This window comes from Camelus ferus, chromosome 10 (assembly GCF_009834535.1).
Source record: "Camelus ferus isolate YT-003-E chromosome 10, BCGSAC_Cfer_1.0, whole genome shotgun sequence".
In the NCBI taxonomy this organism is placed as follows: domain Eukaryota; kingdom Metazoa; phylum Chordata; class Mammalia; order Artiodactyla; family Camelidae; genus Camelus; species Camelus ferus.
Window position 1 is genome coordinate 32,357,530 of NC_045705.1, and position 58,312 is coordinate 32,415,841.

The 58,312-nt window shown below is 36.1% G+C and overlaps 5 protein-coding genes across 5 annotated transcripts; 4 read left to right on the top strand and 1 right to left on the bottom strand.

The window, feature by feature from the left end:
- Positions 1-3,555: 3,555 nt before the first annotated feature.
- On the bottom strand, positions 3,556-4,507 carry LOC106730659 (olfactory receptor 5T2). The gene has a single exon (XM_032488695.1). It carries the CDS (start codon positions 4,492-4,494, stop codon positions 3,556-3,558), a length of 939 nt encoding a protein of 312 aa, XP_032344586.1. The 5' UTR covers positions 4,495-4,507.
- A 7,432-nt stretch (positions 4,508-11,939) lies between these two features.
- Positions 11,940-12,896, top strand: LOC106730658 (olfactory receptor 5T2-like). Its single transcript, XM_014565868.2, has one exon. The coding sequence runs from the start codon at positions 11,940-11,942 to the stop codon at positions 12,894-12,896; it is 957 nt and encodes a 318-aa protein (XP_014421354.2).
- A 17,224-nt stretch (positions 12,897-30,120) lies between these two features.
- On the top strand, positions 30,121-33,430 carry LOC102506606 (olfactory receptor 8J2). The gene has a single exon (XM_006192506.2). The coding sequence runs from the start codon at positions 32,483-32,485 to the stop codon at positions 33,428-33,430; it is 948 nt and encodes a 315-aa protein (XP_006192568.1). The 5' UTR covers positions 30,121-32,482.
- An 8,657-nt stretch (positions 33,431-42,087) lies between these two features.
- Positions 42,088-43,038, top strand: LOC102516982 (olfactory receptor 8K3-like). The gene has a single exon (XM_032488692.1). It carries the CDS (start codon positions 42,088-42,090, stop codon positions 43,036-43,038), a length of 951 nt encoding a protein of 316 aa, XP_032344583.1.
- Positions 43,039-49,689: 6,651 nt separating this feature from the next.
- On the top strand, positions 49,690-50,759 carry LOC102516729 (olfactory receptor 8K3). Its single transcript, XM_006189656.2, has one exon. The coding sequence runs from the start codon at positions 49,788-49,790 to the stop codon at positions 50,757-50,759; it is 972 nt and encodes a 323-aa protein (XP_006189718.2). The 5' UTR covers positions 49,690-49,787.
- Positions 50,760-58,312: the final 7,553 nt, after the last annotated feature.

Sequence of the window (58,312 nt, forward strand, 5' to 3'; positions counted from 1 at the left end):
GCTGTCTAGACTCTATATTTACAGCTAATGCTATTTGTTTTGTTTTGCAATTGTTCAAATTATGCTTCTTTGGCTCGTCTCTCATCTTTTATAAGCATTATGTTGTTTCATACATTTATGTGCTCTTTTCATTTTCCTAGTCTTTTTTATAAACTATGCTTTTACTTTGCTTTCAATTATTTCTATGATTACAAAATGTATCCTGTTGATTTGTGTTGACAAATACAGTCTACAGATTCTATGACTTTGTGGACTACACTTAAGTAGAGAAAATTGCAATTAAATTCAATGTAAAATGTAGTATGAAATAACTTACAACATAATGCTCTTTTTCATGGTGTCATGCCAAAATGCTATCTAATAAAAATATGATCAAGAAAATAAGACAAGAATAGAGCATGTTAGAAACATAAATAGCTGTGTTTGCCTCAAAAAAGTTAATAGATATAATGGTGATAACATACTTTGCTAGGCACTTACTATGCACCAGACAACGTTCAAAGGGTTTTAGAGATATAATTAACATGGTTTATCTTCACAAGATAACTTTCAGGTAGGTACCAGCAATATCTAAATGTTAATTGTATGTAAAGGGAAGCCATCTTTGTGCTCATTTAGGCAAAGACATACAAATAATCCTGACATTTTCTCATATGTCTCACATCCAATCTATCAGCATATTATGTTGATTCAAAATACAGAATATATTTGCACATAACATATCTTTAAAATAAAACTTCCCAGATAGTATTTTTAAAGCTAAATATATTAAAAATTTTGTTTCAGAAAGTTAAAAATAAATGTATGGGCAAATGTGCATTTAGGTAGTACATACGAAAACAAAACATTGATTGTCATTTTAATGTCAAAAACGGAGATTGCAGGAAAGATTAAAATAAACAAAAAAGGATACATTGTATTGATGGACTTTAATTCATGATGAAAACTTAAAGATAAGTGTTATCTGTGCAAAATAGTCACGTAGCAACAAATATTATAAAACAGGAAACTTCTCACAGAGGAAACGAAAAGACAAAAATACATGGAATCATACCAACATTAAGAAACCCTAATACACATCAATTAAAATTTTTAATCGAGAAAACATTGAAGAGGGCATAGAAACTTAAAGCACTCATTAAATATGATTATTTTATAGAAATTAATATATAGATATTAAGCTTTGACCATAAATAAGAGAGAATTCAGTTTCTTTTCAAGTGTACTTGCGTATTTATAAAAACTGCCCTAATTAGTGAAAACAATGCTCTGAATTCAGAATATTTAAAAATTTTATTCTGTCTGGTAAAAATGACAAATAAAAACATTTTCAGTTACAAATAAAAAGAATTTCAGTTAGGCATTTAAAGATAAGTTACTAAACCACTTTCAATTCAAAGAGAAAAAAGAAAAATAACAAATAGCTTGATAGCAAAAATATGACATATTAAAAAATGGGGGCTGTCACTGACATAACTTTCCTTGGAAAATTCATATCCAATTCAGAAGACTAGAAAAGAAGAGCAAAATAGACTAATGAAAAGAAGAGGAAAATATTTAAAGGAAATAATAAACCAGAAAATCTAAACAATAACTAACATTGACACAAAAAATGCTGTCTCTGTTTTACAAGTGTCTCTGAGTTGAATTAAAAAAAAAATTCACAGTTTTTAACCTATAATATTCATTCATTAAAGGAATATTTATGAGGAACAATATGTATCAGACATTGTTCTAGACTTTGGAAAATAGATTAGACAATAAATCAAATAGAAATTAAACTGCATATTATGCAAAATAATTAAAAATGCAATGGTGCATTTAATAAACAAGGAATGTGAGGAGACGTAAAGCAGATAAACTGTCAAATAAGATCTTCACTAAGAAGAGAGATTTAAAGGAAAGAATTGTGTGAATAGCAGTGGAGAGAGCTTTCCAAATAGGAAAAAAAAATGCAGAAAAATTGGGAAGAATATGTTTCATCAAGAAATGCTCTCTGTTTATGCTGTCAAGTTGTTCTTAAACTTAGTAATCCCACTTTAGGGAAATATATGTAGGTTGTATTCTATGTTCTAAGACTGGAATCAAAAGGGTTTTCACAAAATACAAATAATAATGATGGAGGAATGAAAAAGAAGGAAAGAAAGAAGAAAGAAAGGAAGGGAAGAAGGAAGAAATTAAGGAAAAATGATCTTTGAAGGGCACATATCCTTGCAATAAAAATGAGTCTTGCTGGAAGCAGAAGTAAAAGTGTGCGTAGTAGGGATGATTTCTGTATGTTGGTTCTTAAGCCTGAGCGATGAGGAGCGGTGGCATCTGCAAAGACATCACAGAGGGGTAAGGGCCAAAGGAAAAGAGAGCAAAGCTGAGTCTGGATCAGACCTGTAGGGAAACCCAGAAAGATGTAGAGGGGCTTAGTTCAGAAAGAACCAAATCCAAGAGCAGATATACCTTACCCTGTAAATTGCACTTGGTTTGTCATTTTTGAGTTTAAGTATAATCCTGATAAATGCTAATTCCTAGCCTCTGTATTCTGTGGAAAATTATAAAATGAGTTTAATGTACACGCTCTGGATGAACAAATAAAAACAAGAGAAAGGTACCCTCACAAGCATCATGGCAGTGAAACTAGGAATTGGAACACATATCTCTGATCCCTGACTCACTGGCTGGGATTAGATTGATGCCCATGCGTAGATCTAAGGATGGAGAAAAGTGCTTTAAACTGGAGTCCAAATCAATGATTCCATGGAAAGTGGTACAGGGGTATGTCAGCTATAGGTTTGCTATCAATTGGGTGGTATTTGCTCAAGCTTGTCAGATATAATTATAAAGTTACTTGCAATTGCAACTTGGAATCCTATCCAACTTAACTTGCATTGAGATGAAAGTTAATAGTATACATTTTAAAGAAAAGAGAACATGCATATGCGACTATGTGTGTGTAAATAAACAGAGGATATATGTCAGCATTCATGTGTTCAAATTCTAATCCTTGTACCACAGAATGTGACTGTGTCTGGAGATAAGGTCTTTGTGATGATAATTAAGTGAAAATGAAATCTTTAGGGTGGACTCTAATGCAATAGACTCACAGAGAGAAAAGAATATGTGAAGACACAGGGCGAGGGAGACTGCAATTGATAATACAAAGACCAAGACTGCAGAAGGCAACTCTGGCTTCACCCTGAACTCAGACTTGTGGTCTCTAGACTAGTGAGAAATAAATTTCAGCTGTTTAAGCCACTAGCCTGTCATACTTTGCTGTGTCAGCACTCATACTGTTGCGATGATGCAGTCAGTATCTGCCTATCTGTACCCATCTGTCTATGTGTCTGTGTATCTGAGTGAATTAAGTTAGAAGCAAATGGAAGACTCATTTTTTCTGCCTGTGTGGAAAGTGCACAGGTGGAGGTTTGACTATGATCTTTATATAAAGATGTCTAAAAAGAATAGGGGAGATTACTACACTAAAACCATTTTATCATAACTTCTTGATATGGTGACAAAGAACATCATTCTTCATTTGTTTCAATTTTATCTTTAATTTGAAAATTACACTTTATTGATAAACCAAAGTTTCCCAAATACTCTGTTCATGGCCTCTTTAACATCTTTATTCCTTAAACTATAAATGATTGGATTCAACATGGGAATCACGATGCTGTAAAATACAGACACTATCATGTCATGGTCCAAGGCATAGCTGGAACTCGGTCTCACATACATGAAGAGGATGGTTCCATGGTAAATTGACACTGCAGTTAGGTGAGAGCCACATGTAGAAAAGGCTTTCCTTCTCCCTTCGGCAGAATGCATCCTCAGGATGGCCAGTAGAATGAAACCATAGGAGATCAGGACAATCAGGATAGTGACTATCTCAATAGAGCCCACGAAGTAGAAGAGTAGAAGCTGGTTTGTGCGAGTGTCAGAGCAAGAAAGAGCGAGGAGAGGAGGGATGTCACAAAAGACGTGTTTAATTTCATTAGATGCACAGAAGGACAGGCTAAATGTGGCCACTGTGTGCACAGAAGCATTCACAATGCCACCAACATAGGAAGCAGTGATGAGTGGCACATAGACTCTGGGCGCCATGCTCACTGAATACAGGAGGGGGTTGTAGATTGCTACATAGCGATCATATGACATTGCGGCCAAGAGGAAGCATTCTGTGGTCCCTAGAGTAACAATGAGAAACATCTGGGCTGCACATTCAAAGAATGTAATGACTTTATTTTTTGACATAAAATCTACTAACATATTTGGGATAATTACTGAGGAAAGGCTGGCATCCACGCATGATAACAGACTCAGAAAATAGTACATGGGGTTGTGCAGCCGGGAAGCCCTGGTGACCAACACAACTAGTCCTAAATTTCCCATCAGAGTAAACAGGTAGATCACTAGAAACAGGGGAAACAGGAAGATCTGCAGGTCAGGCTTGTCTGTGAAGCCCTTCAGTACAAACAGAGTGACTTTGGTGACATTCTGCATGGTGACCGTTCATGAAACAAACTTGAATTTATTCGTAAAAGTATCATTCATAGTGCTACGACAAGAGTGAGCAATATTGTGACTTAAGAAATGTGAACTTTATTCTCATATTTATTCCTTGAAAATGCAAAACTTCCCAGCAGCAGTTCCAGAGACAGTGATAAGACGGTGGGCCGAAGGTTGACACCATTCACTGTGGAATCAGATGGAAGACTTGGGATTTAACTCACTGGTTCAATTCCTGTCATTTCTAAAACCTTTCAAATCAGATGATTAATTTTCTACTGAATTCTATTAGCTTTTTTCCTATGCAGTCACACTAAAACACAAAGTTTTCAGCTAAAGAAAGATTTCTTATGTAATTATTACACTAATATTTATCTCAAAAGCAGAATACATATTAATAAAGTGTATTAATAAATTTAAATATTTAAAGTGACTTTAAATGTAGAATGGACTAAATAAGATTTGTTTGGTTGACTAATTGCCTACTGAATTGTAGTATTTTATGAGTTAATCTCTGTAAAAACATTTATAGCTCCATTAGATTTTTCTGAAAAGAACTAATTAATTTTTTTCTGAGAATTGAATTGATTGCCATGATTGAATATAAAATCATATGGTAACTTATATTCAGTATTGTCCTTTTTGGGTAACTATTTGGTCTTTCGTTTTGTTTTGGGGAATCTAAATTCTCAATAATTGATACATTTTCTTCTCTGAAATTCTGTAGTGAAATAGGAGAATTATAATAAAAATAAGAAATATGATTTTTTTCTCTTACAGCATAACATTTGATTATATATCACTGATTTTTTTATACAGGAAAATGACAGGTAGGTAACTATTATCTAAAAGTAACAGTTAAATAAACTCAGAGATTAGTCATTTAAAAATATAACTACAACAAAAACAATCTTTGCACCTAGACATCAACCTTAATATTTAAGGGTTTTTTTTAAAAAAAACTTAGCAAGAAATGAAAATTAGAAGGCATAGAAAAAGTCTTTCCTGTGTTGTCCCATGGTTAATCAAATTAGGGCTCTCAGTGTTACCTGAACACAAATTCAGAGTTCTATTATTCACCTGTAATTATAACACTAGTTGGAGGATAGTTTTTGTTTAAGTCATTTATTTTTTATAAATCTACCCTTCAAAAAATCTGAGTCAGTCTTCAGGGTACCTAATGTGCTGCAAATAATCTTCTGCACATTATTTAAATTCATCCAGTTTCAATTCATTCAAATTCCATCCGTGAGAGAAAGAGCCATCTTGATTAGAAAAAGTGATAGAAGGAGACGAATGTACATACCAGCAACCTTCTGAAAAAGACAAAGCCAAGATCACCCAGAAAGAACTGTCAATATACGACTTTAAGGCAAGGTGGAAGGGTCCAAATACCTTACGCTGAGTATTGAAACACTAAGTTCAAAAAGGAGGAGAGAAATAATAACAGCTAGTTACTGAACTGTAGGAAGGGGGCTTTGCACACGTTACTCTATCTCACCTTTACAGAATCCCTGTCAGCTAAGACGTGCCGGCCAAGGTTGAGTCCCGATCTCCCCCAGGGTACATGCGCTTTTCACCACTTTTTCCCACCTCTTACTATATCCTTCCATCATTCTGGATCTGATCTTCCCCCTCTCATCCTCCCACCCCCACTGAAATAAAATAAAACATGATCTTTGATGCATTCGGATATTTCCAAACCCTTAAGACGAGAGAAACATTATGACACAAGTAGTAAGCTAGAGTGGCTTCCACATTAAGTAACTAACAAAACAAGCATAAAAAAATTACTGATTATCTTTCTCACATCAAAACATAAGCCCCCAGATAGGTGAGTAGGTCAAATGTTTTCTTGCCTTCTGTTGACAAGTTTCCCGTTTTACTTTGAATTGCTCTGTCTTCTTCCAGAAGGAAAATAAAAACTTAACACTCTGTTGGGAGTATTCTCACTACTTCTACAAACATGAAACAGTATTGTCTATTTTGCTTTTGTTTTGTTCCAAGAAGTATTGTTTTTCAATTTTTAGACAAACACTGCATGAATTATGTTGTGATGAATGTGTTCTATTCACCAGTGGAAATGGCAACAACAGAAAGCCTTGGTACCAAGGATTTTATAACATAATTAATTTTGATAATTTAGATTCCAACTCCTGAAATATTCTGCAGATGATCTGAAAATTTCTCTTACCTGTGGAACAGAAAATGCAATCATCAGTACATTGTGAATAGGGTTCCTTCAGATTCTTATATTCAGTTACTTAACTGTTGGTAAAGCCCACAGGAGATGCCCCAAGGGGAATATGCCCCAATTATCTTCTGGTTCCAAACAGCAATATGATGATTTACTCAATAATAAAAAAAGTAAATGGCTCTAAAATAATGTACTACATGTCAATATGCATAAAATGAATAACGTTTTCAATGTCTCGTTTAAAATGATGACTTCAAAAACCATATACATGTTCTAACCCTATATAGGAAATCTTAAGATGTGAGACATATTCTTATACCATAGCCCTGACACTGGGTTAGCACTAATTTCTCTGAGTACCAATGCTTTCATCCTGGCAATATAAGCCATTTTACATTGCAACAAGTAAGTAAATATGGTAAACTATAGTAATGTAAAACCACAATATATCTTTTGCAGAATCTAGCAGATGGATTTATAGTCAATAAAATTCATTACACATTTACTCTCTTCAAATTACAAAGTGCTTGGTTAGAAAGATTAAAGTATACATTTTGAGCTTATTGTAAGTTTATTATTCAAGGTAATAAGAAAAGTAAAAAAAAAAAAAAATGCCATGGAAATGTGGAGGAGACCTCAGAAGTTTAAAGCTCTGTAGGATTTTGTAAGCCACATAATTTGTGAATCTTAAATATTAATCTATAGGGAAGCTATTGCATAGATTATCTATAGATTACTCAGATTAAATAAATCTATGCAGAATAAATTTTAAAATATCTAATATACACACATACAATAAAACACACACAGACATACATACCCACACAAGCATGCAACTAGGACCAAAACAGAGAAAATTAACGTTGGTTAACAAGGGAGATCCAGTAGAACTTATATTTTTCTTCAGTTTGCCACATGCTCTCAACCATTCACAGTCACAAAGGGACTGTGAGAGACTGATACAGTTATTATTGTATTATTTAATTATATTTTTGGCAGTAGTGGGGAGATAATTAGATTTATTTATTTTTAGAGGAGATACTGGGGATAGAACCCAGGATCTCATGCATGCTAGGCATGTGCTCCACCACTTGAGCTATACCCTCCCTGTGTTCCTGTTCATTGCTGAATAGTATTCCACTGTAAAGCTGTACCATGGTTCACTTATCCATTCAATAGTTGATGGGCATTTGGGTTATTTCAAGGTTTAGAATATAGTGAATAGGGATGCTAGAAATACTGGCATACAGGTCTTGGTGTAGACATGTTTTCTTTTATCCTGGGTAAATCAGACTTAGTGAGATTGCTGGGTGAGCTGCACCATTTTGCTTTCCTCCCAGCAGTGGATGGATGAAAGCTCTGGTTGCTCTCCATCACTGTGAGTACTTTGTATTCTTATCTACTATTACACTTTAAAAATTCTAGTCATTCTGATAGATATTATGGGATCACATTGTGGTTTTAAAATTGTATTTCTCTAATCACAAATGTTGTTGAACATTACTTTTTATAGGCTTAGTTGCTACCATTGTACCTTCTCTAGTGAAGTGTCTATTCAAATGTATGCCCATATTTTAATTGTTTATCTTTCCTTTTATTTTCATATTGTTGAGTTTTTAAAGTACTCTGTATATTCTGTACAATAAATTCATATTCTTAGTCAATATTCATATTCTTTATTGAATAGCTATTCAGTCTGTGGTTTGTTAATTTTCTCAACAGGGTCTTTCACAAAACAAACTTTAAATGTGACAAAGTAGAATTTATCATTCTTCTCCTAGGGTTCATGAATTTTGTGTTTTATACAAAATTTTGTGACTAACCCACAATCACAAAAATGTTGTCCTAATTTTTTTCTCTAAAAATGATACTGTATTAGGGTTTTACATTAATGCCTAAGATTTATTTTAAGACAACTTTTATATATGATGCAAAGAATGAGTCATGTCTGTTTTTTTGTGACATGAGGCTATTCTATAAATTCAATGTCGTTAGAAAATGCTATTCTTCTTCTGTAGATTTTCCTTAGCAATTTCGTCAAGAATCAATTGACTGCACTGTGTGAATCTATTGCTGAAGATTATTCCACCGACCTCCATGTCTATCTTTTCACCAGTGCCATACTCCCTTGATGTATTAGTTTTGTGGCAAATCTTGAAATTAGGTTATGTAAATCTTACTTTAATCTTCTTTTTAAAAATTGCTCTGACTACTTTTCTTTCTTTGCTTTTTTAAATAAATTGTAGATTTACCTTGTCAATTTGTTTTAAAAAATAGCTTGTTTAATTTTAATTAGAGTCACATTGAATATATGGATCATTTGGGAATGCATCTAATAAATAGATCTTTTTTTGATAATTGTATGTATATCAGTACCATCTTTCATTTTTCCTTTACTTCCGTCATCTCTTCTTTCCTTCTTCCTTTCTTTTAAAAATCAGATTCCATTTCCTATCTATTAATTTAGTATCTCTGAGTGTAAAGCTTAAGCCTCTATGTATTTTTCACAATTTTTTGAAGAATTTCTTTAAGTACATAGCCTAGCACTAGTCTATACATTAGTATAAGGGGTTCCCAAGATGACACAAGATGCTACACAACTCAAATTTTGACCTTCATCTTTATTAGATCTCTAAGATTCTAATGTTCTATTACATAGAATTTTACAGTTATTCACATACTGTCCTATATTTGTTGTCAATATTTCCTATCCCTTTATTTATAACTTATCCTCTCTGTAAACTACCCAATGAGTTTTAGAATATCTTTCATACTATTTACAAGTGTACCTTTCTCCTGTTTACCATGTGAAAAACCAAAATCCTCCTGCTCCTTTTTGGTCCCAGAAGGGAATTAGTGTGTTTTCTACTTGGGGCATCCCTGTAGACTTCAAGAAGAGCTTGAGAACCTGATATAAGAGTTCAGATGTTCAGAATGCATAGTGTGGCTTAATGAAATGAGTAGCTTCATTTCTACAGGTAAGAAGAAAGCTTTTCCATCATTTACAAAATACACCAGAAATTATAATCTTGAATCTCAAACTACATGATACGCTTTCGTATTTAAATCTGAGATAGAAATTTTTAGTTAACTCAGAGTGGAATAAAAATTGAGTGAAAGAATGCCAGGGAACATAAATAGGAAAGACTCTTTACATATTTAGGTCAATAGATTTGTAAGTTAGATATTTTATGTAATTTCTTTGTCGGAAAGTAACTTAAGGCGAATAAAGGGAGTGGGAATAAGAGGCTTTATTTTAAAAGTAGGAACATTAGTGAATGGAGAGAAAATTTTCTGTCAGTCAGCCATTGGGTATATGACATTTGGGGATCATTATTGTCTCTCATGGAAGGATATACAAATTTTAAATTTATCTTATTTATTTCACTGAGAGTAGCAAGAAGGAAGTCATTTACAGAGAGAAACCATGGTATCACAGGAGGCAGGGCAAGATGGTGAAAAGTACATGCATCATGAGGAAGACCTTGGACTGAAACTTGACTCTGGGATGTTTTGCTATAAAAGGGAAATGAAGGAATGTATGCAGAAGTCCGTTCCTGTGGCCTGTGCTCAGCACTTGGCTGTTACTAATTTTCCTCTTTTGCAAACTTAGTGTTTCAGTGTTGATTCTGAGATATTTGGGTTTTTCTGTCTTCCATTAAATTATATTTTTGAAGAAGCCTTATATTAATTTTAAAAGTTGATTGTAGATTATTGAATTCTTCAAGAGTTATAGTCAGTTTCTTTTCATAATTCTAACTCCTTTCAATATATTCTAATATTGACTTAGTTGTACCCAGTATAACTTTCATTTTTGCCTCTAGCAGAAATGCCTGTTTAAAGAGGGATTTAGCTGAAGTATTTAACTTTGTAGTCTTTCACTCTCTTTTTGACCCAAGTCAATTTAAGCTCACTGTAATGTAGAAAATAGAATTGTGGTGAGCTGTATGTGTATTTTTTGGTATCAACAGAATACACAATTCATAACACTTCTTTATTCTCTAAGGAATAATCCAGAGACATAAAGAGTGAACAGAGTAAAAAAATATGATCAAAATGTGATTCATTGGATTTATCCTGAGAGAATAATGTTTTGGTGTGTATTAATAATCACAAATCATATATGTTACATGATGGTAAAGAATGAAATATCTGGTTTGAAAATGAATATATGTATATTCCTATATGACTGAAGTATTATGCTGTACACCAGAAACTGACAGTACATTGTAAACTGACTATACTTCAATAAAAATATATTTTAAAAAAGAATGCAATAGCTGGATTAAGGTTCTTGCCACTTCTATTCAATGATTAGTTATAATACTAATTTTGTGATCCAATATTTTCTAATGCTTCAAAAATGCATGCATTTAATGACAAAGTTCAATTACAGGGTAGTCTTAAATTTATAACCCAAAACTGACATATTTTAAGGAAATTGCTTCATATCTTTATTGCTTTACATATTTAATTAGTCTGCCTGGATGCATATGGTTTTCTCCCCTTGGTCATTTAAATATATTGGTACTTTAAAGTGGGTAAACTTTGGAGAGCAAATCTAAAGTCAAATGTGGCTTTTAATCATGAACCTGGCCTATGAACACGTCCTTTCAGATTCTAAATTCTGTTATTTGTCCTGAACAAGGAATATCATTGAACTAATGTCAAGAATTGTATCAGGGCTAGCCTTCTTATGATTCCTCCTCACATTTAAAAAAGTAGTTATTTCAATATTGTGGCATAAATATTAATGTTCTCATTCTATAGGTGACCAAATTATAGCAAATCATTTTTTACAATTACTGAAAGGTCTGTAATGCTGATATTCTGTTCTAATGATCTATACACTGATATACTATCTCATGAGTTTCAGTGTCAGAAGGAAATTATTTTTTAGCAAATCACTTGGTGTTTTAATGGGCTTTAATATGAAGACAGCTAACAGAATGCAGTGGTCAATTAACCAGCAGACATGATGGCTTAGAAATGGCATGAATTCAATCAGCAAGTGAACACCCATGTATTTTCATTTGATTCTGCAGTGAGGGGCATGAACACTTGACCCACCGCCTTGTCACTCTCTCCTGATTTGCACCTGGGAAATTATACATCCCCCGAAATTAATATGAGGACATATCTCATATTCCCTTGAGTCACTACACTGAGTCACAATGTTCTTTATTCTTTTGTAGCAAATGAATTGTAATGTTTGGTTAACTTTGTTCCATGAGGTGTCAACATGCAGAATGTCACTGAAGTCACTACATTTGTACTGAAGGGCTTCACGGATGATCCTGAACTGCAGAGCATCTTATTCTTCCTGTTTGTAGCAATTTACCTTTTTACTCTGATGGGCAATTTAGGACTGGTTGTATTGGTCATGGGGGATTCCCGGATGCACAACCCTATGTACTATTTTCTGAGTGTGTTATCATCTGTGGATGCCTGCTATTCTTCAGTCATTACCCCAAAAATGTTAGCAGATTTTATGTCAAAAAACAAAGTCATTTCATTCCTTGGATGCGCAGCACAGATGTTTCTCGCTGTTACTTTTGGGACCACAGAATGCTTCCTCTTGGCTGCAATGGCATATGATCGCTACGTAGCAATCTACAACCCCCTCCTGTATTCAGTGAGCATGGCGCCCAGAGTCTATGTGCCACTCATCGTTGCTTCCTATGTTGGTGGCATTGTGAATGCTTCTGTGCACACAGCGGCCACATTTAGCCTGTCCTTCTGTGCGTCCAATGAAATTAAACACGTCTTTTGTGACATCCCTCCTCTCCTCGCTCTTTCTTGCTCTGACACTCACACAAACCAGCTTCTACTCTTCTGCTTCGTGGGCTCTATTGAGGTAGTCACTATCCTGATTGTCCTGATCTCCTATGGTTTCATTCTGCTGGCCATCCTGAGGATGCATTCTGCCGAAGGGAGAAGGAAGGCCTTCTCTACATGCGGCTCTCACCTAACTGCTGTGTCCATTTTTCACGGTACAGTTCTCTTCATGTACGTGAGACCAAGTTCCAGCTACGCCTTGGACCATGACATGATAGTTTCTGTATTTTACAGCATCATGATTCCCATGCTGAATCCAATCATTTATAGTTTGAGGAACAAAGATATCAAAGAGTCAATGCAGAAAGTGTTTGGGAAAAATTGGTTTATCAATAAAGTGTATTTTCACAGTAAAAATTAAATTAAAAAATTGAGAATGATGTTCTGTGTCTCAACATCAAGAAGACATGATGAAAATGCTTTCAGTTTATTAATGTATTTCTGTTTTCCCTGGATATTATAATATAAAGATCATAGTCAACCTTCTACTTATGCTCTTCTTATATGCAGAAAAAATTGTATCATCCATTTGCTTATTAACATGTTTCTACTGATACATGTATACATACATATACATATTTATACATGCATATGTTTATGCATGTACGTATGCAAAAGCCATACTATTGATGTAACACACACACATACAGGCATGCGTGTACATAAATCTTACTTTAGAATGTTATGTACTGTTTTCTTCCATCTGCATATAACTCAAATGTATGGGCTCCAGTATTTGTAATTATAAATAACATTATAATTATATCTGATTAGTTTGATCAAATACCAACTAACCAATAGCAAAACCAAGTTCACATGATCTCATACCACTTTGCATGAAGTCATTGGTTTCTGACTCCATTTCATAGAACTCTGCCTCCATCTTTAGATTTATAAACTATGTATCTAATCCCAGCCTGTGTTTTGGGGACCATAGATAATGTGTTCAAGTTCCTGAGCTCACTACCATTCTGATTGGTGAAAAGGCATTTCTCCCCTTTTTCTTACTTCATTCAGAGCAGGAACATTAAATGCATCTTTAGTTTCTCATAGAAAACAAAGTCATTAAAAACATTAGCAATTATCAAGATCCTATTTACATTCAAAATGACAGACAAGCACATCAGAGAGTCAAGCACAGCTGGCCTGTGTGTTTGGCTCTCTGCACCACTAAGCCCCAACCCATCTTTATGGGTTTCTTTACAGACCTGGTCCTGACTCAGGTTTCAGCTCCCTTTGCCTTGGGGGTCCTACAACACTCTGATGTCCTGGTGGTCGCCACCTCTCCTCACTCTCAGTTCCAAAACCATGGTGCACAAGAGTCTCTCCTAATGTGCATGTTTAAGCCCTGCTTCCAACAGACCATGTTTTCATTGCAAGGATGTGTCCTTCAGAGGTAATTTTAAGTTTTGTGTTTGCCTTTCCCTCCTTCATTTCTATTTATTAATTTTTAATTATAATTTTGTGAAAACTCATTCTCTTCTTAAAGGAGTATCTTTATTCTTTAATTCCAACAAGATGATCTTCTCAGAATTAGAGTCCAAACTAAGGCTATTTCCCTAAGTTTGGAATAAGTTTACATACCAACCAAACTGTTCTTATGAAGAACATCTCTTACCAGCATTTATTCCTACACAATATCTCTGCATTTATTCTCTCCTGTCTGAAAGACTCTCCCCACTGCGATTCACATGGTTCCCTCTCCTTCAAATGTCAAAACTAAACCATGGTCACTGATATTCATTATCCTCGCATATCCAACCAAGCAAATGTGCTTTTGCACTGTGTGTGTGTGTGTGTGTGTGTGTGTGTGTGTATGTGATTCAGCATTGAAGAGATCTTTAAACACAATTCAATATCACAAAAATAAATTTTACACTTTACATTTTAAAGGTCTAAATAAAAAACAATAACAGATATAGTAAAAGAACTAGCCATAGACAAGAGGAAATAAAGTTATGCATCAGTTAAATCAATAAGTAATAGGCTGAAAGTCCATAGAACTATGGACAAAGAATACACATGGAAAATTTACAAAAGAAGAAACATCTTTAGACCAATGCATACACTTTACTTTAATAATGATCTAGAAAATGTAAGTGTAAAATAATATAAAACACTCTTCCACACTCATAACATTGGCAACAATGGAAAAGTCTGGGACTACCAAGTGCTAGTGAGGAGACGGAGTAAAGGAAATATGCAGACCCTGCTGGTAGGAGTATAAAAGTTACAGCCACTTTGGAAGCAATTTTTGAATGTCTAATAAGTTCATAGAGCCAGAAAATTCAGGACACAATGCATAGCTAAATGAATTAACCAAGAAAGGTGCCAAAATCATACATGTGAGTGAAAGAAAAATTTTCCTGAATAAGACATTCAGTAGATAACATAAATTAATTAAACTATCTGCAGAATTATAGTGTTTTGTCATTGGATGCATAAATATGCAGTTAACCAGTTACAACTTACTTATGAATGACAAATTGTACGTAGGGTTTACTTCCGGTTAAAATGATCACTTGATAGGATCGGAGCCAAGTAAAAGGAAGAGAAATGGATGTACAAACTGTTTTCATTTTACAAGAAAAGGACTTTTTACGGTAAAAATAGGTCAAAGATGACTACTGTGACTATGGAAAATCAATTTTATTACTATGTTATATTCATTATAAAAAACAAGTTTTCATTATGAAATACAGCGAAATTGTTAATAATTTTCAGAGTATTTAAAGTAAGCAGAATACCCTTAATTCCTTTTTAAGTGGGGTAATTTGCAAATACCAACTAATGACTTCATCAAATTTAAAATTTCTATTAAACAAAAGATATCACAAACAAATTTAACAGAGGACTATTTTATTCATATGATAGACAAATTTTATTATCGAGAATACACACAAATTATATAGGCAAAACATGAAATCAAAAACTTCACTAAAAAGACACACAGATAACAATGGAACATGCAAAATTATATCCAAATTCATTTTTTTAAATAACTTATGGGCATAAAATTCACATACTGTGATATTAATCATTTTAAAGGGTATTACTCCATAGCAATGATTACACTCACAATGCTGTGCAACCACACCTCAACCTAGTTCCATTTCAATAGCTCCTAAGTGTTCATCAGGCAATTTCTCAGCATTCGTCCCTCCCTTCCAGCCCCTGGCTACCATCAGCCTGCATTCAGTCCTGTGAATGCATCTATCCTGGATATTTCACGTAAACCAAACGGTACTAAAGTTTGTGCCTGGCATCTTCCACTTAGCACATTTTCAAGATTCATACCTGTTGTCACATGTATCAGAACTTCATTGTTTCTTATTTTATTGTGGTAAGAACACTTAACATGAGATCTAACCTCTTAACATGCACTTAAGTATATAACACAGTATTGTTAATTGTGGGCACAATGAGGTACAGCATATCCCTCGGGCTCATTTATCTTGCATAATTGAGACTTAATGGATTAATAACATCCAATTGTATGCCTATAACAAAATGTGTTTACCCATGCATCTTTTGATGGACATTTGACATCATTCCATCTTTTGGTTAATGTGAATAGTGTACTTATCCTTGTTTGAAAACCTGCTTTCAATTCTTTTGAGTATATGTGTAGAGTGATTGCAGGATATTATGGTAATTTTATATTTAAATTTTAAGGAACCACCAAACTGTTTTCCATAGCATCTGAACTATTTTATGTTTAACATTCTCCCAATTAATGCACCAGGAAGTCATTTTTTATGGATACTCACCAACATTGGCTATTTTGTGGTTTGTTTTTTTTTAATCTAGTTGGTGTCAAGTTGTATTTCATTGCGTTTTGGTACGTATTTCCCTAACGTCTGATGGTGTGGAGCATCTTTTCACCTCTTTTTGGCCACTTGTATCTCTCTTTGGAGAAATTTCTATTCAAGATTTTGGCCCATTTTTAATTGTTTTGTTGTTGTTGACTTTTGTTGTTAAATTTTAGGAGTATTTGATATAATTTAGATATTCAACCCTTATCAAGTACATAACTTACAAAGATTTTCTTTCATTCTGTAGGTTGCCTTTGTACTTTCTTGACAATGTCCTTTGATGGACAAAGGATTTAATCTTAATAAAGTCTAATTTATCTATTTTTTTCTTTTGTTGCTTGTGATTCTCGGGTCACAAATCCATTGTTGAATCCAGGTCATGAATATATACCCCTTTATTTTTTTCTAAAAGTTTCTTAGTTTTAGCCCTTATATTTAGGTTATTGATCCACTTTGAGTTAATTTTTATATATAGTGTGAGTTAGGAGTCTGACTTCATTTTTTGCATGTGGATATATAAATCATTTACTGTTATGTTCTTGGATACATAAACTATATATATGTATATGTATAACAGTAAATATTTTAATTTTAAAGAATATGGATGAAATGACAATATATTACTGAGGAGAATATGCTAGTCACAGAGGATAATTTATATGAGTCAAACATGTAGAAGCAAAGAGTAGAATGGTGGTTGCCAGGGACAGAGAGAATGGGAGAATGGGGGTGGTCTCAGTTATGCATGATGATTAAATTCTGGTGATCTGTTATATAACATTGTATCTGTAACTAGCATAACTATATTATATACTTAAAAGTTTGTGAAGAAGGTAGATCTCATATTTAGTGTTCTTACCACAATAAAAATAAGTTAAAAGATCTGAGAAAATGGAAAATGTTGTATTAGAGACATTTGGATCAGTAAAAATTAAGCTTACATGCAATTATGTGTTACTTGAAAATAATGATTCCTGAAGATAAAACTGTTGTTTAATGTCAGTGATGAAAATACAGTGTCTGTAACGTCATTTTTCTGCATATTCACATATGTGTGTGTGATTCTTACAAATATTTGAAAGGTGAAATTTTGTGACCAAATAATGGTACTTTCTTAGAGTTTTGACTGAGTGACCAAGGTGAGTTTATTAAATAGCATATTGAAGACTTACGAAGTGGAAAATACCTCCCATACAATAAAGAATAAGCTTCAAGTGAGAGATCGAGTTGTGAAATAAAGCATCAGTAGCAGAAATTGTAAAAGAAATCGTTTTTAAAAATCTCTAGGGGGGAGGATATAGTTCAAGTGGTAGAGCGCACGCTTAGCATGCACAGGGTCCTGGGTTCAATCCCCAGTGCCTCCTGTAAAAATAAATAAATAGACCCAGTCACCTTTCCCTCACCAAAAACAAACAAACAAAAAAAAAACAAAAAAACTCTACAATGTTATAGGAATGCTATAAATTCATGGGGAAGTTGGCAGTGCTGATGAGAGAATGAAATTATTGTCAACTGGTACAGACGGTGTCTTTGGTCACATCAAAGACAGTATATAAAGAACATTACCGAGGAAGCAACAACAACCTTCATGCGTATGTTTGTGCTCTGGAAAGAACCTCAAGGATGTCAATTCACTGTAATGAGTAACAAAGTTGGTAAAAATCTTTGTATTTTCCATTTTAGTCTCCACAATGTGCCTGTTACTTCTTTTATTTTAGAGTTGAGAATGTACCATAATATTATTCAATATTAGGACTATCAAGATGAAGAAAAAACAGTTGCGTCCCTACCTTACAGAAATGAATATTCTGGAGAAAGATATGCAAGCTGTCACTGATTCTTCATCAAGGTTAAAATCATATTAAAGATAGACTACCACCCTGGGAACAAAAACCTCATACTTCATTTCAGAATTTTAGGATAGATATTGTATTCATTCATTCATTCATCCACTTAGTCATAATTCATTCCACCAGTCAATCAACAAATAACTTTTGAACATCTGATCTTTCCTGGGTATTGTTTTAGATGCTGTTAATACAAAGACAAACTATTTAGATAGACTCTTTCTCCTGTAATGCTTATCGACTAGAAAATTCCACACAAAAAGGAAAATTAAAGAGTGTTACCAGTATTTAATTGCAATATTTCCATATGCTGGATGGAAGACCATAGGATTATGTGAAAAAAATATATTTTCCATCCAAATAATTTTGATTAAAGACTAGAAATAGTGCCAGGTATATGATAAGTGCCAGCTGAGCCATACCCTGCAGGCTTGCAAGCCCTGTACTTGCAAGACCAAAAAAAAGAGCCTGGAGTTAGCAACAGAAACATCAATGGTTTGATGGTTTAATGGCTGAAATGTCTTGCAGCAAAGTCCTGGAGGGACATCCCACCGTGTGCTGTAGAACTCAGGCAGGATGTGGCCACTGGGGGTTGAGGGGCAAAGGGAGGTTACTAATTATAGAGGGCTTTGTTTCAGGTTGGCTCATCAATTACCAGGGAAACAAGCAGAGGGGCATGTCCCTTTGAGAAACTTTCCTTGCAGAGACAGCCCTGATCTAAAGATGAGAACAATCACTAGTTAGGGCCTGAGGACAAGTATGTCGGTGTTGACTGACTAGGCTCTAGGATTAAGAGGGAATGTCAGTCAGGTGAGTGGGTGCAGGTGAAGCAGGGGCTGGTCGAGCAGGGGATGTACAGAGAGAAAAAGAGCAGCGTGGCCTGATCATACAGTGCCCTAAAAATTCATTTTAAAAATGGATATTCAGGTCTTTATAACCATTGCCATTCTGATTTTGTGTTGTACATCACCTGATTTTTTTTTTGGCAAACAACAGAGGTCGTTCTTTGTGGGAGCCCATGATTAGGTTAACAAATTGTAACAGACCCCAGCCGCTTGTCTCCTTAAAGAAGAACAAATGTGCTTAGTAACTGCCTTGCAAGCAGGCGCCTGTGCATCCACACTCCAGTCTCCTTGCCATAAAAAGCAGAGACAATGCCTTGCTTGCATAGTTGAGGTTTTAGATAGCACTCTGCTCCTTGCAAAGCAACGACCCAGGCCCTCAGTGTGAACGCTGGGCGTGCCTGCTGTTAGATATTCTTCTATCCCCAAAGCAAGGACCTGGCTGGGCTGGTGGTCTGATTTAACACAACTGTAAGAATGTGTTTTGTTCCCCTCTCCCCATGACTTCCCTAAAGATAAACAAAGCCATTGTATTCATTGTGATTTCTACAATCTTGATCCCACCCTGTCTTTCCCTAAATTCCTGCATTCCATCACACAACTGTCAGTGATTCCTCCTTTGACTGTACTCAATAAATATGGGAGCATTTGAGAGGCTCATGGAGTTGGCTTCTGGCTCCCTCTCGCTCTCTTGACTTTTCCACAGAGTCTCGAGTAATTCATTCCGTCTCGGTGGGACTTCTGCTGGCCAGAACCCACAGTTCTTGACACAAGAGTGGAAGTTTCACATTCGATTCTATTCCCATTGATCACCTTAAAATTGAACATCATGGCCAGAATCTTGTGCTTTTTAACTGTTAGATTTTTGTCCACCTCAGGGCCAGAAGCCTCACTCCCCAGAAAATATAGGGGTACAATTTAAAACAATCAAAGTGTGCAAACATTGAATGAGATAGTTATTCATATGAGTAGGTAAGCATGTCCCTAAACTACCTCCACATTTTCCCTATTCGGGTGAAATTTTTGCATGGCGACTTGACTAATGAGCATCCAGTTTGTCTTTCTTTCCCTGGGGAATCAGACCTGTACCTGGGAATTCTGGTTCTCATGTTCAGGGACTGGAGCCATGAATAAAGAATTCAGCATAAAGGTCTTCAGGGACTTGAGACACTTGTAAAAACCAGTCAGCACACTTCATGCAAAGGCATTAAGAGTGGGTCTCAGCAGATCTCTGTGTGCAGGTAAGCAAAAGCAAATACCTTATTTATTACTAATTCCGGATGGGAATTAGTAAGCAAGCATCTTGCAAGCTTTATCAATTCAAATCAGGCACAGAACTGAAATGCTGTCTACTCCGTTCTCTTTTCCAAGTGACTCAGGGCTCTGCCCACTGCTTGCTGAGTGGAAGTGATACTGATACAGTTTAAACAATAGTTTCCAGCATCTGCCCTGATCAATTAGACTGTTTGAGAATTTGTACAGAATAGCAAAGAGTCTATTACAGGGAGTGTGCTTTTTATCTTAACCTAAAAAAGAATGTTTGCCCTAGAACTGGTGGAACTGGGGATGTTTCGAGGGCAGTCTACACAGATTCAGGAAAAATGGATGTGGGGCATGAGGAGGGCCATGTCCCAGGCATCACTGAGCCCCTGGGATGTGGCCGCCAAGTGTGGGTCCTTGGCTTCGCACAGGAAAGAATTCAAGACCGAGCCACAGTTGAGTAAAGGTAGATTTATTCAGAGAGATACATTGAAAGGCAAGAGAAAGGCCCTGAGGTGTGGGGGTTGGGTGCTCAGATTAGAGTAAAAGTAGGTACACACTCCATAGGCAGGGTGCGGGCCCTCTCCAAAGGGAGAGAGAGGGGGCAATGGCCGTGAGGCATCGTGTTGCCATTTTTTATGGGCTCATTGACTTCATATGCTAGTAAGTGGAAGGACCAGTCTAACTAGCCTGGGGAAGGGGCTGGGATTCCCAGAAAGTTGGCCATTTCCCACTCTTTGACCTTTTGTGGCTAGCCTTGGGACTGCCATGGCACCTGTGGGCATGTTATTCACCATGTTAATATGTTACAATGAGCGTATAATGAAGCTCAAGGTCTACTAGAAGCCAAATCTCCCATCTTGAGCCTCAAGGCCTGCTGGGGATTGAATCTTTCACCATTTTGATGTTAATTGCTGTAGCAATCGTTCAGTGGCTGTGCCCTGCCCCCTTCCTGTCTCAACACCATATAGGAAACTTCTTAAGTGTCTTTGAAATATGAGTCTACGTCTCCAAGAAAGATCTATTAAGTGACTGAATGTCAATAAAAACAAGTTTTCTCCCCTTTCTGCTTTCTGTATTGCTCAGGGTGATAAACCCTAAGATGGAAGGAGTCTTTGCTGTCAGCAGTCAGACTCTGTGTTGCTGGTGGACACGGAGAGCATGTATTGAGATGCAGTGTTTGTCCCTTACACAGTCCACATCTAAATAATTTAGGACAAATTCTACAGTTAGAGACGAATGGAACAGACCCTTGAAATCACCTCAGAAGCTATTTAAAAACTAATTTGCAATATTATTTTTCATCCAAGTTGTAAGATAAATGATTTACATCAGGTATATTTTAAAATTGTATTTACTGGTAATTTATTATTTTAGTAAACCTGTTAAGTATTTTTTTTTTCAAAAGACAAATTTGAGGGAAAAAAAACTATTTGTAAAAAATTAAAATAGCTCTTAGGAATAAATGTTAACTCAAACAAGATTCTGAAGAAATAGGAGAAAACTGAGGCTGTTCTACTGAAACTGGATTTCAGTGGCATGTGCTTACCAAATTAAAACAAACAAACAAACAAACAAACAAAACCCTAGCTTTGCCACCAGTTACATTTCACTATAAGAGGTAATTAATAACAGCTAAGGATATATACAAATAATCTCCTTTCTATAGCTAATTGAACAAATTCAGAGCAGACAATAATTCCTATTGATGCTCCTTTTTGTTCTTATTAAATTAAGGATAAGTTTGTCAAATATATCATCTCAGAGTGAAACATGCATGAGTTGCCTTATGTGCAGCAAACCAACAGAAATATTTTGATTAAAGTGAATGTTGCCACTATGTTTTCTATCAAAAGCTTACCTATGCAATTTTTTTAGATGCAATAGTTTTGTTAGAGCAGGCAGACAGCTCGATATGAGCAGAGAAAGGGGTGCACAGGCCAAATGGGAGGAATTGGGCAGAAAAGAGGGGCACAGGCCAAACACAGGGAACCCTACACCATGTAAACAACAGGGGTCCCTGGGCAGAGAAAGAAAAGCAAGATCCTCTGGGCTGGTAAACTGTCACACCTTTTGGGGTGATGAGTGGCCTGGAGGCCAACAAAGAAAGGTGGGAAAAGGCAGGAATCTTCAGTGTCCAAATGTAACTTTTTGTTCATTATGCCCTCATTTCAATAAAATTAGCCTTGTAGATTAGAAGTACCCATCGCGCACTGACGCCATGACACTTCCAATCCAGACTAAATAATGAAAAAATCCCTCCTCCTTTTGGGAAGGTGGAGTTGGGATGAAAATTAGGGACTACGACCCCAAACCCTTCCCTCTCCAATGAATATTCTGCCCATTCATATTTACACTCTGTGTCACCAACTTGCCAAAGAAACTCAGGCCAGCTGCTCACCTGAGCCTGCTCGCTATCCCCTTGAGAATGCACTCTTTATCCTTTAATAAATCCCCGCTTTATGCTCTTAACCTCCAAGTCTTGCCTCTGAATTCCTTCTGGGACAGAACAAAAGCCTGGACACCACTACATCTACTGGCAACAGCAGGAGACAAGAGAGAAGAGATCGCTAGTGCAACCCCGGAGGACCAGCTCATCAAATGCATATTGATGTACGGAATAGGGGATCTTTAAGAGAAACAAACATCACCACAAATTTAAGAGAGAACCATGTTCTGAGAGACCACATCTGGAATTGTTTGTTAAATATACAGTTGGATATCGTGTGCCTTTGTGTTTTGAATACACTAAATAATAATCCATTTGCTATTTCTATCTCAACTATAAAAGGTCTCAATAAGGTAGAATGAGTTACTGGGACTGAAATAAGAAACCACATTAAAAATTATCCAAAACATGCTAATATCAATAACTACTCATCCTAATTATTTTGCATTCATTATCACCAGGCTCTGGGCTAACTAACCTACATTTGTGCATTATCTCATGTAATTCATACAATATAAGATTGCAAATATGTGGTAAAAATTACACAGCTAACTGGTAGACTGACAACCAACCAACCGACCTACCAACCAATCAAGCAAACAAAAACATAAAAAACACAACACAAAACTAAACCATTAGCAAATCCAATACAGACTCTTTGAGTAACTGAATCGCACTGAGCTGAAATTGTCTCATCAGACACATAAATAATTATATCCATCTTTTAGGACAGTTCCACAGAATAATAAGATAAATTTCTTCAAAATATCTCACATGTCTGGGAACAGACTACATCACACCCAAAAAATGTTAGTCTCTCCTCCATTCATTTCTCTATACAAGTAAAAACAAACAGATCCAACTTTGACAAATCAAAACTATACATAATAAATTAAAAAAAAATCAAAACCGGCTTCAAACTATTGAAAGAAAAGAGGTACAAGCTGGAAAGGGAAGGGAGGGCTGTCAGAACAAAATACTACTGAGAGTCTGAGCAGCTTAAACTCAGACTCGTAGAACAGAAGTGGTTTATCTGGTAGAAGAAAGAAAATGTGATTAAGAAAAGAGGATTCTGAGCTTCTGAATGATGCTACCGAGCATCAGTACTGAAGTGTAGATGTGCTTGTGGGCAGCTGAAGCAGAGCAGGGTGGTAGTGATTGCTAAGGAAAAACTCAGGCTACTGAAAGTTTCCTATTGAAAAAGAGACTGAAATTCCCAAGAATGACAATAAGGCATGGGCTGGAGTGACCACCTGCAGCAGCTAAGGAAAAAATAACTGGATATCACTCTAACTCATCAGCATCTTATAGGTCCCCTTCCTTTAGCATGAGAACTGCACACACATACAGAGGCATATGTGTCTATGTGTAAATATATAGATACACATATATACATGTGCGGGGAGCCACCTCACAACCTGAGGGCTGAGGGCAAAGAGAAAAGGCCTAAAAACCTTAAAGTGCTGAAAGCAGGGCTCTGGGAATGATCAAAGAGACATTCCCTGTCCCGCCACCCCGAGAGTTAATAAAGTTAAATGGCCACCAGATGTTTTTCTTTAGATGTTTTGCTTCAGAGAGGTTAAGGAATCTAGATAAACAGGATCTAGTTAATGGCCGGAATGATAAGGATCTTAAAAGCTATAGTTAAAATGTTTTGCTAGAAATTGTAAACCTTGAAGATTGAGACATTTGTCTTTTACAACTGGACATGTAAAAGATCAATAAAAGTAGAAATAGTATATAAGTAGCTTGAAAAATAAAGCGGGCGGCGACTTTTAGCCTAGCGTCTTGCAGGCTTGAAGTGCATCCCTCTCAACCCCACTCTTTGTCTTGTCTCTTTCTTTCTCAGTCTCTCAGCCACACCATCAGGACCTGTTGACTCGCCGGCTGGCCCCGGCAAGTGGCGCCTGAACAGGGACCTGAATTGGCGTTGTGGGCTGTGATGACCGCCGCCAAAAAAGAGAGGTGAGTACTCCGGAGTCTTCGTATTAAGAAATTAAAATTAACAGAGAAACTGTTGTCGGCGGGGAGAGTATATCGAGAGTGAAATGGGGCAAAGTAGTAGTAGGGGTTTATTTGTACAAATGTTAAAAATGATGCTACGAGAAAGGGAAATTCAGGTTACTAAACAAAGACTGGAGCAATTTTTAATGTTCGTAGAAGAGGTCTGCCCTTGGTTTCCAGAACAAGGCACTGTAAATTTGAAAACATGGAAAAAGGTCGGGATAAAGTTACATGATTTTTATACAGCCCATGGCCCCAATAAAGTTCCAGCCGATGCTTTTCCTCTTTGGCAACTGATTAGAGATTGTTTAGATCCTGCACCTAAAGGAGAAAAAATGAGAAATATTAAAAGAGAAGAAAAAGAAATAGAGTGTACTCCATCTGCACCTCCAGAGCCTCTTAATGAGGAGGTAAAAAATGATAAATTGTCTGTTTCTCAGGGTTTGCCACCCGCTGACCCGTTTGACTCTGAGTTAGATCCTGCAGATCAAGCAGAATTAGAAGAGCAAGCTGCTTGTTATCATCATGATGATCCTTGGGGAGTTTTTCTTAATACAGAACAAAATAAATTTGACTTTTCTAAACTTAAGGATTTAATTACTGATTGCATACGACAAAACAAAATGGAAGAAAGGTCTAATGTTAATTCTTTACTTCCCCCTCCTTTGCCTCCACCTCCCAGTTATTCTCCTTCTATTATTGCCGGTTTAGATCCACCTCCAGTAAATAATATTTTAACAACGTCTTCAGGAGAAAAGGCAACAATGGAAATTTTGAGTCCTCTACAAAAGGCTTTGCGGCAGGCTAATAAAGAGGGAGAGGTTCTCCCCGGTTTTCAAACAATGTACCCAGTTTTTGAGAATGCTCAACAGCAACACTATTATGAACCCATACCTTTCAAACAGCTAAAAAAACTAAAGATAGCCTGTGCCCAATATGGGCCTACAGCACCTTTCACACAGGCTATAATAGAATCCTTAGGAAATCAGTTTTTGCCTCCTAATGATTGGAAGCAAGTAGCTCGAGCATGCCTTTCAGGAGGTAATTATCTGCTCTGGAAATCTGAGTTTTATGAAAATTGTGCTGCTACTGCTGCTCTTAACCATCAGCTGAATATTCAAATTTCTTTTGAAATGATGACAGGAGAGGGACAATATAAGGATACTAATTCTCAACTTACTTATCCTCCCGGAGCTTATCCTCAGATAAATACAGCTGCCTTGAAGGCATGGGAAAAATTACCAAATTCAAAAAATAAGACTGAGGATTTGTCAAAAGTGCGACAGGGTCCTGATGAGCCTTATCAGGATTTTGTTGCTCGACTAATGGAAACAATTGGGAAAATTATAGGAGATGAACAGGCTGGTATGGTATTAGCAAAACAGCTGGCATATGAGAATGCCAATTCCGCTTGTCAAGCTGCTTTAAGGCCTTATAAAAAAAAAAGGGGCATTTAGCTGATTATATTCGCATTTGTGCAGACATTGGACCCTCATATGTACAAGGGGTGGCCATTGCCGCCGCCTTGCAAGGAAAAACTATGAAAGAAATTTTGTCTCAACAAAATAAAACAAAAAAGGGGTTCCAAGGAACCTCCCGAGTTGCTGGCCCACCTGGTAGTTGTTATGCTTGTGGACAAATGGGCCATAAGGCGAATCAATGCCTGAGAAGAGGCCAGCAGCCTGTTGGACAATCTACATTAATTACAGCTCCTGGGACATGTCCAAAATGTAAAAAGGGGAAACACTGGGCTAAAGATTGTAGATCTAAAACTGATATTAACGGTCAGCCTATTAGTTCGGGAAACTGGGTGAGGGGCCAGCCCTAGGCCCCGAAACAATGTTATGGGGCCATTCAGACTCCTCCAGGAGTCAGTCACAACCCATTTCTTCCAGGGCAACTATTACAGACCTCTTCAGAGCTACCGAAGGAAGCGCAGGATTGGACCTCTGTGCCACCTCCTATACAGTATTAACTCCTGATGTGGGAATGCAAGCTTTACCTACAGGGATTTACAGCCCTTTACCTTCTGGCACCATTGGTCTCTTGTTAGGGCGGAGCAGTACTACTATGAAAGGGCTCCTAGTGGCCCCCGGAGTTATTGATGCTGATTATGAGGAAAAAATTAAAGTAATGGCTCATTCACCGAAAACCATAACTGCCATTCCATCAGGTCAGAGAATTGCTCAATTAATCTTATTACCCACTGTACCTATGGGAAAAATTAAGTCCTATAAAAAAAGAGGTACATCAGGATTTGGGTCCTTAGATTTATATCGGGTACAACAAATTGGAAGTCAGCGCCCGGAATTATGTCTTGAGGTGCAAGGTAAAAAGTTCAAAGGGATTTTAGATACGGGGGCCAACATATCAGTTATAGCTACACATAATTGGCCACGAACGTGGCCCAAACAGGTGGCTATTTCTACTTTACAAGGCATAGGACAGACTCATAATCCTGAGCAAAGTTCTGCAGTTTTAACTTGGAAAAATGCTAAAGGGCATTCAGGAACTTTTCAACCATATATTCTGCCCGGTCTGCCAGTAAATTTATGGGGCAGAGATGTCATGTCACACATGGGTGTTTTTCTCTACAGTCCTAATAATATTGTAGCTAATCAGTTGTTCACTCAGGGTTTGCTTCCCCATGAAGGCCTAGGAAAGAACAATCAAGGCATTAAGTATCCGATAGAGGTACAAATCAAGAATAATAGAAAAGGATTAGGGTATTTTTAGCAGGGGCCTTTGACTGTCCTGCAACCCATGCTGATCCAATTATTTGGAATACTGACGAGCCAGTTTGGGTTGATCAATGGCCCCTCACTCAAGAAAAAATTTTTGCCGCAAAACAATTGGTGCAGAAACAATTAGATAGCGGACATATAGCTCCTTCTAATTCACCTTGGAATTCTCCTATTTTTGTCATTAAGAAAAAATCTGGCAAATGGAGATTACTGCAGGACTTCAAAAAAGTAAATGAAACCATGGAGCTAATGGGAGCATTACAACCTGGACTCCCTAGCCCTATGGCTATACCCGATGGGACTTATAAAATTATTATAGACTTAAAAGATTATTTTTATACGATTCCTTTACATCCTGATGATTGTAAACATTTTGCCTTCAGTGTCCCTTCTAATAATTTTAAGGAACCCATGCGACGATATCATTGGCTTGTTTTACCACAAGGTATGACTAATAGTCCTACCTTATGTCAAAAATTTGTTGCTACTGCTCTTAATTCCACTCAAAAACGATATCCTGATGTTTATATGATACATTATATGGATGATATTTTACTTGCACATCAAAATGAAGGATTTCTTTTAACCATGTTTGATCAAATGCTTCAATCTTTAAAAAAATGTGGTTTACAGATAGCAGACAAAAAAATTCAACGTTATTGTCCCTATGCTTACCTGGGGTTTCGTTTGCATAAACATACATTTCAGACTCAAAAAATTCAACTACGGACGGATTCATTGCTCACACTTAATGATTTTCAAAAATTATTGGGAGATATAAATTGGATACATTCTTATTTAAAATTAACTACTGGAATATTAAAACCTTTGTTTGATATATTAAAAGGTAATTCTGACCCACGATCCCCTCGACAACTTACAGAAAAAGCTTGTGAAACATTACATTTGGTTGAAAATGCTATTAAACAACAACAAATTTCCTATTGTGACTATACTAAAAAATGGGGGTTACTTATCTTACCTACAGCCCATATGCCTATGGGGGTCTTATATCAAAATGCACCAATGTTTTGGATACATATACATACTTCCCCTTCTAAGGCTTTGGCTCCATATCCTGACTTAATTTGTTCCCTTATAGCAGAAGGACGTCGTACCTCTGTTCTTTATCTAGGACGTGAACCTGCATGTATTTGTCTACCATATACTACTGAGCAACAGACATGGTTAAAACAATTTAATGACTCTTGGGCTATTGCTCTGACTCATTTTCCGGGAAGACTTACTACTCATTACCCTGCTAATAAACTTATTCAATTTACAAAAATGCATCCTTTTCTTTTTCCAAAATGTATAGCTCTTACTCCTCTTCCGTCGGCTGTAAATGTTTTTACAGATGGTTCCTCTAATGGCATTGCTGCCTATAAAATTGATGATAAAATTATATCCTGGAATACTTCTCAATCTTCAACACAGGTGGTTGAGCTTCTGGCTGTGCAAGCTGCATTGTTAGCAGTTCAAAATTCACCTTGTAACTTGTTTTCTGACAGTCAATACATCGTTCATGCTCTTCAAATTTTAAAAACTGTCCCTTTTATAGGCACTGTTAATACTTACGTTAATCAGTTGTTTTTCGATATACAGCAGCTCCTGCGATCTCGTCAACATCCCTGTTATTTTGGACATCTTCGAGCTCATACAAACCTTCCAGGCCCTTTAGCCTCTGGTAATGCTCAAGTTGACGATGCTACTCAAATTTATTCTCTTACAGCTTATCAATTGGCTCAACAGTCACATGCCCTGCATCATCAAAATAGTCATAGTCTGCGTCTACAATTTAAAATTCCTCGTGAAGCTGCTCGCCAAATTGTGAAATCTTGCATACGTTGCCCTCAATTTACTTCTGTTCCTCATTATGGCATAAATCCTCGAGGGCTCCTTCCTAATCATCTATGGCAAATGGATGTAACCTATATAAAAAAATTTCACAATACCCCTTATGTTCATGTTACCATTGATACATTTTCCGGGTTTCTTCATGCCACTTTACAAACGGGTGAAGCCAGTAAGCATTGTATTGCCCATGTTCTTAAGTGCCTTGCTATTATGGGCCAACCAAAAATTATTAAAACTGATAATGGTCCAGGTTATACTGGCAAAATGTTTCAAACCTTTTGTACAAGGCTACAAATTTGTCACAAAACTGGTATTCCTTATAATCCTCAGGGACAAGGCATTGTTGAACGCAGCCACCAAACACTAAAACATCAATTACTTAAAATAAAAAAGGGGGAATTATATCCCTCCTCTCCACAAAACCAGCTAAATCATGCTTTATTTGTTTTAAATTTTTTAACTTTCGATATTCAAGGGAAATCTGCGGCACAACGACTGTGGGGAGCGGTTCCTGCTCGACGCCCTATGGTAAAATGGAAGGATCCTCTTACTAATGTATGGGCTGGCCCTGATCCGGTTTTGATATGGGGGAGAGGCCATGTTTGTGTTTTTCCACAGGATGCCAAGGCGCCACGCTGGCTCCCGGAAAGGCTGGTACGCGCGACGGAGGAAATCAGTGATAAAAGGAATGAAGCAGATGCAGCTTTAGGACAAGACACCTCTACCGACGACACAACAAGTCCAGCAATTGATCCAACATGCTAATCACATTGCTAATACTACAGATCATCCACAAACATCATTAATGTGCTTAGTAGTTGGCCTGGCTTAGTAGTTGGCCTGCTCCATCGCTGTTATGCCAGTCCCAGGAGCAAGAGGGAACGTCTTTTTATCTTGGGCACAGTCCTGTGCTGAATTTTACAATTCATCTGATTGTTGGGTATGTAGTGCTATGCCGCTGTCAGTGGGAAGCCTCCCATGGTGGGTAGCCCCCTTACAAACAAAAGATCTTTCAGCAGTTTGCGATTTTTTAAGACAACAAAAAGAAATATATTCCATGCTAAAATCCCAAAATGTTTCGGCTCTTGCATGGTGTTCACAGTCTGATTGTAACAGTGAGGTTATATTTGATGTCAATATAACTAATATGGATGCTATGGACATTTACATTCATGAACTGAATTCTACTAATAAGAATGAAAAAGGAGGACGTCACAGAACCGCTCGTTTTCAAGATAAATTTTATCAAATATGGGACCAATTTATGTGGATGACGTCTGAAACTGGACAATTAATCAGTTCAGCTGACATTTGCTGGGAACAAAAGGAACAAAAATGTGGCTACAATCATATGAACTTATCCAACAAGGACTGGAGGTACATGGGAAAAATTGCACCAAAATTATGTAAACTAATTGTGGATGTTACTTTTGATTGTAATAAGCCTTTTAGTTGGCCCGGTTCTGATTGAAATAACCCTGGCCTACTATGGTCTGCACCTAATGGCACTAAATGGTTATGTGAAAAAAATGTTTGGCCTTGGTTACCTGTGGGATGGGTTGGCCGTTGTACACTTGGTTTTGTCATGGCTCCAGGAAGAATTGTAAAAACTGTTGATAGTATCCCAGCTAATTTACCCAACTTGCATGCCCGCTGGGGAAGATCTGTATTTGATTGGTATGATTATTTGGCATCTATATTTATACCTCCATTGGGTAATATAGAGATAATGACTAAAGTTGATGCACTGACCAATTTTACTCAAAAGGCCCTCTTAGATGTAAAACGGGCTATTGAAGATTTAAATGAGGAGCAAAAACAAATGAGAAAAGCTGTTATACAAAACAGGATGGCTTTGGATATTATTACTGCTACACAAGGAGAAACTTGTGCCATTATAAAGTTTCATACCGGATGTTGTGTGTTCATACCTGATTTATCTGAGAATGTATCCCGAGCTGTTGAAGACATACAAAGACAAGTTAAGGCGATGGATCATCCTAAATCACCCCTTTTTTAATCAATTTATAGAATGGTTTAAGACTGATTGGTGAAAACATGTTTTTGTGATTATTGTTGTAATATTGATCATTTTGTGTTGTGGACCTTGTATGGTACGATGTCTGTCTGATTTTATAACTCAACGAATGCTGATGTTTACCCAAATCACTTTTAAGAAAAAATTATCAATATAACACTCTTTCCTTGACCTCTCCGTAGCTTATTAGTCCTAAAATAAAAAAGGGAGAGCTGCGGGGAGCCACCTCACAACCTGAGGGCTGAGGGCAAAGAGAAAAGGCCTAAAAACCTTGAAGTGCTGAAAGCAGGGCTCTGGGAAAGGTCAAAGAGACATTCCCTGTCCCGCCACCCCGAGAGTTAATAAAGTTAAATGGCCACCAGATGTTTTTCTTTAGATGTTCTGCTTCAGAGAGGTTAAGGAATCTAGATAAACAGGATCTAGTTAATGGCCGGAATGATAAGGATCTTAAAAGCTATAGTTAAAATGTTTTGCTAGAAATTGTAAACCTTGAAGATTGAGACATTTGTCTTTTACAACTGGACATGTAAAAGATCGATAACAGTAGAAATAGTATATAAGTAGCTTGAAAAATAAAGCGGGCGGCGACTTTTAGCCTAGCGTCTTGCAGGCTTGAAGTGCGTCCCTCTCGACCCCACTCTTTGTCTTGTCTCTTTCTTTCTCAGTCTCTCAGCCACACCATCAGGACCTGTTGACTCGCTGGCTGGCCCCGGCATACATGCTGGTATATATCCATGAAATATATATTAATATAGCTAATAACATTATAAATATTATTACATATAATAATATGATAAATTAATATATAGTCATCCAACATAAACTATATACAATGTGAATAAATGCATTAAGAGCTTGGTCAAGCAATTCTAAGATCCAAAATGCATTTCTTGAGAGTTGGTATCCCTAAATTTTATAAAAAGATGAGATGAAAAACAATTAAGAAAGATCAGAAACTTTTATGTGTTGGTGAGCCAAAGAAGACTGATTTTAAATGAAACATTAAATAACAACCTGTCATCTAAATAGTATTTTATTGTCCATTAAATTCTTTCCATTTTCTCCATTATAAGAGGAAAGCAACAAAATAAATGGCTCCCGGGAATCTCACTCAAGTGACAGAATTCATGCTAATGGGAGTCTCAGACCGTCCGGGGCTCCAGATCCCGCTTTTCTGCGTGTTCCTGGTCATCTACGGGCTGACCGTGGCAGGAAACGTGGGCATCATCACTCTTACTAATGTTGACGCCCAGCTTCAAACCCCCATGTACTTTTTCCTCCGGCACTTGGCCATCATCAATCTTGGCAATTCTACCGTCATTGCCCCTAAAATGCTGGTGAACTTCTTGGCTACAAAGAAAACCATATCTTACTATGGATGTGCAGCCCAACTGGGTGGGTTCTTAGTTTTTATCATGGCTGAGATTTTCATGCTGGCTGCCATGGCTTACGACCGCTACGTGGCGATTTGCAACCCCCTGCTCTACACCGTGGTGGTCTCCCCGCAGACCTGCCTCCTGCTGGCGTCCCTCACGTACCTCTATAGCCTGACCACCGCGCTGACTGTCTCCTCCTGTGTGTTCTCTGTGTCCTACTGCTCCTCCAATGTGATCAATCATTTTTACTGTGATAACGTCCCCTTGTTAGCATTGTCCTGCTCTGAGACCTACAATCCAGAAACAGCAGTGTTTACCTTTTCAGGGACCAACTTGTTTTTCTCTATAATTATTGTTCTCACATCATACTTCAACATTGCCCTGGCCATTTTGAGGATGCGTTCGTCAGAGGGGCGATGGAAAGCCTTTTCCACCTGTGCTTCCCACATGATGGCTGTCACTGTGTTTTATGGGACTCTCCTCTTCATGTATCTGCAGCCAAGCACCAACCACTCATTGGATACTAATAAAATGGCCTCCGACTTCTACATGCTAGTGATTCCAATGCTGAACCCCCTCATTTACAGCCTAAGGAACAAGGATGTGAAGGATGCATTGAAGAGATTCCTGGATAACCCATGTCATTCACTCAAAATAGTATAAATTTAAAACTACGGCTATCTTCATTTAAGGGTTTTATTTAGTCCTAAAAAATGCTGCAAAGTGATGAGGCAGTCAATAGTTTAAAATTCCATTAAATTTAAAGGAAAAAACCTTAATCCTTTTTATCCCAATTTTAAATATCAAATTTTCCCTTTAGAAAAATGCATTAAATGACCAAAGAAAATACACTACTATGAGTACTAAATTTCAATTATTTGAAAATAAACACATTAATGTAAAATGTAAGATAAAATATAAGTTTTTAAAGGGTTTTAAGAGTTTTTAAACATGGAAGAGAAAGTCTTATAACCTATAGTGAAGATATACCTGCAGGAACGATTCCTTAGATGGTTGTCGAGAGTCAGGGAGGTCATCTTCCTTGTCACAGATATATTTTCTTCAACTACTAAAAGTTTTATAATATTTTGCAGCATTTTACCCATCAGTTTATCAGCTTTTTTGGACCAATTGTTATCTTGCACTTAAAATAAATTTATACCAAAGGGGAAAAAACCTTTAGGGGAAAATAAAAGCTAAACATAAAATGCTTAGATATACATTAAAATGGAACATGTGACAAAAAAGACAGAAAAAAAAACATATAAAATGGAATTCTACTCTTTCATCCCCACACCTAGTCCACGTACACAAAGCAAAATGTTGATATTTATCCAAATATGACATATAATTATTTTTCCTATCATTTTCTCATATTAAACATTGTGTAGAGGTAATTACCTTTGTTGTGATATCATGCCAGTGAACACTTCTTTGAGCATTTTTATTCAGTGCAGTTCGGAATAAAATAATCTTACTAACTAACACACAAAAAAGTCATTGTTCTCAAGATGACACCAATTCTCAAAAGTACTCATTTCAAAAAAAATAAAATAAACAACAGTCATTATGTGCCAAAGCTCTGTTTATACAGACAAAACACTACTATCCAAGATAGCCACCCCATCTCTAGGTTCTTAACTTATCACATCAGGAAATCTCTTTATTTCATGTTCCATGGCAACATATTCACAGGTCCTGGGGTTCAGACATAGGCATCTTTGGCAGGGTGGCCAGAGTGCATCATTCTGTCTATAACATCTTCATCTATACTGGCATACTTTGTGATGGGCAATCTGAAATCTTGTACCTGTCTCATTCACTAGTCCTCAATGATGGTTTCACAAAAGCATACGCTATATACTCTTTCTACATTACTTAGCTACAAAATCTGTTCTAAACAAACTGTACACAAAGCACTCTTTAAAGAAAGGATAAAGAAAAATGTTTGGTTCAAAGTATTTGGTTACACACATATACATGCACTCACATACCATTTGTTACCCATTTATCAGAAATGGTGAAACAACTCAGCTTGTCGTCGGCAACCACGTGGCATTTGTAAGTGCTAGTTGTATAACAGTTTGGATGGCTTTTCTCATGCTGTCGCCAACCGGGGCTGGGCTGGAGGGGGGCTTGGGTGGTCTGCCCAGCCCCCTGGTGGCGCTGCATGTGTGGATCATGTGCCGCGCCCTGCTTCTGCTCTTGCCACCTCAGAAATGGCAGTCGGGTTTATGCTTTTTGTATCTTTTTGTTCACAACTAGCCCTAACCGCACATGCGTGCAGTTACTTTTGGTCCCTTGTGGTTTCTTCGTGTTTTGTTATTCGAGGTGCAGGTCCCAGCCTGTACAAGGGCTGCAGCAACAGGCCCCAGGTCTCAGCCTGCCTCAATACTAGACATATACATCTACCTGACTTTAAACTGCACAAGGTTTTATTTGGAGCACTTTTCCATAGGCCCCCTTCCTAAACCCTCTCTGTTCTAGGCCCAGGAATATTAGGAGACATGGGTCATTGATTCCTAAGACCAGAGATAGCATGCCTAGCCAAAGGAAGGGGACCGCTGCATCTACAAAAACAAGAACAACATTGCAACAATGTGTTACCCTGTATGTGATCTCTATGGAAACCAGCACTGCCCTGTGGACTTTTTTAAAAAACCCCTAAATTCTCTCCCCAGGGGGCTCACACTTTGGAGGCATTAGGCCATTATGATCTCTTTCACCTGGCAAAGAAATAAAGCTGTCTTTTCTGCTTCCTCCAAAACTCTGTTCTCGAGTCTCAATTTGGTAATCGGGGTATGGAGGCTGAGTTTCTGCAACAAACCAACCACGCAGGCCCATCATCCAAGCACCAGCTTTCAATGAAGTAAGATGGGAAAAAGGATTTATCTGCCAGCTCTCATCTCCAATTATTCACAGCCCGTGCTCTGGGACATTAAGTCACCCATACTTTCAGGTTATGTCTACCTGAGTGCTCAAGCAATTCCATGGCCTTTGTGTCCAAACAGTGACAGCAAAACCTTGGTGGTGGTTAGGGGATATAGGAGATGGGAGGCACAGTCATGAAGCGAGGTTTGAGAGCACCTGTGAATGTTACGAAAGAACTGGAACAGCAACCACAGGGGCCTCTCTCTCTGTAGCTGCAGCACAGGCAGCAAATAGCTTGGGCCCAACTCTGTAATGTAGGGATACCCTAGGCAGAAGGCACTGTAAATGTGTTCATCCTGGGTAGCGCACAATGAATCCTTTCAAGGTCATGAAAATAAGAAAAACCATTCAGCTTCCCAAATTCAGACTAATCACTGCCATTTTACACTTTAAATCCAAAACCTTACTGAAAAAGACCCTGCTATTTTCACAGCAAGTCTTTTTGTTTTGAAGGGCTGTGAGCACATATCTCCATTTTTATGTACATCTTAAAACATGCTCGTTTAGGAAAAAAAAAATTTCAACTACATCAATTACCAAAAAGATAATAGAAATTGGCACAATTCAGAATTTTTTTAATTCAAATGCAAAATAGTGAAATTTTAAGGCATCCAAAGGAGATTTTCTTATTTCGTGGTCAGAAGAGGTTACTAATGATTTTTTAAAAAATCACTTTGTAAACTGTCTATTTCCAGATGAGTCTATTTCTAATGTCCTTCCCCTAAGTCCATAAGAATTATTTTCATTTGTCTTCATTGTCATAGGTCACACTTGCCATCCTTGTTTTCCAAAGGGATATTTCTACAAGACAACTCTATGGAAATGAAAAAGTCTATTCAAAGAAATTGTTCAAAAAAGAAGTAGATTGAATTGAAAACTGGAGATATAGGTGGAAGGAGTCAAAAGAAAAACAAAAAGATTTCACAATTATCCAGCCCATCTCTGCTACAGGGTATGTGTGTCAGTTTCTGGGGTCACTTCAATAACTATTTCATCAGCATTATCCAAAATTGTTAATCTTATCACTTTTACAGACAATTGAATATTAAAACTATAATAAAATTATATGCTTATCTGTCTCTGTTATCTCTAAACTTTCTCATTGACATGGATTGCACTGTAGTACATCATTCCATTTCAAGTTCAGAAAAATATTTGGATTATTTTTAAGAAATATTGTACTAAGATAAGTAAAACAATTTTAGCTCTATAAAGTTAAGTCTGATTTAATTATTTATTGCAATCCCTTGTCATATGTAAAAATAGTACATATTCATAAGTTGGATGTCCAGAGTATGAACATCTTGTGGCTAGATGATAGAATTTATATATTGATAAAAGAAATATTAAAATATATCCATATTTACTTAAATAAATTAATGTTACTTATTTTTTCTCATATCAGGAACCCGACCCACTCAAGGAGATAGATCACACAAATGTTAACTCATGAATCAGTGGGGACCACACACACAAACTTGTTAATTATGGTGATACATGTAGAAGTCAAGAGTTAGTAACTAACTGAATGCCTATTACTATGGGAACAAACATATATTGAATGGAGGGAGATCCAGATGATAGTCCAGATTATAGTAATTTTATGAAAAAGAAGACCACAAAGTACTGGTGTTTACGTAGTAAAAATAATGTGCTTCAAAAACAGAGTTGAGTGGGAAACTTCAGGTATCAAAGTGAGTTATAAAACATCATGAGTGTACATGAAAATATACATTATATTTACTTTATAAGTCTGTATTCTTTTTTAAGGACATACATCAACCTTTGTAGAGGAGGTACCTGTGTGGGGGATGGGAACTGAAGTGGTGACAGGAAGTCAGGACTCATGACAGTTATGGGATAAGGAAGGAGGGTATCAGTAACTCAGTTTAGTCCTTTTAATTAAGAATGAAATAAGACTTACATGCATATTCATAATTTTCATTCCTTCTGAGTCTTTCAAAACACTACAGGACATGTTTAAAGAGTTTTGTCTTTATCCTCAGACAAAAACTTGGGAAGAAGCTTTTGTGGAAAATACTGAATGTTTAGGTAATTTATGGGTGATGAATGCATGTATTCAACAATTAATAAACTTGAATCCAGGTATTTGAGTGAGAGCAGTAAAAATAATAACAAAAAGAAAGCAGGTGAATTGTACATAAAAGATGTTTCTTTTGTAGGGAGATCAAAAATACCTTGAATAATTAACAAAGATCAGTAGCATCGTTTCCATTCTCAGATGCTTTGGGAATAACCAAGGAATTGCATCAAGTTCCCAGGGGAGTATCTCAAAGGGGACAGACACATAAATTCTTCTGACTGCAGTCAGACTAACAATCAATTCGGGGAACAAGAAGGCATTCCTTGTTTTAGGTGAGTAGATGGCACTGATTATCCTAATTACTGGATTAGCTCCAGTGACAGTTCTTGACCCTGGTCTTCAATTTTAAATTATAGATATGAGTTTTAGTCACCAATGCCAGTCTCAGTACTCTGTACCATGAATATTAATAAACTCTTTTCATAACTGTGGTTTCTTGACCACTATTATTGATGTTCTTTGAAGATAATAAGGGACCTCATTTCTATGTGTCATTACTTCTATATTTATACTGCAATTCTAGATCATAGACATTCTGAAGGGGGAGTAGTCACTTCCTGAAAACTCTTGAACGTTGTCTAAGCAAAGATGCTGATCATCAGGTCAGAGTTTTTGTGTCTAAGAGTCAATGCCTCAGATATTATAGTTTCTGTTCAGGCTTTCAGTTATTCAGTAATAGGATGTTATCATTATCTCTTATTGTCATGCATCCATAGAGTTTCATTTGTGTTCTAGATATTTATGGCTTTTTTTTTTTTTTTTTTTTTTTTTTTTGCTAATACCCTATAATTGTCAGACTGCAGATTTCCCCAAGAGAAGATTCTGAGGTCAGGAGCTGAGTATATTATGTTAATTTGATAGATGATTCTAGGAAGCAAAAATGAGAGAAACAGGGAGTGTGAGACTGAGAAGGGTAATAAGTGTGCAGTAAAGAATAAATTACTGCTGTACTCAACTAAGTTTCAATCACTTAATATGTTGCAGTGTCCCTCAGAACTCTTTTAGGAATTATCCAGAAGAAGATTAGAAAGGCTTGGATATTTATCCATTGAATCCTGTCCCTTATTGGTTGGTTATTGCTCCTCAACACATTAAATCTCAGGCACTACCCAAACTGCCTAGCCTGTGGTCTAAGCAAGATCTCAAGATACCTTGCCTTCAGGAAAAGAGGTCAAACCCTTGAGATGGGATGCTACCAGCACACCAGAAAATAATCTAGCATGGCTGCAAGCCAAGTCACGGGTGACTCAAAATGACAAGTGATGGGAGACAGATGTGTCTGCTACAGTGATATTTGTAACTGTAAGTTGATGGCAAAGCCAAAAATAATACAAAATAGATTTTTGACTGGGGCTAATATCTCCACCACACCACCATGAGAGATGTCTTTGCCCTACTATCTTTACATAAATTTATTTTTATGTGAATAGTGAGGCTAAAGGCTTGGGAGTATAGCCTATATACTGACAGTGGGCACAAAACTGAGTCTAAAATCAATGGCATTAAATGGTCAAGGGAGATCAGTCTTTGGAATAATCATTAATCTAGTGCATGCATTGCACTCTTAGCATTGGTGAACTCACCACTCCTTAGACACTTCATAATCTAGCCCACGATACTGCCTTTTCTTGCTCATAATGTACTTAGATGCATTAAGGGACATTTTCTTCTTGATCTTTTTTGTATTACGAATTGTGCATATCACAAGTGAGTAGGAAAAAATGTGTTTTGAAGGATGGGAAGAGGAGAGCAGGAGACCTTCCCATATCTCTCCAAAGGTCCGTTATGTGGCACAGATGAAACACCAACAGTTACTCAGCTCTTAGAATTTCACCCACGCATTTGAGAATCTAGCTTTAAAAAATCTTCAAGGATTATGACGAGCCACATAATAGCAGTTTAGGGGATGACACTGAGTATAACACTGAGCATCTTAAGTTACAAAAATTTGGTGTTTTCTAACTAGGACTTGCTAAGCAGCACAGTTGGTCAAATTCCAAAGTTGCAATTAGAAAAGATTTATATTGATTTTACATCCTTCACTAACGCCACCTAATTGTAGTTAGTGGTCCTTTATTGAGAAAATGCAAAGTCTTTTACACAATAGGGGGTGAAAACATATATAAGGAAGGACTTGTAGCCTTATTAGCTGGGTTGGATGAGAGAAGTATGGGTGTTTGTCTTTTTTAAAAAGTTTTAAAATAATATATGTACATATTTTTGAGGATGCTAATTGAAAGATTGGTGAGCCTGACGTACGTTAGAGCTATTCAAGATTCTTCTTTCTTTTATTCTTTCTGGTTCTTTCTCTCCTTCCTTTGCATGGGAATACAGTATTCTGAGTTTGACCAACCATGCATCTCAGTTGAGGCTATTTGCAAAGATTTCTAGAAAGCTTAATTGAGATTGGGTGTTTGCATTTGCACGAGAGGACATCCGTGGGCTTCAGATCCATCCCCCAAGTCCTGATGCAACTCTGAAGTGTGTGCTTCCATCAGAAAAGAGTCAGCCTTGTTGATCAGTCTCCTTGTTTCTTTCCAGCTAGTGCTTGGGTGGGGATGATGAGGGGAGGATCAGATAAAAACATCAACTCAGCTCAGTTTCAGAAGAACTCCAAGGATTTGTAAAATACGGCAAATGTTTGGATGAAGAGGTTTGCCACACTGAAGAAGCCGTGGGAAACTTGCTTTCTTTGGGTGTAATTTTTTGTAGCTAAAGGCATTGACTTTGCCATTTTCCTTGTTTGGTTGCTGCTAGTGAATGTTTATTTTTCCTTTTTGTGTCTGTGAAAGTAACTTGTCTGAGGCAGATTTAATCTTCCAAATTAATCTTGAATTCATTTCTTTTGTCATGTTTCTCAATAAAGTTTTAATTTGTCTCCTTTTACAAGTAGTTCAGTTTACTTTTTATAAATATTTTATCAGTTATGAAATTCCCCTTTTATTCTTAATTTTATTGTTTTTATTTAAACAGTATGATTTCCTTTTTTAACATTTTTTATTGAGTTATAGTCATTTTACAATGTTGTGTCAAATTCCATTATACATGAACATACATATATTTATTGTCACATTTTTTTTCACTGTAAGCTACCACAAGATCTTGTATATATTTCCCTGTGCTATACAGTATAATCTTGTCCTGTCCATGTAAATTTAAACAAAATTAAATTACTTCAAATGAATCACGCAATATCTAGTTCCTCTTATTCCGTACGCCTGTCTTTATTTTTCATCCTTATCCTTCACGCAGTGTGATATCCTTTGCCAGCCCCTGAGGCATTTGAGAGAGCATTCTCTACTTCACAGAGATGTTTCTTTCTGTTGGATAAGTATATCCATAGTAGTTTACTAGATGGTTTTAATTTTTACTTGTCTTAAATTGTGTTAGAAAAATATAACAACTACAATATTAAATCCATCATTTCAGAGATATTGGGCTAAGGTCAAAGCAAATGTGGGCGTACTTATCCGTTGTTCTTTCCCAGATTGAATAAATTATAGATGCAGGGTTTACTTGGTATGCAATATAGGAAAAACTCAGAAACTTCAAAAATCAGCATACATTTGCTGAAGTTTCAGATACACATTTCTTGAAGAAATAAAAGTTATTTATGTGCAGTAGAGTGGGCATATTGGGGACTACTGAAAATTTGCTACATTATTTTCTATCAGTATAAACATCACTAAACAATATTTAAAACTCATGAAAGCATGGTTGAATGAGAGTACAATTTAAAACATCAAATGGATAGTGCAATGAAAATACCATTTGTCTATGTGGAGTTATAATGAGGAGAAGTAAATCAAAGTCTATTAAATGAATTTAATAACAATTTTTGGAGACTGGGGCTAAATTGTAAGGTCAGGAAGCAGAGGGTTATTACTTTTCATTATAATTCTTTCTAAAATTGATACGTTGTAACCAATCTTGTGTTTTAAATGAAAAAAAAATTTTTTTGAAAAAATATAAGAATTCCCACTCTGATCGAACCTCTCTAAGGATATGTTGTTGACAGAGCTGTAAAGGAAATGTATGTACCTTGAGGTGAGAACCAGTGCATGACACACAAAAATAAGATGGCTGCTGTATACCTTAGGTTGTAACCGTCTCTAAATTTGGTTCCAGGTTCAATGAGGGAGTTGAGTCTTGTTTTAAATCACTCCGTCTAAAATAATGGGATCTATCTTACACAGAATGACTATGAACACTAAACTCTTCACAGATGATGTCTTCTGATACCCAGTGTCCCTTCTGATGGTTCTTCCCACAGTTAATTTCCTCCATGGCCTGGATGGACAGACACAATCACACGGTGCTGAAAGAATTCATTCTCTTGGGACTCACAGACCGCCCTGAGCTGCAGGCTCCGTTATTTGGGCTCTTCCTCGTCATCTATGTGATCTCAGTGGTGGGCAACTTGGGCATGGTCATCCTCACCAAGGTGGACTCCAGGCTGCAGACACCCATGTACTTCTTCCTCAGACACCTGGCTTTCATTGATTTTGGTTATTCAACAACTGTGGGGCCTAAAATGTTGGTAAATTTTATTAGTGATCAAAACACAATCCCCTATAATCGGTGTGCCACACAGCTGGCTTTCTTCATCTTGTTCATCATCAGTGAGCTTTTCGTCCTGTTGGCAATGGCCTATGACCGCTCTGTGGCCATCTGTAACCCTCTGCTCTACAGTGCAGTTATGTCCCAAAGCGTGTGCTGGGTGCTGGTAGGAGTCCCCTACCTTTACAGTGCCTTTGTGTCTCTGATAACCACCATAAAGATATTTACTTCATCATTCTGTGGCTATAATGTCGTTAGTCACTTCTACTGTGACAGTCTTCCCTTGTTAAGTTTGCTGTGCTCAAGCACCCGGGAAATTGAGTTGTTCATACTGATCTGTTCAGTGTTTAATTTGGTTTCATCTCTTCTGATTGTCCTTGTGTCCTACATACTGATCTTTAAGGCCATCCTCAGGATGAACTCCGCAGAAGGCAGGCTCAAAGCCTTCTCCACCTGCGGGTCTCACCTGACAGTGGTAGTTGTGTTATATGCGACTCTCTCCTTCATGTACATGCAGCCCAAGTCCAGTCACTCCTTCAATTCTGATAAAATAGCCTCTGTGTTTTTCACTTTGGTAATTCCCATGCTGAATCCTATGATCTACAGTTTGAGGAACAGAGAGGTCAAAGGTGCCCTGCATAGGATGTGGAAGAATCTGTGCAAATTCCCTATTTAAAGTTCAATAGAGAATGCATATAAAACAAATTAGACTGTAGACAACTGTTTATTACATGTGATGAACTGTGAGAAAGCAGTAATGGGTGAAAGGAATGCAAACTAGAAACATGTTTCTCATTTTCAACTTACAGATATTCAAGTACTGATCAACTTTGATTTGTCCTCAACTTTCAGAGCAAGAGACTGAAGTCCAGATCACTGTTCTCACGTTGCCAAATATTTATGTTGCAATTGAAGGGAAGTCTTTTTTACTGCATCTACCATTAAATAATCTTGTTTTCAAAGGTATGCTTGTGTCTTTTAATAAAATATTTCATGTGTGTGTGTGTCACACAGTATTTAAAAACTAGTGCCTGTCATACTGGCATACTGACACATGGAAGACAACAGTGACTGTTTTGTGTGCTGGGCATGTATACAGCAATGAAAAATGCATCAAAAATATCGGCCTTCATGATGCTCTAACTCTATCTCCTTTGTAGCTGCAGGTACCTCAGATTTCTGTTAAATTACGGTATGTAAACATGCATATGCTCAGGGAAGCAAAAATAAAAGTGTAACTATTTTCAAGTAGCATAATTGTGTTAATTAAAAATCCAAAAGAATTTTCAAGCTAAAACATTAGAAATAAAGGTGAATTTTTCAAGATTGGTGGATACAAGTTCAGCATACCACAAGTTCATTATGTTTCTATATACTAGATGAAACAGGTAAAAACAAAATTTTAAACAATTCATCACACTAGAAAAAAAATCTGTAAAATATTCAAAGCAAAATCTAATGAATGATTTGTGTGACATTATTGCTAGGAATTATGGAAACATTATTGAGTTATTAAAGAAGACACAAATGCAGCAATATACTATGCCCATTGGCTGGAGGAAATAAATGTGATGAAGTCAGATCTCCCTAAATTTTCTTATATATTTAATGCAATAACAAAATTCCCTTTTTTTAATTTTAAAATAAAAGAAAATCTGTATACTCTTTGTTCCTGAAATGGTCCACCTGGTTCCATTTTTATAATAATATAATTATAAGATGTACAATTTTTTTAAGCATCTCTACATGGCAGAAGTTTCTATGCTTTATGTCATTTGAAGCTCACAACCATCTGCCAGGGCACATATTCGCAGAGGGCATGTAAGAGATTAAACAGTGATTATACCTTGTATCATGAGGCTATGTAGTGAAATTTGAATCCAGATTTAAGTCCAAAAAATGGTCCTCCTTTAACACACATGACCTAGCAAAAATTCAATCCTAGTGTCTACTCTATGCTAAGTGGAGAGAAACAGTTGAATCCTTCCCAGAAGCTAAGCTTGAGGGACAATAAGAATTTTCTCATAGAAATGCTCCCACCCCGTTCTATGACCAAAGCAGTTACTTAAGCAGTAAAACCTTCCACTGGCCAGTGTCAGTTTCACATCCCAGGACCTGGCCCTGGCTAGTGGGAGAGGAGGGCCCTGCTTCTAATCATTCAGATTTGATCTCTGAGGAAATATGTCCAGAGACCCCCCCCAGGAAACCCATAATCTTCTCTGGGTGACCTAAGGTTGGGGGACCAAGTCCTGCAGGGGACATTTGTTCATCCACACCCAGGGACAACCCTCTCTCCCAACAGGACATCTTTTACTCTGAAGGTTTAAAACACTAATGAAGCCACTGGGCCTTTTTCCCTCTCCCTGCCAAGAATAGGATCAAGTATGGGCAACAAATCCCAGTCCCCTACCCTCTGCCCTTCTCAGAGTAACCAGGGTACATGCAGACCCCTCAGATCCTGAAATTGTGTCCTGAAATTGGTCCCAGGATCAGGATACTGAGTCTCACCATTAATATTTAGTATGCATTGAACATAGTAGTTGGTTTATGATGATAAAGAAAAAAATGAGATATGAAAACAGAAAATCACATACTGCCATTTTTTCTAAATTTGGTATATGTTATGGTTAACTATATAGTGAAAAAACAATGCATAATTTATTAAAAATGATAAGTGAATTTAGCAAAGTTACTGGATACAAAATAAATTTAGAAAAATCAACTTCATATATCCTACCAACTACAAATTAGAAAATAAAATTGCAGGAAATAAAAATAATGACAAAACCATAAAAGATGAAACCTAATTTAGGGATGAATTTTACAAAAAATATTTAATCCCTCAGCAATAGTAGGTATAAAAAATTTAACTGATAACACATTTATCCATGGAATGGAGGACTTATTATTGTAACAAAGTCTATTATCTTTAGATTGATTTATAGGTTCAATATAATCCCAACATAAATCCTTCCCCCCTCTCTTGCCCCACCTTCCTTTCCTTTTTTCCCTCTTTTCCTTCCTCCCTTCCTTCCTTCCTTCCCTCCTTCCCTCCTTCCCTTCTTTTTTCTTCTTTTTAGAACCTCGGAAGCTTATTGTAAAGTTTATTCAGAAAGGCAAAACACCAAAAATAGCAAAGATAATCTTGAAGAAAGAGAATAAATTTGCAGAAGCTACATGACCAGATACCATGGCCTGTTATAAAGCTTTAATAATTAAAGAAACATTTTCCTGAGGACAGACAGAGCAATGAAATGATTCCAGAGACAGATCAACACACCTATTGTTACCTGACTTAAAACAGAGGCATCACTATTTTCCAAAAGAGAAGGAATTATCTTTCCAATAAATACTATTAGGTAATTTGAATATTTATTTTGAGAAAAAAATAAAAGAATCTGAGCACCTAGCCAAACCCTATAGAGTCAGTTCTGCCTAGATTAAAGATCTAAATGTGAAAGGTAAACAATAAACATTTTAGAGGAAAACATAGTGAGAAATCTTTGTGATATTGGAATATGTACAAATTTTAAAACAAAACACACAAAGAAATAACTATATAAAATTTTAAAAAATTTAGTTGAACTGTTTTAAGAAATTCTATTCATCAAAATTAATAATGTGGGAAGGGAAACTCTCATTGGGAGAGGATATTTTTATTAGATGTACATAATCAAACGTGTATCTCACAGAGGGCCCATATGTAAAATATAAGAAAAACTCTCACAAATCAATAAATACTTGACATGAAATACTACAAAAAGATGACACAGGACATGAACAAGCACTTCTCAAAAGAAAATATCTAAATGATTAAACTTGTGAACACGTTTTTAATTTCATTCAGCACAGGATAACACAAACTTAAACCGCAGTGACACCCGTACCCTTCATCCCGAAGGGCTAGAAACAAAATAATGGAAAACATCAAATCTTGACAAGGATGCTGAGCGATCACAACAATTTTCACTGCTAGTAGGAATGCACTTTGATATAACTACTCTGGAAATACATTTGGCAGTATTTGCTGCTCTGAATGAGTATCCCATGACTCAGCAATTTCAATGTAAGTAATGCACCCAAACAGAAATACATTTAAGACTAAGCCAATCTAGACTGAATATTGGTGTTGATAAAAGGGATATAGGAGTAGCTGTTTTTTGGGGGGTTTTTTGTTTTGTATTTTATCTTTGAGTGCTTCATTTCTGTTTTATTCACTAGTTTGTTTTTTTTTTTTTTAGATTCTACATATAAATGATACCATAAAATATTTGTCTTTCTCTGTCTGACTTATTTCACTTAGCATAATACCCCACAAGTCCATCCATGGACTTGATGCAAATGGAAATTTTTCATTTTTAATGGCTAAGTATTATTCCACAGTGTGTGTGTGTGTGTGTGTGTGTGTGATACCCATTTTTATCCATTCATATGTGGATGGAAATGCAAGTTGCTTCCATCTTGGCTATTCCATAATACTGTTATGAAAATCAGAATGCATGTATCTTTTCAAATTAGTGTTTTCATTTTTTCAGATATATACCTAGGAGTGGAATTGCTGGATCATATGGTAGTTCTATTTTAAAAAGTTATTTATGAAGTATGCTTTTGTTAATATGTATATTACACTTCAGTAATAAGTTTAAAACACCACAAATAAGGGGGAAGCAGCTAAGCATATGTATTATTTCCCCGTGTGAATTTTTAAAACAATACAAGAATTGTTCAAATATTTCTCCATCATGTCATCAGCCGTAAAGTCATCAAATCCATTGCATTAAGAGGAGAAAATGAAAGACTGCAAGAAAAACTAAAATACCTGTCTTATAGACACAGTGGTTTGATTCCAGATCTCTGAGCTGCAGTAGAAAAGACTTAACCTAAGAGAAACTGTGGGAAGTTATCTAACAAAATTTTATTTGTATAGGAATATAAATATACTCTGTATAATTTCCAGATATCCCATTGGCCTTGTTTAAAACTTAAAATGCTTCAGGTGTAATTAACAAATTATATCTTTTCTCCCCTGGGAAAGTCTCAAAGGAGCAAAGAAACCCATATATTTTTCTCTGGGCCAGTACCATGTTGTAAACATCTTTATTATGATTTTTGATGGAAGCTAGGCATTTACTTTGATGTGGTAAGTTTGTACTCTTTGGTCAAGAAATATCTCTAAAAAGGAACTTAGTATTTTTAAGAAACTAACAAGACCTTGAGATTTTTATAATTATTTTTTTCACTTGGTTCCTTAATCAAGAGGTCAAATATGATATTATCATTTTTAGTTAGTGGCATTTGTTTCAGCATTTCAGATATGCCATGTGTTTCCCATATTTACCAATATCATTGAAAGGATCAATGTCATTTGAAAGTTACTAGTTTTGCTGTTGTTGAAGGGAAGGCCAAAGTAAAATATTAAAGCATCTATTTCACTACATGGTGACTCCATCACACCATAATGTCTGATTAGTACGACTGCTCCTCTCTCCCACCTACAAGTATTTGAAATGCCATTATATTGTCCCTTGAATGACTAAAATGCACATCTAAAGGAGATTGGAACTAAGATTAAAATCTATACAAACACAGATTTAAGCAAAAAACAGTCCTTGCAAAATTATAAAAAAGGAATGTATATTTTGCCTAAAATTACACTGTCTTTACCATTCTTTTTTTAGTAGCTCCTAGTAAAACTCCCTTTATTCCTTCTCAAAAATTACTTTGGTGTTTAAATATATCGATTTAGATATATATTTTTGATCTCTCATTGTAGAATACATTTACTGTCACTTATTTTAGTGTTGAATGTGTATTTGGTGCACGGGGCAGGGATGGAAATGATTTAACCTCTCTAATCTCTCTCCTCAGCGTAGTTTTATAGTGATGGTCCAATGCTAAGCCTTGCCTGTTGTATTTTGTACATGTTTCAAGAATCTTGAGAGAAAAAGAAAAGATTTAAAAGCTCAGAACCAGATCATCTTCACTAATCATATAAAATAATATGAGTAGAATTTTTTTTCATTTAGTGCTTTACATAGAACTCCAAGGATGGTGAGAAAAATATCTCAAAACTTTTCTCACTTACAAGGAGACTGGTACTTATTAGCATGGATTTAGAAAAGGACACACTTCGTAACCCCATTTATTCAGCCAGTTGAGATTCGTACATAAAAATATATATAATTTTATATCCACTGAAATTGGTCCCCAAATGGATTGTCTCTTGATAATTAATTCAGTGTTCCTGAACAAGCCACAATAACCTGCTTTCTGTCTCTGTGGATTTGTCTGTTCTGGGTATTACATGGGATGGATACGTGCAATATGTACAACATGTAGCTGTTTATACTTGGCTTCCTTCACTTAGCACAGCGCTTCAAAGGCTCATGGATGGTGCAGCAAGTATCAGTATCTCTTCCTGTTTATGGTTTATTAATATTCCATTGTATGGATGCATCACACTTATTCATTACTAGATGGACACCTATGTGGCTTCTATTGACTATTATGACTTTTGACTACTTTGACTATTTTTGACTATTATGAAAAATGTTGACTTTTTTGACTATTTGACTATTAAGAAAAATGTTGCAATGAACGTTTATGTACATGATTTTGTAGGAGCGTCTGTGGTTGTCAGAACTTTGAGGCACATATCTAGGAGTGGAATTGCTGGGTCACAATGGCAAATCTATGGTTAATTCATAGAGTGACTGCCAAATTATTTTCATAGTGGCTACACTATTTTACATTCCCCCAAAACGATGGATAAAGGTTCTGATCTCTCCACACCCTTGTCAGCATTTGCAATTCTAACTTTTTCTTTTTAAATAGTCATGGTGGGGAGGGGTAGTATGAAGTGATATCTCATTGTGGCTTTGATTTGCATTTCCCTAATGACTAATAGTGTTGAATATCTTTTCATGTGCTTATTGTCCATTTGTATATCTTCTGTGAGAAATTTCTATTTAAGGTCTTTGCCTGTTTTCAAATTTGGGTCGTTAAGTCTTTTTGTTGTTGAGTTATAGAAGTCCTTTCTATACTCTGTGTACTAGATCCTCATCAAATATATGATTTGCAATCTTTTTCTATTGTGTGAATCACATTTTTAATTCTTTGAGAATCTCCTTTGCTGCACAAAGTTTTGTTTTGTTTTGTTTTGTTTTAATGTTGATTAAGTCCAGTGTATCTATGTTCACTTTTGCTGTTTGTGCTTTTGGTGTCATATCTAAGAAACCTGTCAACAGCTTAGGTGAGCTGCAAGAGAGAGCGAATAAGCTGCCATGTGTTGGGCTAGCCAATTAAATCATCAAGCCATAAATAAAAGATGTAAGACTTAAATCAATTATTACAATGATAATCTCAGATGTATCTCATGAAAGTTAACAATTATTTTTATATTCATTTCCAGTATATGTTTCCCAAATGGCCTGGATGCACAAACGCAATCTGACAGTGTTGAATGAATTCATCCTAATAGGAATCACGGACCTCCCTGAGCTGCAGGCTCCATTATTTGGACTCTTCCTCATTGTATACATGGTCTCAGTGGTGGGTAATCTGGGCTTGATCATCCTCACCAAGGTGGACTCCAGGCTGCAAACACCCATGTACTTTTTCCTTAGATACCTGGCTTTCACTGATCTTGGTTATTCAACAGCTGTGGGACCCAAATTGCTAGTCGACTTGGCTGTAGATGACCATGCAATCTCTTATAGCTGGTGTGCTGCCCAGGTGACTGTCTTCGGTGTGTTTATCATCAGTGAACTTTTCATTCTGTCTGCAATGGCCTATGACCGCTATGTGGCCATCTGTAACCCCCTGCTCTACACAGTCATCATGTCCCAAAGATTATGTCAGGCACTCGTGGCAATCCTCTATCTCTACAGTGTCTTTTTGTCTTTGCTGACAATCATAAAAATTTTTACTTCATCATTTTGTGGTTATAATGTCATTAGGCACTTCTACTGCGACACTCAGCCACTGATCTCTTTGCTCTGCTCAGATACACTGGAGATTAAGTTGATAATTCTGATCTTTTCAGCTTTTAATTTGGTTTCATCTCTTCTGATAGTCCTTGTGTCCTATACTTTGATCCTGGTCGCCATCCTCAAGATGAACTCTGCAGAAGGCAGGTACAAGTCTATCTCCACCTGTGGGTCTCACCTGACAGTGATAGTCATATTCTATGGTACTCTATTCTTTATGTATGTGATGCCCAAATCCAGTGATTCATTTGATACTGATAAGATGGCCTCTTTATTTTATACTTTAGTAATACCCATGCTAAATCCCATGATCTACAGTTTGAGGAACAAAGAGGTGAAAAATGCCTTACTTAGAACCTGGAGAATGTGTGCAATTATTCTACTTAAAATTCACTGTAGCATATGCTAACAATAAATTATATATTAATCTATGTATACTATAACCAGCATTGTTTAATGTTACCTCTATGGGATAAACAAAAATCAATGCATGATAAGCATAGAAATAAAGAAAATGATTTATTATTTTCAAACCAAAGTATGTCACAAACAGATGACTAATTCCTGCTCATACTTCAGATATTTACCCGTATCTAGTTTCCAGTCCAAATGACATGTCATTCGTACGTGTTCTCACATGTAGCCTGTTTGCTGTATAGTATGATTGCCAACATTTATTGAGCAATATGAAAATAGAAAGAGGAAGAAACCAGGATGGGGTTTAAATGTTAATTACTGTTGTCAAGGAGGCTTCTGTAAGAGTGGTATTTAAATAAACATTGAGAAGTTGAGTGAGTGGACTGTGGATCTATCTTGGTGACGACTGTTTCCAGGAGAGAAAACTGTCCATGCAATGGTCCCTAAGTGACAATAGGATGATTGTGTTGAAGAACATCAAAGTCAAAGGAGGTTAGAGCATGAAACGTCCTTAGGAACTGGAAGAGATGATGATTTTTGGTTAAATGACATTTATGACTGCTGTGCAAATGACAGACAGTAGGATACTAAGATTTGGAAATAGAGAGTCCTGAGGGGTGTTTATTATGATACATTTGGGAGAGAACAAGGATTAAGCCAGGGTGAGAATAGTCATAGGGGAAGAAGTGATTTTATTATTGACATATTTTTAAGAAAAATATGTCTCATTTTCTGTGCAACATAAGAGGCTTACAAAAGATTAATAATGTAAAAGAATAGAAAGGCTAGTTGCAGAACTCACCGTAAGTATGCTGAAGACCTTTTTCTGCTTCCAACTAATATGGAGTAATAGAGACTGGATTTAACTTCCCACTAAAAGAAGAACAGAATGAAACAGAAACAAAGATAAGATATAAGAAAGGATAGTTTTCAAAACACTGACATCAGGCAACCGAGGGCAGTTTCCCTAGGAGATGAGGGGAAAAATGAGGTAAATACTGAAGTCCCTGAAGACAAAAGAACTATGCTTCTAGACGCAAATATAGAAATTCTACCTCTGTTTCCCACTTTTGTACTCAAGACTGCAGTAACATCTCCTGCAGTGCCAGCCTGACTCACGGATTTCTGCCTTACCAGTCCCAACCATCACATAAGCCAATTCCTTAAAATCTCTCTGTATTTCTCTGTATAGAGAGAGACAGATATGTGTGTATGTATGTGTGTGTGTGTGTGTGTGTGTGTGTGTGTGTATGTATAATCATATTTTGGATTTGTCTCTATTATTACCCTTACTAACACAACCATATAGGGAAGTTGAGATTTATATTTTATCTATACAAGCCTTCAGTATTTGTCCAGTTTTGTAATCATTTTCTCAAATGGATGACAGTGGATATCTTCTAAAGACTGCTCTATTGTACTGTTTAAATAATTAAATGAACTAAAAGAAACCATAAATTGTGTATATGAGGTGTGGTTTTCTTAAATTATTTTTGATTGTAAGTGCCCCAACTTCTTCCTGTCTCAAGGGAGCTTTTAGGCTGCAGTGGCAAAAGGGAAAACCCAAGTGAAGCCTAGAAGAATCTTTGAGATAAAGAAAGAGAGTTGGGAGCCCTGTGAAACCAGGGGTAGCTCGATTTTGCAAGAAGGAGTGTTGAAGATAAGAGAGCTGTGTAGACAAAGGACACTGGATCTTGGAGGAGAATCCCCCACAATTGTTCAACAGATGATGGATCAACACATGCAAAGGAAAGCCACTCAAAGTTAAAGAAAGAATCATCTGGAAAGATTAAAGACTGCTCAGAGCTCAGAGGCAGGGAGTGTGCCAATCTGTTACATAGAGAATAAACAAACTCATAATCCAAGGGGCTTTAGGTAGAGTATTCAAGATGATCTTAGCTTCAGTTAGTTATCAAGACTGGCTGGTATTGTGGAAGGGTCAGGAATATATCAATAGAATAGAATAGAATAGATAATCCAGAAATACATCCTCACAAAAGAGTCCAACCAATTTTTTTCAAGAGGTATAGAGTTTATTCAATGAGAAAAGAATACCAAATATTGTGGAACAACTGGGAGTCCATATGCAAAAAACAAAAGAAAAGAAATTAGAATGCTGACTTAAAATTCATACAAAAAATCAACTCATGACAAATCATGGCAAATACAAAATGTGAAACTAGATAATTTTAGATGGGAACATTCATCCAAGAGAAATAGAAATGGATATACCTACAATCACCTTTGCACAAAACTTTGCAGAAGCTTTATTTGTAATAGTTGAAAATTGGAAACAACTCAAGTGTCTTTCAATGTTTGTGTGATTGAATAAACTGTATCATTAATATTATGGAATAATAAAAGAACAATAGTCACAGAGCAATGATAAAACACAAACAATTGGTAACACACACAAACACATTGGAACGCAAGAGAATTATGTTGAGTAAAAATAGCTTACTGCCAAAGTGTACAGATGATTTTTCCTTTATAAAAACATACTTCAAATAATAAAATCATTGTGATGAAAAATAGATTAGTGGTTGTCAGGGGTCAAGGACACTATAATGAGAGAAGGAAAGTGGGCATGGCTGTAAAGGAATGGTATAAGCCATTGTTGTAGTGATGGAATAGGTCCGTATACTGATTGTTGTGGGGTTACACAAATGTAAGCATATGACAAAATTACATGGATATATATACACACACACACACACACACACACCCAAAATGACACAAATGAGTGCATGCAAAATTGGTGAAATCTGAGCCAAGTGGATTGTCCCAACATTAATTTCATGGTTGTGATATTGTACTGTTTCTTCAAAGTTGTTCCCAGTAGAGAAAACTAAGCAGGTCATAGGGATACTCTGTTCTCTTTTTTTGCAAGCTTTTGAAATTTGATAACTATTTCAAAATAAAACATTAAAAAACACAGCCTATCTTGAACATTGTGGGACATAAAAGGAAGGAATTGAAATATTAAAGAGGACACTAAGAAATTTTGGGGATAGTGGGTATGTTCATTATCATGACTGTTTTGATGATTTTTCGGATGCATATATATGTCAAAACTCATCAAATTTTATACTTTAGTATCTACAGTTTATTGTCTTCAATGATACCACTATAAAGTTGTTTTACTTAATTACTAAACATGCCAGGAAATCAAACTAAAAACAAGGGGAAAGTCAAGAATAGAAACATACACCTTAAAATAATATTTAATTAACAAGAAAGAACATCATTTAGGTACCAGTCATAGAAGTGAAGACCCAGGAAACTTCATTCATTTACTAGTGGAAAATTGTATTGGTACAATCAATCTGAAATATTTAGCAAAATAAAACGTTTTGTTATATTCTATTTTATCAAGAGGTTTAACTACCATGTGTGTGCTTAGGCATGGGTATAGGCATAGGTGTATGTATGTACGTTTCTATCTATCTATCTAAATCAACACATGCAAACACACAAATGCAGATATGTGAAATGAAAATCATGGATAATTTTGTTTAAAACATATTAGCCAGGCAAGCTCAAGACTTTTCACTGAACTGTATGTTGTAGCAGTGTTGGTGATAACTGAGGTTGGAAACACATACCTACCAATAAAGAATAGATGTATGAAATTTATCATATATTATTGATTATAATGAAGAAAGAAACGAAAAAAATTTCACAACATGGATTCATGACAAATAAAGTGATCTAAAATGCAACAAAACAATTTAGGGCAAAATAATACAGTAAAATACATGCACAGAAAATATTACATTTTTGCAGACCACATTGATCATGCTGGGTATATATCAAGCACAGTAGAATATGTGTCAAGTTAGACAAGAAGGGTTGGAGTGAATATTGGACATAATGGAAGAATAAGAAATACTGAAATGTAACACAGGCAAATGTAATGAAAGAGAAGACCTAAAGAGATGATGACAATACAACATAAGATGAGAATGGGAAGTGTAAGTAACTAATTTATCTCTCTGTGGTCAAAAAGAAAAAAAAAAAGAAAGAAAGAAAAATAATGAAAAAATAATTGAAGAAAATCACACTTCATATACATAATGCATTATTACTTTGAGTTCATTTAATCATTCAAATAATGTGATAGGACATTGTTTAAAATGTCTCAGTTATCACCCATTTGTGGAGACCATTGTAGATGGGAGGAATACTGACAAGTTGTTGTATTGATAAAATATAGAAATCCATTTCCCTGTGGGATTGTATTAGGAAGGGTACTCAGAGAAACAGATTCAAAAGAAGATTCATACATATATATGAATATATAGAGAGAGATCAGGGGACCTCGGTATTTGCTCTTTAGGACATTCAGCTAATTAGATGAAGCACACCTCTATTCAGGAGGATAACTGTCTATACTAAGAGTCTATTGATTTAAATGTTCATAAAAGCTTTAAAACAAATCTTCACAATGACGTCTAGACTGATGTTTGACCAAATGACTGGGTGCCATAGCCTAGCCAAAGGGATGCAGAAATTAACTATCAAAGCAGAAAAAATAGAAAGTTAATAAAGAGTAAAAAGTAAGAATGCAATCTAAATCACCTACTGGTAAAAACAAATTGTTCTGTACTATTAGCAAATTACCCTCTCCCTTGTAATCTGTTATGATTTCAGTGCTTCAGGGACAATCAAGAAAGTGCTTGGCATCCCCTGAGGGAGAGTCTCAGGGGGTGAAAAAGACCCATAAAATGATCTCACTATGTGTGTCTTGGAACACGCTGGGAAGCCAAGGCAGACGTCTCATAACAGCTAAACAGGTAGTATATTTCATGTTGGTGCCGTATTTTACCAATATCCAGGCAGTTTGGTGATTTGCAGTAGAGCACTTATTCTATGACAAAGCACAGTAAAACATGAGGATGTCTGACTCACTTCCGTGTACATCCTGCCATTGATAATGCACGGAGCAGAACAGGACGGCTTCCCTTTTCCTTCAGATTGATGTGCAAATATTTTCACAAAAGCTAATGAGCATCTTTGAAATGTCAGTGCCATACTGTTTATGTAATATTTAAATTTTATATATAGACTTTAGTCACACGAAGAAGAAATGTCAAAACTGAGGGACAAGAAAGCCTAACTAAAGAGTCAGGAATAAAAAGTTGAAATCATGGCAGGATTAAGAAGCTGCAGGTGGTCAGTTTCTAGTTTGATGTCCTGTCAAATCCTTAGTCAGTTAGTGATTCTAGGCGCTTCTTATTCCTTTCTCAAAAATATTGTGTATTTAATGAATATTGAAATCAATGTATAAATGTGAATTTTTCTGATCTCTTGTTGAGCACAAAGGAGGTTTCTACCTTGTACTGAGATGTGAAAAGCAACTTTTGGAAGCTAGGAGATTTTGAGTACCCAGTGTTACAGTGAAGGTACAATGTTCAGTTTCCAGTGCCATCAGACAGAAAGCACATACAATTTTCTCAAAGAATATAGCTTTAAAAATAATAATCAGATAATCAACACAGATAGTAAACTATAAAAAATTAATTTGGTACCTTCCATACAACTCTGTTGCTGGTAAGGAAAAGCTCTTCAGCTCTCCCTTATCCTACAGAAAACTTAGCACTTATCAATGTAGGTTGTTCTGGTACGCTTTCATCAGTGCATCTAAACAAGATTATATAACTTCCAATTTCATTATTTAAAAATTGTTTTCCTAATTGTAGTTCAGTATTTCTGACATGAGAAAGGCATGTATGTGGGGACAGAGTATGATGTTAGAAGCTCACAACCTTATAAACAATGTTATTTTGTGAGATGAGTGTGGATTTCCTATAAACATATACATAATTTAATTTTATAAACATATTTTTATTTCCTTTCTTCTGACTAACTTTCATGTAATCAGGGTCAATTCTATCTATTTTTTTTTCTTTTAGTAAGTATTAATACAATTTTTTAAATCACTAATTCTTTTACCTTAGCCAGCCACCCTCATTCTACTCTGGTATTACTCTTGTGTGTGTGTGTTTTTTTTTTTTTTTAATTGATGGCTTAATTGAAATATTCATATATATCTTTACCTTATCACATTTTTATATGTCTGCATTAAATGCTATACAGAGGATCTTTGTGGCCTTAATGTGAAGGCAGACAAAGTAACATTCTGGAATTATATAATATTCTTAGTATTTTATCTTTTTATTTTATTTTTCCAGTATGATGTTGTGTAATATATAGTGATTTTAGAACTTTCTTTTTTTCTGTAAAGTAGAGAATCTCGTTATCCAAAGGATATGTTTATGAACCTTTATTCTATGAAACCAGTTGCAAGGGACACGACTTTCTCTTAATTTGCTCAATTTCCTCATACTAACTTAGGTTCCTTCACAGCAAAACATACCTTACATGTTTAAATGATTCAGTATATGTCAGTCATCATGAAAGTGCACTTGGGGAGGAGGTATATGCTAATTGTTAGATAAATATATATTAATAATATTAAGTGAGATAGAAGATAAGTTATCCAAAGCAAGAGCACGTGAAGGATCCCCATTGTAGCCATGGAGATGAGTCGTGTTGAGGGGCACTCGGAACTGTTACGAAGTTCTCCATCTATTCCTCATCGTACCCCTAACACAAAAGTTAAGTCACTCAAGAAACATATATATGTACATGTATAATGATAATCCATTTCCAGAAACATGTTGTTTCCATTAAGAAATTAAAAACAAATGCTCAAAAAAAAATTCTATGCATTTTAGGGATATTTTCAGGTACTACCATGAATGCATGTAAGTGTTTAATTCTCACATATCTTCCCAACAACCCTGCAAGAAACAGTTGATCTTACTAGTGTGTGCAAAGAGATTAAGATACTTTACAACATTTGCCCAAAGTGCAGTTTTGTATATACAAAAAGTCCAGGTATGGCCGAGATTATATCAACCTATGTGTATTTCATGGAATATTTCCCTGTATAAAGACAAAAGTGTGGACTATGATCTGTTAGAATTTCCTTATGTTTATTTACATCTCAGTCTGATATTGGCCAAGGATGTTAATTGTTTTATCCTGTCTCACCTGTAGACATAAGGACTTTCACATGAACATATTTTTTTAAAGCAAGGGCTTCTAAACGTTTCCACACACAATTGGAATTTTTATTTTAATTTTTATGATATCATTAGCACATGTATGATGTACTATTATGTGATTTTAATTTTGTAAGTATATAATTGTCATTATATAAAAGGCAATAGAAAAGTTTACCTTCACTTTTAAAACAAGAACTAAAAGTTATATCATTTTTTTCAGAAATACTTCCCTCATCTACTTTTATATCATTCCATATCCGTATCTACACATATTATCAGGGTTGGATAATGTAGTTCTTTGGCATTTTGGGCTGTATAATTCCTTGCTGTTGAGGGCTGCCATAATATGTTAGGATAAGTACCAGCCTCACTAGCCTCAAACCACCTCCAGTGGTAACAATCAAAATGCCTAAAAATATTATCAAACATCCTTTGGGGGGGTAAACCATCCTCAGTGGAAAACTAGAAATCT

Excerpts from the sequence above, each read along its gene's own strand:
- LOC106730659 (XM_032488695.1), bottom strand. The coding sequence starts at position 4,494 with ATGCAGAATGTCACCAAAGTCACTCTGTTTGTACTGAAGGGCTTCACA.
- LOC106730658 (XM_014565868.2), top strand. The coding sequence starts at position 11,940 with ATGCAGAATGTCACTGAAGTCACTACATTTGTACTGAAGGGCTTCACG.
- LOC102506606 (XM_006192506.2), top strand. The coding sequence starts at position 32,483 with ATGGCTCCCGGGAATCTCACTCAAGTGACAGAATTCATGCTAATGGGA.
- LOC102516982 (XM_032488692.1), top strand. The coding sequence starts at position 42,088 with ATGGCCTGGATGGACAGACACAATCACACGGTGCTGAAAGAATTCATT.
- LOC102516729 (XM_006189656.2), top strand. The coding sequence starts at position 49,788 with ATGGCCTGGATGCACAAACGCAATCTGACAGTGTTGAATGAATTCATC.